This window comes from Capra hircus, chromosome 18, assembly GCF_001704415.2.
Source record: "Capra hircus breed San Clemente chromosome 18, ASM170441v1, whole genome shotgun sequence".
NCBI lineage: Eukaryota > Metazoa > Chordata > Mammalia > Artiodactyla > Bovidae > Capra > Capra hircus.
The window spans coordinates 46667533-46735692 of NC_030825.1; the positions used below are offsets into that span (position 1 = coordinate 46667533).

At 51.9% G+C, this 68160-nt stretch overlaps 5 protein-coding genes across 23 annotated transcripts; 4 read left to right on the forward strand and 1 right to left on the reverse strand.

The window, feature by feature from the left end:
• On the forward strand, positions 3753–10284 carry FXYD3 (FXYD domain containing ion transport regulator 3). 2 transcript variants are annotated; one of them, XM_013971232.2, is made up of 9 exons: positions 3772–3876; positions 5967–6049; positions 7159–7221; positions 8668–8700; positions 8807–8830; positions 9395–9469; positions 9553–9589; positions 9910–9947; positions 10085–10284. In XM_013971232.2, exons 3-9 carry the CDS (start codon positions 7182–7184, stop codon positions 10102–10104), a joined length of 267 nt encoding a protein of 88 aa, XP_013826686.1. In that variant the 5' UTR covers positions 3772–3876; positions 5967–6049; positions 7159–7181; the 3' UTR covers positions 10105–10284. The 2 variants fall into 2 exon arrangements, with proteins under 2 accessions (XP_013826685.1, XP_013826686.1); XM_013971231.2 differs by lacking the exon at positions 5967–6049 and having other exon boundaries at positions 3753–3876.
• On the reverse strand, positions 11287–21902 carry LGI4 (leucine rich repeat LGI family member 4). 7 transcript variants are annotated; one of them, XM_018063356.1, is made up of 9 exons: positions 21610–21902; positions 19508–19567; positions 19031–19102; positions 18704–18775; positions 17102–17351; positions 16709–16878; positions 14483–14647; positions 13894–14399; positions 11287–12259 (listed from the first exon to the last, which is right to left on the reverse strand). In XM_018063356.1, exons 4-9 carry the CDS (start codon positions 18738–18740, stop codon positions 11945–11947), a joined length of 1443 nt encoding a protein of 480 aa, XP_017918845.1. In that variant the 5' UTR covers positions 18741–18775; positions 19031–19102; positions 19508–19567; positions 21610–21902; the 3' UTR covers positions 11287–11944. The 7 variants fall into 7 exon arrangements, with proteins under 7 accessions (XP_017918845.1, XP_017918842.1, XP_017918844.1 ...); XM_018063353.1 differs by having other exon boundaries at positions 19031–19173; XM_018063355.1 differs by having other exon boundaries at positions 19508–19571.
• FXYD1 (FXYD domain containing ion transport regulator 1) lies at positions 22453–28370 on the forward strand. Of its 8 annotated transcripts, XM_005692329.3 has the most exons (8): positions 23945–24072; positions 25229–25293; positions 25753–25785; positions 26339–26413; positions 26894–26930; positions 27843–27892; positions 28073–28124; positions 28240–28370. In XM_005692329.3, the coding sequence occupies exons 2-7, from the start codon at positions 25233–25235 to the stop codon at positions 28093–28095; spliced, it is 279 nt and encodes a 92-aa protein (XP_005692386.1). In that variant the 5' UTR covers positions 23945–24072; positions 25229–25232; the 3' UTR covers positions 28096–28124; positions 28240–28370. The 8 variants fall into 8 exon arrangements, with proteins under 8 accessions (XP_017918888.1, XP_005692386.1, XP_017918886.1 ...); XM_018063399.1 differs by lacking the exon at positions 23945–24072 and adding an exon at positions 22453–22580 and having other exon boundaries at positions 28073–28370; XM_018063397.1 differs by having other exon boundaries at positions 23945–24157; positions 28073–28370.
• FXYD7 (FXYD domain containing ion transport regulator 7) lies at positions 28507–37905 on the forward strand. The gene is given in 7 exon segments (XM_005692322.3): positions 28507–28691; positions 33500–33529; positions 35558–35632; positions 35774–35807; positions 35979–36019; positions 37519–37536; positions 37539–37905. Coding segments are annotated over 7 exon segments (264 nt in total). The 5' UTR covers positions 28507–28666; the 3' UTR covers positions 37580–37905.
• Positions 38273–49780, forward strand: FXYD5 (FXYD domain containing ion transport regulator 5). 5 transcript variants are annotated; one of them, XM_018063390.1, is made up of 8 exons: positions 38273–38461; positions 39207–39267; positions 41108–41200; positions 41792–41860; positions 45008–45121; positions 46218–46247; positions 46328–46402; positions 49476–49780. In XM_018063390.1, exons 2-8 carry the CDS (start codon positions 39207–39209, stop codon positions 49523–49525), a joined length of 492 nt encoding a protein of 163 aa, XP_017918879.1. In that variant the 5' UTR covers positions 38273–38461; the 3' UTR covers positions 49526–49780. The 5 variants fall into 5 exon arrangements, with proteins under 5 accessions (XP_017918879.1, XP_017918877.1, XP_017918878.1 ...); XM_018063388.1 differs by having other exon boundaries at positions 38313–38461; positions 41792–41890; XM_018063389.1 differs by having other exon boundaries at positions 38333–38520.

Sequence of the window (68160 nt, forward strand, 5' to 3'; positions counted from 1 at the left end):
GTTCAAGTTCAATCCCTAGTCAGGAAGCTAAGATCCCACATGCCTGGAGGCCAAAAAACTGAAAACATAAAACAGAAGCAATATTGTACCAAATTCAACAAACACTTTAAAAACAGTCCACATTTTTAAAAAAATCTTAAAGAAAGGTGGCGAGAGGGTCAGGCAAGTCCACGTCTTCAGCCAGGATTTGAAGAAGGAATCAGAATGAGCTCTTACCTAGTGACAGACATGAAAAGAATCCCAGGCAGAGAGAGCAGTTGTTGCAAAGGCCCTGAGGCAGAAACATGCTTGGGGAGGGAGACGGGGTGGCAGGTGGTGGTCCCTGACCCCTCCCCAGCTTGCCTAGTCCCTAAGATGGGGACTCACTCCAGTGACCGTAGGGCCGGATCCAACCTTGGACACATTTTACTTACCCCACAAAGTGTTAAGGAAATTAAAAGTCAGTTGCCAACATTTAAAAATCAAGAGGTTTCATCCCCAAAATCAGTGTTTCCGGCTTCTTTTGGTGTGAGGTGACATCCGAGAAACTCCGAGTGGAGATCTCTCTGTCACACACACACACACACACACACACACACACACACACACACACACACACAAGAGCACAAAGCTCCGGGTAACAATATGTGTGTGTGCGCTCAGTTGCTCAGTCATATCTGACTCTTTTCGACCCCATGGACTGTAGCCCGCCAGGCTCCTCTGCGCATGGGGATTCTCCAGGCAAGAATACTGGAGTGGGTTGCCATGCTCTTCTCCAGGAGATCTTCCCAACCCAGGGATCGAATCCATCTCTCTTATGTCTCCTGCATCTCAGGAAGATTCTTTACCACTGAGCCACCAGGAAGCCCATGAGTCACCCTGTCTGGCACCTCACATGACTCCTGGAGGCCAGGCAGACAGCAACATGCCCACAGCCACACCCCCAAAGTGGCAGGACAGGACCTGACAGTTCCCACTTTTCTCCCACAGGTGCTGATTCTCATGTCACAGGGAGCAGCTCCACAAAGCCCCGAGGTGACATTCATCTGTCCATGTGTATCCCTGATCCCAGCCTTCCCCCATGACTGCGCGGTGAAAAAGTCCGCCTGGCAATGCAGTAGACTCAGGTTCGATCCCTGAGTTGGGAAGATCCGCCGGAGAAGGGAATGGCAACCCACTCAAGTATTCTTGTCTGGGAAATCCCATAGACAGGGAAGCCTGCGGGGCTACAGCCCATAGGGTCGCAAAGAGTGCATACACACACACATAAATGTATTTGTATATAATCATACACGCATAATGCATACACATATATAAATAAGCAGACACACTTTAAATATGACTGAAGTCAGATCAACTTGGAAGACTCATCCCCCCAAAATTCAAACCCCAAAGGATGCAAGCGCTTACATGCACTCCACTCCCTGCAGACTTTCCCCAGGTTCTCAGTGTTCACATTCGTTTCAACCACACAGGGGTCTCAAGCCCTGCCTCTCCCCGCCCTAAGCCCCAGGCCCAGCCCAACACCCACGTGGATGGGGCACATTCTAGGCCAGCCTGCTTTGGGTGTAGCCTTATAAACATCTGTCTATCCAAATGCAAGATCACGTGACTAAAGCTTCAGGGAACAAAGCTGGCAGAAGACTCTAACTGGTGCTCTTCTCAGGCTGCAACCAGCCCCTAGACATGTTTTGTCTAACCTGCATAGTTTTTTTAATGGAAGCTAACTTTTAACATAGAGAGTGCTGCATAAAGATCCAGGTCGCTGGCATCTTTTGAAAGCATAGAAGCAATTCGCTAGAATTGTATACAGGTTATCCTGAAATTCTTTTAACTTTTTTCCTCAAAGTAGTACATTTGCAGGATATAAAATTCAGAAGGTACAAGAGGGTGTATGAGGGTAAGTGAGTCTCCCTTCCCAGGCATCCCCCAGCTTCTGGGTCCTCCTTTTTAGAAGCAACCATGGGTGCCAATCTCCAAAGATACTTCATTCATTCATAAGTACACGGATATACATTCTTTCTCCCCCTTACAAATGGTAGCATACTTCTCAACATCTTGCTGTTTTTCCCCCATAACAAGATGTCTAGGAGATACTTCAGTTCTGTTCGCCAAGTTGCCATCGTGACTTGTAGTCTCACACTTGTCTTGCTTTACTTGTTCATGCTTCTTGTCTGGCCCTTTTGGCAACTGAGTATGCAGACTCTGGCACAGTGAAGGATGGTGCATCCTTCCTAGCCACCCTGCACTGGTCCCCACTCAAGTTTGGATGCATGCAGTTCCCTGACTTCCCGGCAGAGGGAGACACCACTTCATCCCCAAGACCACCAAAGGGGTCTTAAAAGGGACACGGCTATCCTGAAATGTCTGGGAAAGAGATGCTGTCTGCCCAGACACAAAGACCCCCTTAGCTGGGCTGGGATCCTCCCCAAATCAGGCCTCCCTTTCTCTGTTTCTAACTCCCTCTGAACCTCCTGCTTTGACTGAGCCACATCCTGACTAAGCCCCACTCTTTGTTGAGACTGGCCTCTCCTTGATGGGAATTGGGGGGAGACCCTGTCCTAGTCTAGGGCCTGGGATTGAGAATTTGCCCGAGGGACCCACATAAAGAACGTATGTATCTGGGCGGGTATTCCTTGCCCCACCCTCGTCCTTCCCTGCTGAGAAGTGGGAGTAGGGGGGTCCTTTCTCCCTGCCCCCAGCAGACAACTCCAGCAGAGCCTTGACCTCGAAACCTCCTGTCCCTGTCCTGCCCTCCAACACTTGCCATGGCACCCTTTCTCTGGCCTGGCTCCGGTGGCCTTCTTCCCACCCCCGCAATGGTGTTGGGGGTCGCCTGGAGTCCAGCTGGTGGCCAGTGCAGAGCCACCCCTTTCCTGGCCCTGCCCCTCCCCGTGACCCCAATCCTCCGCCAGCCACTCAAAGGCGCCTTGTTCTCCATCCAGCCCCCAGACAAAAGTCCCTCTGTCTAAAAAGGAGGAATTGGGGGGAGGGGGCACCCCAACGGGAACCAAGTGGGGGCCTGCATAGACCCCAGCCGGAAGGAATGCCATGGGGGGGGGAGGGGGAAGGGAGGCCAGCACAGTGCAATCGTCTTGTCCAGGGTAACAGGCAGCCCCCACCCCAATGCCCACTGCAGAGACATGCGGCTCCCAGCACCCTAGGGAAGAGCCCCGGCTGGGAAGGTCTGCCTTGAGCTGGGAACCTAGTGTCCAGCTCCCTAGGCCGTAATGGGCAGGATAGGGGAGAGGTCATGGTCTAAGGTCCAACAACCCCCACCCCACCCCCACCCTTACCCCTTGGGCATCCCACCCCCACCTCATGACCTTGGGCCTATTGGCCCATTTTGCTGACCCTCCAACTGTGTCAACAGCAACAAGTATCCCGGAGGAAGACTTTAGATTTCCCACGATGGCCACCAATCCCTCCTCCAAGGACAACGCCCAGTCTAAGTAAGAAAGATTACAGTATTACAACCAAAGCATGGCCTTCTCCCATCACCCCGCCAGGCAGCAGCTCTGCTATTAAAGACTGGAATATCTCCCCCTTCCCTGTCCTTTTCTGAGGGGTAAGAGATTGGAGAACGCACCCTCCCTGCATGTGAGGGGCCAAGTTCCAGCCCTCATCCTGTTCTCCTGCCCTGCCTAAGGTTGCTATGATCTTGGAGACCCCAGGGGAGCTCCCTGCCACTGGAAGGGGGGTGGGAGGTGTGAGTGGGAACTGTCTCTTTAAGAGCAGGCATGAGGTGAGAGAACCCCTGAGCTTTAGGGAGTCAGACTAGTTCTCTACCTGCCCAGGTTTGCTTAGGGCGTGGTGGCTGTGGATAAAGGCAGGACTCAGGCTACGCAGCCCACTCTCCCGGAACCCGATCCTCCTCACAGCCTGGGAAGCACGCAGGTGAGGGGCTGGGGCCCTCTCCCTCCAACTCCTTCTTGGCTCTGCCCCTCTCTCGACTACTTTCTGTTAAAGACGCCTAGGACCTCCCCATATCAAGGTCCTTCTCTGGGGGAGCAGATTAGAGAACGCCTTCCCTCCCCATCAGTCTCTGTACAAGGGGCTGAGTGAGCCAGCTAGAGGGAGGGTAAGGCCCACAGATGGAACAGGGTGTCTGGAAAACTGGTGGGTCTGGGTATATTGGGGTGTCTGCATAGACCCCAGACTGGATTGGGGATCAGAGGAGATGGGTGGATGATGATGGACTCGGGGTGTCCTCATGTTGGGAATATGCGGGTCCTGAAGACCTCTAGGGAAAGGGGCTGGAGGCTTCCTGGGGAAGCTCTAAAACAGGGGGGTGGCGAGAAGATTTTGGGGGCACAAGGGAGTCATTTTGCTCATGCCTGAAGGGCCTGGCCACCATCATGGAGAAATAGAGGGACAGAGAGTAGGGGGTGGATGGCGGAAATGGTCTTCCCACCGCCACTGGGATCTCTGGGGTTGGGAGAGAGCACAGAGGGGTGGGTTCAGCCTCCACTGCAGGCTGCCTTCCTCTCCAAGTCTTCACCCTGACCGCAGCCTGTTCTGGAGCAGCCAGAGAGACCTCTTTCCACAACAGCTTGAACAGGGCAAGGGAGGGCACATGTCCAGATGCCAGCTCCCAGCGGCCAGCAGTGTGGGACAGTCAGGTGGCAATGTGCAGGGGCTAGGGTGTGGCTGAGACCACCCATCAGTGCCCCCTGTGCTGGGCATGCTGGGAGATCCCTGGAGATGGGGTCTATGGAGCCCCCCACCAGCCAGGGGGGTTTGGAGGCTCCCATGGAAAGAAGCTTAAGCCCTGAGACTCTGAGTCCTGCAAGACAGTATAGAATGTTAAATTCAGTTCACAGGGGTTCTAGGGTTGTGACAGCAACGTGGGCTAATCATAGTGCCAACTTCATCAAGCTGTGAAGATTAGATGCATGAATAAGTGCAAAGAGCTGAAAAGTGTGCCCGGCGTGGGGTAAACACTCAATCAGACCAGCTCTTATCACCAGCATTAGTGTTACCATGGGGGGACAAAGACCAGTGTGTTCACTTTAGACAAGTGTCCTTCCACAGACCGGAGCTGGGGCCCTGTAAGCTGTCCTGCCCACACACCCACTCCAGCTCTGCCCCTGCCCCCTATTTGGGGGGGGGTCCTAATTGGAGAAGGCAATGGCACCCCACTCCAGTACTCTTGCCTGGAAAATCCCATGGATGGAGGGGCCTGGTAGGCTGCGGTCCATGGGGTCGCTAAGAGTCGGACACGACTGAGCGACTTCACTTTCACTTTTCACTTTTATGCATTGGAGAAGGAAATGGCAACCCACTCCAATGTTCTTGCCTGAAGAATCCCAGGGGTCGGGGAGCCTGGTAGGCTGCCGTCTATGGGGTCGCACAGAGTCGGACACGACTGAAGTGACTTAGCAGCAGCAAACCCCTTAATAATGTTTCCCAAAGCAACAGGCTCTTTCCTTGCAAGAAATGGATTTTCAGACTGACATTGTGGGTATGGTATACAGGATGAACAAGGAAGCTAAGAGGGCTTCCCAGGTGGCTCAGTGGTAAAGAACCCGTCTGCTAATGCAGGACACACGGATTCAATCCTTTGGCAGGGGAGATCCCCTGGAGAAGGAAATGGCAGCTCTCCCCAGTGTTCTTCCCTGGGAAATCCCACGGACAGAGAAGCCTGCTGGGCTATGGTCATGGGGTTGCAGAGTTGGAGACGACTGGGCGACTGAGCACAGACACAAGGGCGCTAAGAAGGCTCCCAGGATCTGGGGTGGGCACAGAGAGATAAAGGCATCTGTAGAACATTCTGGAAACAGAAAAGGAAACTCAGGGTAGGGGTTCTATGGAGGCTAGAGGAAGTAGTGGGGGGGTGGGTTGCAGGCTTCCCAGGTGGCTTATAGGTAAAGAATTTGCCTGCCAAGCAAGAGATACAGTTTCAATTCCTGCGTTGCGAAGATAACCTGGAGAAGGAAATGGCAACTCACTCCAGTATTCTTGCCTGGAAAATTCCATGGACTTAGGAGCCTGGTGAGCTACAGTCCATGGAGTGGCAGAGAGTCGGACACAACTGAGCGCGCAGAGAGAAACCGGGCGCTGTCTCCAGGTGTGCACAGGAGCAGAGCAGGGGATGCAATGGGCTTCCTGCCAGGCTCAGGGGAGGTGGGGGGTATGCTTTGCCATCTGTGAAATGGGGTCTCCAGGATTCTTGGGAGGTTCCATGAGTGAAAACCCAACAAGGTCATTTGGCGGAGCCCAGCAGCGGGTGGATCTAAGTGTTAGCTCTTGCTATCAAGATTGGGACAAGCTATGCTGTGCTATGGCAGTGGGGCAGGGGGAGGGGAGGGGACAGGGGGACGCACGGGGGACTGAACATGACGAGGAAGGGGACGGTGGAGTGTTCTTCGTCCTGGGCAGACCTACCTGGGGAAAGAGGAAGTGTTTGCTGCTGCAGGAGCTTGGTGGGAACAGAGGCAGGGACAGGGGTTGGGGCTGGGACTAGGGTAGAGACAGGACCCGAGGACCAGGGTGGGATAGGCGGGGGTGGGGCAGAAGGAGGATGGTGGGATGCTGGCAGTGTGGGACAGAAGATAAGGCTGGGGCTGCAGCCAGGCGATTCTTTTCCAGGCCTGCACCCCGCCCCTCCCTGAGTTCTCTCCACCCCACATCCTGCCCTGAGCAGCCCAGGCCCCAGCCCAGGCTCCAGCCCTGGCCCGGCAAAGTCTGGGCAGGGCGGGCAGGCTCCAAACTGTCTATGGGAGACACCCCTGGGGACCAGGCCTCCTGCCACCTGGCTCCCAACACTCCATTCCCTACAACACCCCGAGGCCCTGAGAGAGTCAGCCAGGTCTGGTTTAAATCCCGCCTTCTGGCAAGGTGACCTCGAGCACCCACTTTCACCTCTAGAGCCTTAATGTCCCCATCTGTAAGATGGGGATAACAGTGGGCAGCCCCTTCCTCATCTGGTTTCCAGGGTGATTCGCTTAAGCCTGAAGTCCACATCCAGTGAGTTATTATTGCTCCTCCCTCTTCCGGTCTGAGTTCTCACCCAGCCCCCACTGCACTTTCCCACTCCTTATCTCTCAGCCCAGTGAGTTTCAAGGCCAGGCTTTCTGCCCTGGGGTGAGCTGTGTACCCTGGGTGGGGAGCAGAGTAGCAGGAGGTTGGGAACCAGAGGCCTCCGGGGTCCCTGCTGAAGCTGGTCGCTCTCCCCAGACCCCACCAGGCCAGCGATTGACATGCAAGAGGTGGCGCTGAGGCTGCTCGTCCTCCTGGCAGGTGAGTGTCCCTTCCTGGACTGCGTCTCCCTACATCCCCTCAGCTGGGTGGTGATCACGTGTGCATGTTACTCTCAGGCTTTCTGCCTCCCCCATGGGGTGCGGAGCTTCAGGACAGTATCTCCTAGAGGGCAGGGCGTGTCACACGTGTGATTTCAAGGGACATGAAAAGGAGGACCTCTTACAGCCAAGGCTCACACAGCTCATCATCGTCTTGAGGTCTCCTTGATGACATCTGGGAGAAGGCTCGGCCCTGGGCTACCGTATCTTCAACACTACGAAACACTTTATTACAAGTGGGAAGAGCTTCGTGGTTATGTGGCAATTACCAAAAACCCCCTGGGCCTTGGTTTCCCCATCTGGACAATAGCAGCACCTACTCAGAGAGTCACTATGAGGATTAAACGAGTTACAATTTGCAGCAACCCACTCCAGTATTCTTGCCTGGAGAATCCCAGGGACCATCTATGGGGTCGCACAGAGTTGGACACGACTGAAGTGACTTAGCAGCAAGGATAGTGCCTGGGACAGAATAAGCACCATGTGTCTATGCTTTAAATATAATTTTTAAAATATGAATATCCCTTTAACAAAGAGTGAATAGAGCTTAGTCCCAAAGCTAAACAGCTGACTTCTGGCCAGAAATCAGTCCTAGTCCTTTGCTTTCATTGTCTTTGTTGTTTTATCCATTATATCAAGCAAGACTGGTATTCCATTCAGGATAGTGATGAAAAGTTCTTTTTTAAATAAAGTGTATTCATTTTATTAAGTTTAAGGTGTACGGAGTTTATTAAGCTCCAGTACTCTCGGCCACCTGATGCAAAGAAAAGTCCTGAGGCTGGGAAAGATTGAGGGCAAGAGGAGAAGGGGCGACAGAGGATGAGATGTTGGGATGGCATCACTGACTCAATGGACATGAGTTTGAGCAAATTCAGGGAGGTGGTGAAGGACAGGGAAGCCTGGCGTGCTGCAGTCCATGGGGTCACAGAGTCGGATGGACATGAGGTAGCAACTGAACAACAAATTAGTAATTAGTAAGTCACTTTCAGGGAAATGGGGGTTGGGATGTGGATGTGGCAGACCCAGGAGATGATGGCTGAGAACACCTGGGAGTGCAAGCCATCTGTCATCCCCACGAGACTCTCGCTCATTTCTATGGGGGGTGTGAGTCAGGTGTCTGCAACATCAGGCCAAAGGCTGACTAGGTGATCAAAAGCCACCCAAATGGAAACCTACTTCAGGGGTGGGGCTCAGTAGGGGAAACCCTCACTTTCAAGGTGGAGTGTGCAGAGATAACTAGTTTGGGGTTGAATCCCTGTGCCCTCAAGAGGAGGGGAACTGTCCATCAGGGGACCCTTTGCTGAGGCCAAGGGGTTCCATGGCCTTGCTCCCAGCTTTGCTGAGGCCAGCACCTCCATCTCTCTCCTTCCCTGCTTCTCCCCACCAGGCCTGCCTGCCTTGGATGCCAACGACCCAGAAGGTGAGCCAGACTGACTCCTCCACCAGTCCACCTCCAAAGTCTCCCTGACGAGCCCTGCATCCCAGCTCTTGTCCTCGATTCATGTTCTTTATTTTTTTCCTTGCAGATAAAAACAGTCCTTTCTACTATGGTGAGAGTCTCTGCCCCTCCCTTTGCATCCCCCACCCACCCCTCGTACCTATTTTGTGCCAAGGGTCCCACACAGGTTGGGTGAGGGTCTGATGGGGGTGACCTCAGGGGTGAGACTAATGGTGTACTGTTCAATGCCCCAGTTGACCAGTAAAAATGATGGATTAAGGGAATAAGATGTGCCAGTCTGGTCCTTGGGACTCCCCACATTTTCTTCCACATAGCCCCACACTCCCTCCCTCTTCAGGTCTCTATTCAAATGTGCCCTTTCGGAGGAGTCTTCCCTGGCCACTCTCCCTCAAAGAGCTCCCCTCTGACTTTCTGTCTCTTGGACTTGCTGATTTGTCTTCAGACCCCTTCCTTCTCTCTACCTAACACCACATTAAATCTCTGGTGCTTGCTCTGTGCAACCTGTAAAATTAGCAGAGAGGCATGGGGGGAGCCGTCTGTTCTCTCCACTGCTATAACCCACATCAGAGGTGCCCAAGGGCCATTGTCAAGTAGCTGGGGACTCGGTTGGGGAGGGCATGGGCTGGCACCAAGGGCCCCTCTGGGTTTCTCCTAGACTGGTACGGCCTCCGGGTCGGCGGGCTCATCTTCGCAGGGATTCTGTGTGCCATGGGCATCATTGTCCTCATGAGTGAGTGCAGGGGCTGGCGGGGTGGAGGGCAGGGCAGGGCAGGGCTGGGGGTGTCCTCCCCTGACATCCTCTCCCCCTAACAGGTGGGAAATGCAAATGCAAGTTCCGACAGAAGCCCAGGTAAGATGCGTTCCCGGCAGTGTGCCTGCCTCATGCTGGAGCTGCCTTTCCGGGGTAAAGAGCTAAATCTCACAGGAAAAAGCCAGGGCTTCGGGCCCTGCCCTGGAAAATTCCTGCTCCTAAGATTTTTCCAGGCTCATTCTTCACAGCCATGAATCTTCAGAGGGCCTCAAATCCTGAAGTGCTTTTGGTCCCCGGGATGGTGTAACCCTGTGAAAAAATAGCTAGGGAGCTATGTCAGGGCAAGCTGAGAGTCCTCTAGCCGTGAAGGAGAGGAGAAACAGGAGGGATCAGAGATCTCACCACTTTTCTCTCCCTAGCCACCGTTCAGGAGATGCCCCACCTCTCATCACTCCAGGTAAGACAGGGACAGAGTAGGGTTGAGAGGGACACAGTGGGGTAGGGAGGAGATGGGGTGTGTGTGTGTGTATGGAGGCACCCTGAGGAGAAATAACTTGATCCACTCTCACAAGCTGACTCTGTCACCTCTTCCAGGCTCCGCCCAAAACTGTTGAGAATGGATCAGCTCCAAGGACCACTCTTTCCCCAAGTCCTGGCTCTGCAAGGGAGCCTGAACTCCCAGATGGAATTCTCCACTCCCTCCTCAAACCGCCTGGCCAGGGCTCCATCTCACCTCTCCCTGGAGGGGTCTCTGTTCAATTTTTACTCTAAAATGATTTTTGTCTCATACCCAAGCAGCCTTGAGACTCCCTATATTTGCATTGGGGTTTGTGGCGGAAAGGGCAGGAGAAGGTTGATATGCATTGGGGCTGGCACGGAAGCTGGCAGCTGAATCTCTTCACTGGAATGAGACCACAGGCCTGCTTCCGCATGACCTGGGGCCCGACCTCTGCCTCTGTGGCCATGGGAACCACACGTGCAATTTAAAATGCTCTACTTAGGGGATATTTTTGAGATTGAAAGGGAGCTCCAGCCAGATGAAATACTGGGCCCTCAAGTGGACGCTGGGACCATCCCAGGAAAGCTAGGATGTGGAATGATCCTAGTACCCAGGAGTACCCAGATAGCTTGATTATAATAGTGAGGCCCTATGACCCTCCTAGAGAAGGCAATGGCAACCCACTCCAGTATTCTCGCCCAGAGAATCCCATGGACAGAGGAGCCCGGTGGGCTGCTGTCCATAGCGTTACACGGAGTGGGACACGACTGAAGCAACTTAGAAGGCATGCATTCATGGCCCTCCCACTCACCTCAGATCCCACTTCATTATAAAAGATGCTTCCTAACACCCAAATGTTCCTATGAGAACTTTAAATTACTCCCCACAATATCTCTAATAATATATAACAGCTACATGGTGTGAGAACCTCTAACCAGGCTTGAACTCCTTTACACAGCCTCCAATACCCAATAAGACTTTCAAAAAGTCCCCAAGAGCCACAAAAATGCCTAAACCCTTCAAAACACCTCCAAATATCTCCTGGAATACACAGACAATAAGCCCATGACCTAACCCCCTAACAATGCCTTTATATCCCCTGCACACCCCCACAAAGCCCCCCATACGAGCCCGCACTCCTTAGAGACCTCGTGAAAGCTCACCAAGGGCAGCCAGAACGCACCCTGGGACACCTCCCCTCTCCTTAATATAGCTCCTGGGACACTCCTCCTCCTCCCCTACCCCAACCCCATGCCACAGGAGACACCTTCTCCCAGTAACCCCACAACAGCAGGTGGGGCGGGTGCTCAGCGCGTTTATTGAGCCCATGCACTTTCCGTCCGCGATCGTGTTACCGACCCGGGAGAGGCACCCCTGGCTCCCGGCTAAAACTCGGTCTTTCCCACCTATCCCTCGCGCACGCGCACGAGGAACAACACACTGGGCTTCCGCCTCGGCAGCAGGCGTGCGCACAAGCAGTAGAGGAAGTTAGCAGGCCCGGCAGGGAAAACTGCCCAGCGACTGATGACGTCATGAAGGCGGGCACTAAAAGCGATTGGCCGGATTGAGTTTAGAAGGAAAGGAAAGCTATCGCCTTCTCAGTACTTTTACAGGGAATAGAAGGGGTGGGAGTGGGTTGAGGGAGACTTCTCCAGACTCATGGAGCTCTTCACATTACCCTCCTACCATGATTTGTCTACCGGCTCCATGCAGTGGTCCCCCAGCCTGAGCCCCCAAGTCATCTTTGATGAGTATCATCTGGTGTCATCTCCCAGCCAAGATGTTGCTTAAGACTGAAAGGGCAGCTCTTTCCTCGAACTTGGCTTGTGGTCAGCATCTCACAGGACCAGCTGTCACTTCTGAATAAGGCCAGGAGGGCAGTAAAGGGGACATCCTGAGGCCCAGGAATCCCCATGCCAGCCCCCTGCCGGCCATGTCCCACGTCCCTTCCAGACTCAGGCGCTGAGGTCTAACTCATGATGCTGGTAGATCTGTGTGGGGCCCTTGAAGCAAGCAGCGAAGAGGAAGCGTCTGCCGGCCATGGTGATGTGAGCAAAGGCCCGAGGGGCCACTATCGCTGGGGGGCCCAGCTCCTGCAGTGGTTCCAGGAGCCCCTTGTCAGGCTCAAGGTGGAAAACCTGGCTGAAGGCGAAGTCACTGCCCAGGATGGCCAGCTGGTCCTTGGCAATGAGCAGTGGCTGGAAGACATGGGCCCCTCGAGAGGGAAGTTTCTGCAGCAGGCGAAACATGGAGCCATCCCAGCGCATGACCTGTGGGAGGGGGGCCGCTCATTAGGGCTGGGGTCCCCAGGACCAGGCCTGCTGGTCAGTGGTCCCCTAGGCTCCGGAGGACTTGAAATAGCTCAGGAACAGAGGCTTGTAGGTTCACAAACTCCCACAGCTTTCTCATCTTCCTAAATGTCACCAACCAGCTGCTCAGCCCACAGACTTGGAGTCACTCAGGACCCTTCCCTCTCCTTCAGCCCCACATAGAATCAGTCAGCCCTGGAGTCAGTTTCACCTATGATGGTATGCACTTCTCCCATCTCCTCTGACTGCACTCTGGCCCAACCACAGTCACCTGCCTCCTGGACCATCACATAACCTCCTCCCTGGTCTTCTTGGTCTCCTTGCTCTTGTCCCTGTGCCTACAGTCTGCTCCCCACGCAGACACCCTGTGAACCCCTGAGTCATATCAGTGCCTCTCAGGCTCAAAGCCCTGCCCATGGCTATATCTCGCTCCAGAGAGTGCTGGAGGGAGTGGGCCATTAGCCCTGGGGGTTCAGGGTGTGGTGGCTGTGGTTAAATGTAAGTACTGGGGACTTCCCTGGTGGCAGAGTGGATAAGAATCCACCTGCCAAGGCAAGGGACATGGGTTCGACCCCTGGTCTGGGAAGATTCCACACACTGTGGAGCAATTAAGCCTGCAGGCCACAACTACTGAGCCCACAAGCCACAAATATTAAGCGCTGTGTGTGCCCCACTGCTGAAGCCCACGTGCCTAGAGCCTGTGCTCTGCAACAAGAGGAACCACTGCAATGAGAAGCCTGCACACTGCAACGAAGACTAGCCCCTCTTTGCCACAACTAGAGAAAGCCTGAGCAAAAACCAGTGAAGACCCAGAACAGCCATAAATAAAAACTTTAAAAAAATTGTAGGTAGTGGAGTGTGTCAGTTTGGGAGTAGAAGCAGAATCTTGGGGCCGGTGTCAGTGTTGGGAGATGGAGAGTGGTTTAGGGTCAAAGGTCCATCTAGTCAAAGCTATGGTTTTTCCAGTAGTCATGTATGGATGTGAGAGTTGGACCATAAAGAAGGCTGAGCACCAAATAATTGATGCTTTCAAACTGGGGCATTGGAGAAGATGCTTAAGTCCCTGCACAGCAAGGAGATCAAACCAGTCAATCCTAAAGCAAATCAACCCTAAATACTCATTGGAAGGACTGATGCTGAAGCTCCAAAACTCTGGCCACCTGATTCGAAGAGCTGACTCATTGGAAAAGACCCTGATACTCGGAAAGATTGAGGGCAAGAGGAGAAGGGGACAACAGAAGATAAAGTGGTTGGATGGCATCACCAAATCAATGGACTTGAGTCTGAGTGAACTCCAGGAGATAGTGAAGGGCAGGGAAGTCTGGCGTGCTGCAGTCCATGAGGTTGCAAAGAGTCAGATACAACTGAATAACCAAACAACAGTCTTGAGGGGCCACAGTCTTGGAGTTTGCATTGGGATAGGGTCAGAGCTCAAAGATCAGCATATTAGGAAGGTCAGCTGTCAGGCAGGTCAGCCTTCAGAGGCCAGCGTGTGAGGTTGGGTCAGTGCTTAAGAGGCCAGCCTGGAGTGGGAGTGAGCTGCTGCCAGTCAGGTGGGGCCCGTGCCCACCCCACAGGATTGTGCCCAGCCTCACCATTGAGTCCCCGATGTAGCGTGTCAGGCATAGGAACACGTCCCCGCCGGCCTGGAAGTGGCGCGTGGCATAGACATCCTCAGCCTCGGGGATGTCCGTCCGCCTCTCGAAGCGGCCCCCGAACCAGTGGAAGAGTACGGGCCGCTGCGAGGCAGAGGCCAGCAGCAGATGGGGCCGGCCATCCAGTTCGAGGGCCTCGACGTCCGTGTCCCGGTGCCAGGCATGCAGGCTCTGGCGCGGGTAGAAGCCGGGCCCGTCCCGGCACAGCAGTGTTGTGCTGCCCGCCTTGGAGGCATCGGCCACCACGAAGCAGGGCTGCCCATCCAGCCACAGGAGCTCAGCGTCATTGGGCCGCAGCAGCCGCCGTGGGGCCAGGACCTGCAGTGGAGCTAGGCGCAGGTCGGGGCCGGGCCGGGCCCACAGCTGCGAGCCTCCCCACAGGCGGGCGGCCAGCACGAAGAGGCGGGGGCCCAGCACCAGCGGCTTGCAGGACACCACCGAGGGCGCTGTGGGGAGCAGGGGAGCAGGGGGCCCTGTTAGACCAGCTGGGCAGGCTATCCGGCAGGTGGGAGGATGGGAGGGGGCTTACCAGACAGCTCTTCCTCCTGACGGAAGCGCTGCAGGCTGTAGTCCCAGGCCAGGATCAGGCAGCGGCCGGCAAAGGGCTGTGCCAGGACAATGTAGGGCTCCTCCTGGTAGGAGAAAGCCTCTACGCCCAGCGCTGACTCTCCCACCGTCTGGAACCAGGACAGCTCTGGAGGTAGGGGGAGGGGAGAGAGTCAGACAGGCCAGGGGGACCCCCAAGGGTCCTCATCACCTAGCCTCAGCTTGCACATCTTTGCAGTGAGGACCACCACGGTGCTGACCTCATGGGGATACACAGTGGAATCTTTTTATCTCCCTGGACGTATTAACTCACAACCACACGGTGATACTATATTTTCTAAGCTGGATGGCATCATCAAATAATTAGAAACAGCACTTTTATCATTCATTTAACTCCACAAGATCCCTGTGGGGTATATTCTGGTATTATATCCACTTTGCAGAGGAGGAAACTGAGGCACAGGGAGCCAACTGTCCAGCCAAATCCATCCTTCCTGTTTTCCATCACACAGGGTTGCATCTGGCCACAAAGCCACCCAATCAGAGGCCGTGAGCCCAGCACTGCCCCCACGCCACCTCCTGACATGTGGCCATGAGCCAGAGCAGAGTGATGGTTCTAGTGCTCGCCTTACTTCTAGGAGGACCGCTTGTCCTGGACTAGGTCCCTTTCCCCTCCTCCTGTGAACTGGCAGGTGGATGGGGTCACAACTTGGTTTCAACCATGGAAAGCAGGATAACAGCCAGGGGCTGCCCCACCAGCCTGAACTCCTCTCACCTCAGACCCTTCTGTTTTCTTTGTGTCATGGTATTTAGACCCTCTCTGTTACAGCAACTTAGCATTGATGGTAACAATGCACCCAGATTGTCCAGTGTGGTGGTGGTGGACTCCAGGTGACAATACTTCATTCAACATGCCAGGACCTACTTATAGGGGCCCAGGTTGAATCAACGAACCAAACAGCTAAGGATGCCCATCCAAAGGGGATTTTTTTTTTAATGGCCATCAAATCATGTCACTCTGTGCTCAAAACTGTCCCTCTGTGGCTTCCCACAGTCCTCTGGATAAAGTCCACCTTCTTCTCTGTGTCTTTCGAAGTTCTGCAGAGTGAGGCCCTTGCAGGTAAGACACCTCATCTGTGTCCTTCCCTTCCTCACTCCTCCAAGACCTTCCTCCTTCCATCCTCAGTCAGGACAAGCTTTGTGCTGCCTTGGGGGGGTCACTGCACATGCTGACCCCGTCCTCTGTCCTCCAGTTGGCTACAGCCACAGCTGGCGCTACCTCTTTGGAGAAGCCTTCTCCGATGCCCCAGGAAAGGTAGGACCACCCCCTAAACTCCCTCATCATCCTCTGTGTTTATCACAATGGGTACCATGCATTTACTGTGCAATGTTTATTTAATGTCTGACTCCCCACCTCCAGGACTGTGACCCCGAGAGGCAAAGGCCCCGGGTTATCTTGGCCACCACAGTGTGCCCATTGCCTCTTACAGAGCTGGTCACCAAGTGGACCTCAGTAGGTGTTTGTTGAATAACTGAACCAAGAGTGACTAAGTTAAATTTCCTTGTTCTATGAATTCTAAAGACCAAACACTTGTCTTACATTTTGAGGGTGATGATGTTAGTAATGATCTTCAGGTCTGAACTCAAAGTTTCACTCCTTCCAGACCCTCCAGCTATGCCTGGCTCCCACTCTGACTCAGGGCTCCCACATGTCCATGGGTTCTCTCCCCCAATCCTGGCCCTGACCCTTCTGTGCTACCCCCATCTCAGCCCTGGTCATTCTAGGCCAGCCCTCTCTGCTTGCCTCTGGGTGTGGGCTCTGTGAGGACAGATCCAGGGCTGGCTTCATCACTCCCATGCTCTCTGCTTTGCCCAGTACCCATAAAGGTACCAGAATATATTTGCAGAAAAGCAAAGTGATTGGAGGAAATATTTTTTACATGGTCAATTTCATATTAATAACAACAACAATGAGAATGAACATTTATGAGGGCCTCCCCTCCCAGGCGTCCTGCCAAGTACATCACTGAACTCTCTTGCAGGAGTCCTGTGTCACGGTGTATTACCCCTATTCACAGGTTAGAAAACTGAGGCTCCGGGAGATGCTTGCTCAGCAGACTCTCAGCCAGGAACTGGCAGGGCAGGGAGGTGAGCCCCTCAGCCCTGGCCACCCCTGCTGTCCCTCCCACCCCGCCGGGAAAGCCCCCACCTATGGCTCTGCACTTGAACGTCTTGGGGTCCACGTGGCGGAGCTGCATGTGGGCCAGGGCGGCGGGGCCGGCGCAGGCCCCGGTCCCCACGCTGGCGTTCACGGTGGGGATCCACTGCAGCAGCCAGAGCACGCGGCAGTCACACTGGAACGGGTTCCCACGGAGGTCCCTGGGGCAAGAGGCCGGGGAGGGGCTGCGACCCGGCTTCCAACCCGCCGGGGGCCACACTCCCCACCCCTTCCCAGGCTAGGGCCCCACCGTGGCATGGAAACTATGTAAAAACCATCGCAGTCATACTCACTTGTTCCAACCAGAAATGGGCACAGACGCCCCCTTCCCCCACCCACATGTCCCCCAATCCCCCCAACCCTCCCAGTCCCCTTGGGCCTCACACATGAGTCAGTGTCTCCAGGCCCCGGAACAGGAACCTGGGGAGGGTCTCGAGATGGTTATTGGCCAGGCTCCTGGTGGAGGGAGAGAAGGAGAAGCCATCAGCAGCTCCTAGGATGATGCCAGGGTGATGGGTGTGGGGTGCCTCCCAGGGTGGGCTGGGGCAGTGGAAGCACGCACAGATGTGTGAGTGAGCGAAGTCCTCTGAGAGCATTCTTAGAGATGGATCCAATCTCATTGTCCTCAATAAAGCTGTGGAGGGAAGACTGGGTCAGGGGGAGGTCCCCCGGTTCCCTGCTGTAGCCCCACTGTGGTTGGGGAACTCACCCCATGGTAGCCACAGGCCACGGCAACATGTGGAATTCTCTCCCAACACCTTGCATAAACCCAGGGAAACACCTCCCAGGAGCCTCTCTCTTCACCAAGGTCCCAGCCTGCAATCCCAGGAGCCAAGAACCTGACCTTATGGTCCTCGCCAGCTTCACCAGGAACCATCACCACCACAGCCACCATGACCAACCCCAGTACGAACACCAATATGACCACTCACACCTGCACCATCATCCGTTATGTCCAGTGCCTCTCCCACCATCATCACCCCCAGTACCAAAAACTGCCAGCATCTCCGACCACATACCACGCCACCACCATCACCAACACCAACATCACCCGCTATTCCCATCATCAGTACCAACATCAGTAGCATCAACATCATCCAGCCTCACAGCAGCAACACTGATAAGCATCACCAAGAACACGTTCTTCATAATCAGCACCAAAACCACGGCCACCATCATCACCCACACTGCCACCGTTACCACGAGCACCAGCATTGCCAGTCCCATCATCATTACCCTCGGCGCTCACAGCATCACCTGCCATCAGCACCACTACTGCCACAATTTCTGCACGTACACCTACCTTTACCATCACCGCCAAACCCAATACCAGCAACATTGCATTGCACCAACATCCTACCCCAAACCACTGCCACCACCAACACCAGTATCATAATCACCAGTGTCCACAGCGCTGATAATTATTACGAACACCAACCCTTCAGACTTCATCATCAGTGCCCACTGATGGTCCAACAGCACCATCACCCTTGGGTCCACCATTTTTATCAAAATCATCCCCACTCCGCCATCCGCAATAATGCCACTGCTTCCCTGTGAGCACCATACCCATTATCATCTCCGCCAACACTACTGCTGGCGTCGTGCCGTCAACACCACCACCGCCACCAGTACCACCCTCACCAACTAACTCAGAGTCGCTGCCTCTTAATTGGGAACATTTCCTTATCTCTTGCCTCTTTGTACCCTCCCTGGTCTCCTGAAAGTCAGGTAGGACCAGAAACAATCATGGGTTACCCAGGACTTCGTGCATCCTGAAACAGAGAGGGCCGTGGGGGCAGGCTGAGATTACACAGCTGAGCAGGAGCCCCAACCCCACTCAAGAGGCCGGCTGTCTTGCCCCTCCAGACACTTCTCTCTAGGGCAACAAGCTCCTCCTTTCCCCCCACTCTAGGAGCCGTGGAGGGGCGCCTCCTTCCTCTCCCAGGCCCCCATTCCTGCCCCGCCCCTCCTAGCCTCACTCACAGGTACTGCAGGTGGGATAGGCCCGCAAACGCATCATCCTCAATCACGGAGAAGGAGTTGGATGTGAAGAGGCTGGCAAGGAGGTAAGAGAGCAATTTTTCCAGAGTCCCTGCGCCCCACCTGACATGTTAGCCTCGGCTGCCCCCAACCCCGGCCCACGTGGGCGTGGTCACACACACGGGCATGCAGTGTGAGGGTGCGGACCACACAGACACTTCCACAGACATGCACAAACAGGCAAGTGTGCACGCTCGCCCCGCCCCCCACGTGCACGTGCGTGGACAGCCCCTCCCTCGGGTGGCCTTCGCTCAGCCGGACCCCACTCACAGCAGGTGCAGTGACGGCACCCTCAGGAAACTGCCGGCCTTCAGCTGGGTGATTCGGGTCCTAACGAATGAGCTGGGGACGTGCGCAATGGTGGGTGAGGAGAAAACCGCTCCAGTGCGCCACTCCCATCCCAGAGCCGGCTCCTGTCCGAGGGGGGCAGGAGGGAACCTGATCCTGGGTGTGTGTATTTCCCCTGCATTCCAGGGGAGACGGGCAATTGCCCTCCTCGCTTGGCAAGGATCCTGGCAGCACTCTGCACACGCCATGGTTCTCCCTCCCCGAGGCCCCCCCCCCAAGATGCCCCTGCCCTCTGGAATTCCCATCCCCACCCCTGCTCCCTTTCAGATCCCAGTAGCCCCCTCCCAGGACTCCCAACATCCTTTGCTGCCCCCTCCCAAGATCCTGACAGGCCCTCCAGCCCCCAGGGTCCCAGGACTCCCATCCCCAGCCTCAGGCCCCCAGAGGGCTGACACTCACAGCGACAGCAGGGTCGGGGAGAGGATCTCGGGCAGGTCCACGGAGCCCTCACACAGAGCACTGTCTTTGGAGCAGGAGCAACTCAGAGGACACTTTCCCTTTGGGGGTCTCCAGGCCTCCCCCACCCCCAGCCCAGCCAGCAGCAGCAGTAGCAGAACTCCCGCCCCTCCCATGCCCCCTGACCCCCGCCGAGGCAGCAGCTTTTCTCTGCCCTCCCAGCTCGGCCCAGGTCTTGGCCACTACATCTCCCATGCCAGGCGACCCTCCATGCCGCCAGCTGGCACGCCCTGCCCCGGCTTCTCTCTCCTCTCAGTCTCTCTTCAGCCTGTCTTTCTTCCTCTATGTCTTCAGTGTCTAAATTTCTGCTTATGTCTTTTTCCCTGTTTTTGTGTCTCTCTCCTTTTCTGTATTTCTGACTCTGTTAGTCTGGTTCCCACTCTCTATCTCTGTCTCTCTATCTGAGTTGTCTTTCTCTTTCTCTTTTTCTCTGTCTCTGTCTGTCTGTTGGCCTCTCCTTCTGTGTGTGTGTGTGTGTGTGTGTGTGTCTGTCTGATGTCTTTATTTCTGTCCCTCTGCCCCCCCACCCCCCCAACCCTTCCAGCTCCCTGGAAGTTTCTTCCCCTCCTCCCACGTCCCTTCTCCCGGGAGGTTTGGGAAAGGGACTCTCTGGGCACCGGGCGCTCAAGGCAAAGCAGGGAAAGGAGGCGGGGGTCAGAGGCCATAGGAAGAGCAGCCCCTGGGGAAGGGGCCAGAGGGCCCCAAGGGAGGGGAGGGGCTACTGGGGGCTGAGCTGCCCTGGCTCCTCCCAGCCAGCCCCCTCCCCAGACACCCAACTCCACTCCACTCACGGAGGGTGAGAAGGATGTCACCAGGGTGGGGACCAGATGGCTCTGTCGGCAGGAGGGGGCGTGGAAGGAGAGACCACTAGGGGCTGGAGCCGTCCAGGCCACTCCCATCCAGCCCCCTCCCCTGGCTCCAGGAGGGTGTGGTGGGCACTGGCCCCGAGGCTTCAAGGGACCAGCTCAGGTCCAGCTGCTCCCTCTGGTGGCAATGCTCAGCAGGACAGCCACCCTGCTCCAAACCCACAACCTCTCTTGCCCCTCCTGAAGTTAACTCCTTGAGTGCCCACCACCCACTAGGGGTAGGGAGTCAAACCGAGGAAAAAAAGAATGAGAATGCCACCCCTTTCTTTAATATTGACTCTGTACCACGCCCTGTCCTACCAGTTCATCTGTTAGCTCATGCTGCCTCACTACAACCCTCTGAGTCTGGGACGATCATACGGCTATTTTACAGAAGGAAATACTGAGGAAAGGGGTCCAGTCATTTGCGATCTAGGTTATATAACTGGGGCAAAACCAGGGAGCAAGCCCAGGCAGCCGGCTCCATGGCTTCTCTTCCTTTGGAGGTCAGAACCTATGGATATTGGCTGCTTTCATTTTGGACCAAGCTTTTTAGCAGTCTGGATAGATTCTATCCATTAAATAACAAAAGGAAATAAATGACCCTTGTTACTCAACAGTCAATGTGAAATAGCAGTAATAATGCTCAGTGAGAGCTTGCTGTGCATCAGTCTTGACACGAATTTACTCGGCTCTCCACCCACCCACCCCCCTCCTGCCAACAGCCCGTGAGGTGGGTAGTATTACTAACTCCCACTTTACAGATGGGAAAACTAAGGCATGAGGAGAACACAGCCTCTGTTGGCACTGCTACACACACCGAGAACCCTTGGAGGACAAGGGGCTTAGCAGCATCTGCTCTGGCAGGGCCACTCAGATCTGGGTCCCTAATCCTTAGTTTGCCCATCTGTCAAATGGGGCAATTGTGGCACCCACTTCTCAGATGTGTAGAGAATTCAGGGAGAGGATAGAGAGGGTTTAGAGCAAAGTGGGTACCCAACAGGTTGGGGTGAATTTTGGACCAAGTGCTTATCCAGCACCCAAGGAGCTCTGTGATTTGAGCAAGGCCCTTCAAATCTCTGGTACTTCAGATGTAAAACAAGGATGAGAAACTTCTTTACAGGGTCTATGAAAAGCTAAATAAAGAACTTAGGGCCAGGGACACAGAGTAAAGACAGACAGGCTTAAATCCATACTCACTGAGTTCTCAGCACAGCTGGGTTCTTACTCCTGTTTACGATGAGAAGAATCACAAGGATGATGATGGTGAGAGCTTTTTTTTTTTCTTTTTTGGATCACTTACTGTGTGCCAGACTTAACTGTGTTCTAAATGTTTTCCATGGGTCATTTCAGATCATCATCCGGACCTCCCTCTGAGTCGAATACACTTTTTATTTTCATTTTACAGAAGAAGAAACTGAGCCACAGGAAGTTAAGTCATTGGTACATCGCCAGCTAGAAGGTGGCAGGGCCTGTCCTCTTTGGAGCAGTGGGTTCTGAAGGGGAGGAAAACGGCGCACTGGCTAAAGCTAGCCAGGTGTCCCCTCCCTCCTGTCCCCCGACTCCTTACCACCCCTCCCCAAGGCTACACACACATTAGGGTTATCATTAACCAGGACTGCTGGTGACCCTGGAGTACAGGGCCATCGAGGTCAGAGGCTCAGACAGATGGGGATGAGGGAGCTTTTTGAAGCTGCCAGGGTCCTGTGAGGCCATGTGCACATGCGTGCATGTATGCATGTGTGTATTTGTGTGTGTGTGAGGGCCACTTGTGCCTGAGTGTGAGTACATCTACCTGCCGCTGATCTGCATCCTGCAGAGCGAGGTACCTGAGCCCAGGTCTCTTTCAGGCAGGGGCAATTTCTACCCTTAACCACCAGAGGGACCTTAGGAGAAGGATCTCCACTTTGCTAACACTTCCTTGGTTTGCAGATCTCTAAAATGGGGTTAATAATAAGACAAGGTTGGGTTCAAAGACCTCTGAGCCCGGCCCGGAGTGATACGTGTGGCCTTAGTGACGTCTCCTTTTTGTAGGATAGGAAACCGAGGCACGGAGTAGTCTCTTGGGCTGCTCGAGCTCTCACTCCACAGGGAATGGCAGCGTCCAGAGCTGATCCCCGATTTCTTGGTCACCAGAGCCTGTGAGCCCAGCCCACCCATGAGGATGCCAGGTGCGCTGTCCTCCACGGGGGCCTGGGGGGCCACAGGATCTCAGGGACAGGGTGCTTTGGGGCTAAACAGATCAACACAGGTTTGGTGCTGTCTCCGAGTGTGTGACCACAGTGTGTCAGTCTGTACATGTCACTGTGTGGCCAGCAGTGTGCCTGTTTGCCCATGTGTGAGGATGTGAACACAAGCATCTGTGTGTGTGTGTCTGTTTTTATGGTTATGAAACCACAGCGTGGCTGCTTGTATGGCTGTGTCCTTGACTGTTTCTGCTTCTCTGTGAACCCACATAAATATGTGTGTGTGTGTGTGTGTGTGTGTGTGTGTACAAATGGACGCAGTTTGTGTGCCTTCACATGCCTGAGATTGTGTAGGAGTGCTGACCTTAAGCCCGGTGACCTTAAGCCCAGGCTGGGCCCAGTTCCTAGGAAGCAGTGCAGAAAATAATTGGCACCCACCCTCTCACCCTAGCTCAGAAGCTGTAATGTGGCTTTGAAGGTATTCAAGTGCGTGCGCATTGGTGTATTTCTGTACGGACAGTGTGTTATCTTTGGGACCATTTGTAAGTGTGCTTAAAGCTCTGTGTCCAGCTGGGTCTTTGATTGTGTCTCCATACGGGCACCAGCTTGGTGCATATGTATGTGTTGTGTGTGTATACAGATGTGTCTGTCCTGATGTTTTGTGACTGGTGTAAGAAGTGCTGGTGTGTGTATGTGTCTTTGGGCTTCTCCCTGGGTGTGTAATTCTGAGTTTGTATTTATGTACATGCATGTATTTGTCTTGTTTTGTGCCTGTTTATCTGGGTCTTTGGGTTTCTGTGTGTATGTGTGTGTGTGTGTGTGTGTGTGTGTGTGTGTGTGTGTGTACCCATGTGAGTCCTCATAGTCAGCAGCAGACAACTTACTCACACACTGAAATGCCCCTCAGACAGCCCTGTGGTGCTGATGAGGGCCTTGGAGGGCACCGGGGTCAAGGGTCAGTGGACTCCTAAGCTCTTAGGCCATGTGACCTTAAGCCCAGGCTGGGCCCAGTTCCTAGGGTGCAGCACAGAAAATCATTGACACCCCCTCTCACCCTAGCTCAGAAGCTCTCTGAGCAGTTTGTGAGGCTGGTGTGTGTGTGTGTGTGTGCGTGTGTGTGTGTGTGTGCGTGTGTGTGTGTGTGTGTGTGCATGCCTGCCTGTAATCCAGCCTGCCTGCCAGCACCTCCTCTCCCCAGCTTTCCCCATCGCTGACTGCCTACTGTTCCTCCTTCCGAGCTGAGAGAGTTAACCTAGCGGGCCAGGGCGGTCTGGGCTGGGGGCCGCCCCCTGGCCCCCCTCCAGCCCGGCTCCAGTTACAGCCTCGGGTTGGGGAGGGTAGGGGTGGGGTGGGGCTGGGAGGGGAGACCGCTGAGGGCAGCGCGGCCAGCTCTGGGCCAGGGGGTCCAAAGTGCTCGGCCCCGGGGCACAGCCGGACGTTTGGGGGCCTTCTTTCGGCAGGGGACAGTCTGACTGGGGTGAGCGTCCCCCGCCCCTCCCCTCCAGGGCCTCACCCCTGGCCTGGCTGGGCCGCCTATTTTGGGAGCAGGAGCCGCTTCCCAGGCAAGCCAGACCCAAGAGGAAGGGAGTGTGGTTGGGACGTTGGGGTGGAAGTGTGGGTGCAGCTCCGCCCTGCCTCTGCTGTGGTGCGTGCACACTGGCTGGGTGTGGGTTTCGCATACTCGTGTGTAGGTCGGTTGCCTCACTGAGGGCACCGGAGGCCCAGATGGGGACTAATATGTGTGCCTGTGTCTCCACCCCATGCCTTGCTCCAACCAGAAGTTTGGGGAGCGGGCGCCGTCCCCATTGCAGCCCCACTGTGTGTCTGTATGCATTGCGCATGCGTGCATCGTCCCCACCCCTGGCATCTGTCTTCTATCTCAGTCCCACCAGCCTGAGCCTCATGTCACTTGCCTGGTGCTGTCCGCTGGTGAAAGATGTCACCCAGAGGCAGGCCAGGGGATGTTTTCCCTGTTCTCATTGCTTCCAGAAGAGGAGAAGGGGTGGCCTTTCCCACGGGGGCAGCTGGTGGCAGTGTGGCAGCCCGGCCTCACCCGGGCAGGGTTGTGCATGACCCCCAAGTGGGGGGAGGAAGGCTGTTGCCATGGTGGCCTGTGCGAGGCAAATTCCTCCAGGGTGAAGTGGGAGATATTTATACCCAGGGTCAGGCAGAGAGCGGGCCAGCGGCCGAGGGCAGGAGAGCCGGGCTATTACGGACACAGCGAGGCCGTGGTGTGCGGGCAGGTGGCCCTTGGGCGTTTCCTGGCTGTCTCATCCCTGGCAGTGTCTGTCTCTCCACCTGGGTGGGGTGAGGCATCTGCTCTCCCCTGCCAGGGTAGGTGCTGGGAACCCAGGGCCTGCAGTGGGGGAGGCCCCGGCCTGCGGGAGATCCTTGTGGACTGTGTGGGCCTCACCCCTGCCCTTGCTGCTGGGTGACCCCCTTTGTGTGGGTTGTTTTGGTGACGCTGTGTCCTGGTGAGGCAGGGGGTGCCTCTGTTTCTCAGGGTGACCAAGCCGGATGATAGATGCTTTTGGAATTAAGTCCCTGGACTGTCTCTGACTTAACCGCTTGGGTTCAGGCCCCAGTGGTGGGAGAATGAGAGCACGCATTTCCTGACCTTTGGTATTCCCCAGGACAATGGCATCTCTCAGCCACATCTTGGTTCTTTGTGTGGGTCTCCTTGCCATGGTCAACGCAGGTGAGTCTGGGGGAGGCAGCCCACTACCACCTCAGCCACAGGGGTGGCAAGGGTAGGGGAAAATTCTGCAAGAGAACCAAGCTAGAGCCTCCAGTCTGAACTGAGTCTCAGTGGGGTCTCACGTGGGGTCTAGTCACAGACTGGTATCTGGGGGAGGGGAGAGGATGCCCCAGGTCGGGCAAAGGGGGAGGGTGGGATGGAGGCCGGCTTCCCATGAACGATGGAATCATAGACAACCTGGAATGAGATGGAGAGCTGAGGCAGTCAGGTGCCTCCTGCCCTACTCCGGACAGTATAGAGAGGCAGCCAAGACCCAGAGAGGGTGGGCAGCCTACTCAGAGTCCAACAGTCCCCAGACTCCTGCCCCGAGAATGTAAAACTCCCACAGGGTCTCGTGATGCTGCTCTCTGTCCAGGGTCCCAGGAAGCATCCAACCCTGATTTCTTCTTCTCTTTCCAGAAGCACCACAGGAACACGACCCATTCACCTACGGTGAGGGAGGGGCATCTTTCTCTGGGTGCTAGGTGGTTAGCCTGCCCTCTTCTCATTCCTCCCCTCTCCCTACCTCTCTCTGTTTCTGTCTCCATCATTCTCTAGACTCTCGGTGTTTCTATCTTTGTCGTTCTCATTCTTTCTCTCTTGATTTGGCTCTCTGACTCTTTCTGTCTCGATCTCCCTTTGTGAGTCTCTGTCTCTCCATGTGGCCCCTCTGTCTCTCTGATTCTTTCTCCTCTTACCTCTTAGTATCCCACGGCCCATCCTCTGTTGCCACCTGCCTTTCTCCTCTCCCTGACCCCCTTTCCCTCTCCATCATTCTTCCTTACTCGATTGCTTCCTCCCTCCTCCTTGCCCTGTCCACCTCCTCCCTTTTCTCCCTGATCCCTTCTCCCACATCGCTCCGTCCTCCTCTCACTGATGTCCTTTCCTCTTCCCCATCCTCCCGCTTTGCCCCTTCCTCCCCATTCTGCCCCTTTCCTATCCTTCCTCCTCCCCTCCCTGCATTCACCCTCCTCCCTGCATTCACCGGCCTCCCTGCTGCCCACAGACTACCAATCCCTGCGGATCGGAGGCCTTATAATCGCCGGAATTCTCTTCATCCTGGGCATACTCATCGTCTTGAGTGAGTCCCCCTACCCTGCCTTCAGTCGCTTCCGGTGTCTGCCCCAGCCCTGCCCAACCTCCCGCTCCGCCTTCAGCCCCGCCCCATCTGTGCCCTTGGCCCCGCCTTTGTTTCTGTCCACCCAACTTTCCGCCCTCGGCCTCGCACCTGTTCTTCCCCTGCCCTCAGCCACGTCCCAGTTTCTGCCCTTCCCCCATTCCCGCCTCCGGCCCCGCCCCGTCCTTATCCTGCCTGCCCTCGGGCCCGCCCCGCCTCGATCCCCGCCCCGGCCCCGCCCCGGCCCCGCCCCGCCCCCGCCCCGGCCCCGCTTCTATCCCCGCTCCCGGCCCCGCCCCGTTCCTATCCCCGCCCTCGGCCCCGCCCCTGCCCCTGCCCCACCCTTATCCTCAGCCACTCCAGCCCGGGCAAGCGAGATCTGTGGCTCGCTGTGCGGCTTAGAGGGGAATCTCAGCGCACTCCTCTCCATGCCCCCACCCACAGGCAGAAGATGCCGGTGCAAATTCAACCAGCAGCAGAGGTAAGAAGCCTCTCTGGACCCTCATCTTCTCTCGCTCTAAAGGAGCGTTGGGGGTGAGGCCAGAAGTCCACTTGATCCACAGACCCGTCGGCAAATATGTATTAAACACCTACTACGTGCCCAGCCCCAAGCCAGGCCTTGGCACCAAGCCACGAGTTAACTGCCCTCTCTGTATGTCTGAGCTTCCAGCCAAGTGGGGGCGGTGGCCATGGGTTCCAACAGACCCACAAATATAAAACCACAAAGCGTGATAAGTGCTGTGAAAGAGTCGGGGTGAAATGAGATCACCTCACTTGGCGGCCCAGTTTAGCTCAGAGTCCTGTTCCTAGCTCTTTGATTTATCGTTAAATAAAATTTTAAAGCCCAAGCAACATATGAATATCTTCTTCCTATTAAGATACTTGTAGACGTTATTATAAATAAAGGTAGTATTTTATTGTGTCCCTCGTGCAAGATGCTGTTTCATTATGTGTTATTTACCTCTCACACCATCTCTATAAAGTAGATGCTGTTATTAACCTCATTTTACAGATGAGGAAACCGAGACATGGGAAGGTGTTCACATGCCCCAGATCATTCAACTGGAAGATGAGGGCTCTGGGTTTCTAACCTAGGCTGTCTCCAGGCAATCTGCCCTCAAGTCGCTTTGGCTGTATACCTCCTCTTCCAAATTCTAGTTCCTTCCTCAGCACTGTGGGAGGTACTCGCTGTTATCGGCTTGGAGCGCCTCCTGCCAAACACTTAAACTGCTCCTGGGTTGCACTGGATTTTCTGGCGGCTCCAACCTGCTCCTTGCCCATCTGTGGGTCTCAGTGGATTGGTCTGTGAAATGGGGCCGGCATTGGGGTCTTCCGAGTGTAGCTGTCTCTCTCCTTTTCCACCCCCCAATTCCTGACACATCTCCTTTCCCAGGACTGGGGAACCTGATGAAGAGGAGGGAACTTTCCGCAGTTCAATCCGCCGTGAGTCTGGGGAGACTTCGGGTGTTTGGGAATGCGAGTTGATTCCAAGAAGCCCTTTGCGGGCCCTCCCTGGGCGCGGGGTTTCGGGGGGAGGGGCTTGATCTGCCCTGCCGTGCCCCGACCTTTCAGAGGAGCTGGGGTGCCCCTCTTGACTTCCTGATTCTCTGTCTTCCCCCTCAGGTCTGTCCACCCGCCGGCGGTAGAGACACCTGGCGCGATGGACCCCTGCCAGGTCCCGCAGCTCTAACTAGGCTGGGGAAGGGAGGAGAGAGGAGGAGGAGGGGGCAAAGGGCTGGGGTAGCGGGCCTGGAGGGCTCTCCTGCCCCTCACCCTTTTCACCCCCACAGGATTCCCCTGGCACTTGACGCTTCCCACCCACCTTCTGCACGCCCACCACCACCTGGACTGCCCTCTTCCCTAGCCCTGCCCCCACAGACTGCCGCTCAGATTTCCAATAAAACGTGCTTTTCTCTCTTGACAGCGCTGTGCGAATCTGTCAGTCCCTTCGCGGTGGAAAGCCTGGGCGCCCCCTTGGCCCCGGCAGAGGGCGCCCCCACCCTTGGGGAAGGGGCGGGGACGTCGGCAGTGGGCGGGGGCGGGGGTGGGGGTGGCCGGGACGGGGGCGGGCTCTCCGGGCCCCCATTGGCTACGGCCCCCCGAACACCAGGGCTCCCCCCCCATCTACCCCTGACAACAGTCGGTCCGGCTTCCAGCTGCTGCAGCCAGCGCTCCTTCACCGCCTCTACATCCAGCCGCCCCTTGCTCCGGCCCGGCATGGCGACCCAGGTCCCCACAAAGGGTGAGCGTCGCCTGGGGAGAGGGCGCAGCGGGGCTCCGGGATCTTAAAGCTTGACAGAGGATCTGGGGGAGAGCCCAGTACTGAAAGGGGAGGGGAATGGGGAAGAGGATGTTCCCTCCTCACATGGGCGGAGGCCCCTGCATTGCACCCCTCCGTACTCCATTGGGCATCCTCTCCCGGTGGTCTCGGTTCCTGTGCGGGACCGTTGGTTGGAGAGCAGCAGTCCCGGGAGAAAGGATGCTCGGACCGGTAGCTATAGCAACCGTGCAGCTGATCCAGCGCAGCGGTAGTAGTGGACTCGGAGAAATGGTCTTCGAGGGTGGGAGCCGCTGGGTTTGCAGCCACAGAGGTTCTCCCAGATTTCATGGTCCCTGCGGAACGTAAGGGGACGGGGTCCATTTCCCTCTTTTCTATCCACCGCCCCCCGCCTCACCCCAACCACCGCTTCTCTCTCTAGTGCTGGCACCTGTGGTGGGTGTTTCCTGAAATCTCTGACAGGCAGGTTCAGAGGAAAGCGAGGAGAAAGAGGGAAAGACAGGAGCTGTAGGAAGTGAGAGATGGAGAGAGCAAGAGAGAGGGAGGCAGTAAGGAATATAGAAAGAGACTGACTGAGACAGCCTGAAAGAGATAGGGACCAAGAGACAGAGGGAGGCGTAAAGACACAGAGGGGGAGAGAGCGAGAAGGACCGACAGCGTGAGACGGAAATGGGAAAGAGAAGGAGGGTGGCACAGGGTGGGGCCTGCACCACTGCAGTGAGCCCCCATGGGCGGGGATGGGTAGCAGGACCCTCCTTCCCAGCCCTCATTCAAGGGTGTTGTCCAAAAGGTGCATTTGGGTGTGCACACAGATGCCTTCCCACCTCCCTCCAGCCACACAGAGATGGACATTTCACACCATTAGCCCGATTAGGCACCCCTTAAATACTCGCTCCCCACAACATTCCCCCTTTCTTGAGCTTACTTGTGCAGAGGAACAAGGGGGAAGAATGCTTTCATGGTGGGGGAGAGGTGGGCAGGGAGGGAGTTTCCAGCCCTGAGAGCAGGGTCAGGCAAGAGGCCATCATTGCTGAGGAGCCTCTGGCACTGAAGGGAACCCCAATTCCACTCTGATCTCTCCTTCCCTGCCCCCTTTCCCGGCAGGCGGGGGCTGCTGCACTGAACCATATCTGCAGAATTTGAAGCAGGGCGGGGAGGGGGGGCAGTGGGGGGGGCGGCTGCAGAGGCTGGAAGCCACCCTAGGGAGAGGGGGCAGGGTTGAGCCAGCAGCCCTGGCGGGAGCCCAGCACTTCTTTTCGCAGAGATGGTGGTTAGCAGGATCGATGGCAGCAGACGGGCAGAAGTGGGAGGAAGATGCCCTGCCTCCCATCCCCCACACACACCCTTTCCCCAGTCACAGCAGGAGAGGGGACCGCAGGTCTTGGGAAACCCGGAGGCAGGAAACGCATGTTGCCTGTCGTAAACCGCTTAATGAAATTAATTAACAGATCGTTAGGGAGGGGAACGGCTCCCTTGCACCCCTAGCCTCCACCCCCACCTTGTCAGAGAGCAGGAGGGAGTGTTGGGGACAAACAGAAAGGTGATGGAAAGGCACACCTGGGCCTGGGTCCCCATCCTTAAGAAGGACCCTCAGCTTGGCCACAAGCCAGTTGTTCAGGGGCAACAATAGGAAGTACAAAGGGAGCAGAGGGAATCAGGGCCCCAGAGTTAGAAACCCAACCCTCAAGTCCCACACAGGACCCCATCCAGCCTGGGGTACCCGGATCCAGTACCTCTCCTCACCTCTCAAGATGCTCCAGTTGCCATAGTAACCACCTCCTTCCTGATTCTCCCTGGCAACTGGCCAGGAGTGGTGCACATTCCTTCTCCTGCCTCCCGGCTCCACCCTTAGCTCAGCCTGCCTTGAGGACCCAGGTTGCTGGGACAGCAGGAACTAGAGAGGAACTTCTGCATGGAGCAAGGAGCACCCCAGGAGGGTGGAACCAGAGAGGAACCAGGGAGGATTCTGGGGCAGGCGCTCACCTTCTGGGGCAGGGCTTCTCAGATGGTTTGGGGAGGCAGGATGTGTGGAAACACAGGGGACAAAAGCAGGATAATTCAACTGTTCCATCTCTGATGCTGCCTAGCAGGGGTTCATTCATTCATTCATTCATTCTAGAAAAGTTTTCTGAACAACTTTATAAATGCCAGGATTAACAGCAGAGATGAGTCAAATAAATTTGCTCTGTATCTGGTAGGGGAGCTAGGACAGAGCAGAGATGATTCTAAAATAATATTTTCCCATCTTGATGCTTATGAGTACCACCTTCATGATTTTTGCCCTGTCCAAATATTCCCCACACTGATATTTAACATTTTTTCCTTCAAAGGATTAACTTTTAAAAAACTTTGTTAGCTTTATATCACCTCCACAAATGGAAAATCAGGATTTTTTTTTGTCTTACACCAAAAGCAAGTATTAAAATTATATTAAACAACCAATTTCACTTTTCTGGGCCTCAGTGTTCCTCTTTAGTGGAAATAGAATGAAGATAGTGCCTACATTGGAGAACGGCTGTGAAGATTAAATGTGGTAATATCTGTAAAGTGCTCAGAAGAGAGCCTGGCATGGAATCAATGCTATCAAATGCTGCTTAGATAAATAAATAAAGGAGAAAATCAAATAATGTCATAACAGTCTACTTAGATATTATTACTTGCTGAAGACCTGAGCCCAAGGCCTGTTTTCTCTTGAGAGATTAGCAAGGGTTGGAAGGTGTAGAGATACATCAGCTCCTTTTTAAGAATGTCTCTTTGGACAGGGAACTGAAGAAGGTGAACTTACGGTGAATCGGTGCTATTCAGGGTCTTGCATCAGTCAGTTTAAGCTACAGTATGCAGTACCAATGGCGCCCCACTCCAGTACTCTTGCCTGGAAAATCCCATGGACGGAGGAGCCTGGTAGGCTGCAGTCCATGGGGTCGCCAAGAGTTGGACACGACTGAGCGACTTCCCTTTCACTTTTCACTTTCAGGCATTGGAGAAGGAAATGGCAACCCACTCCAGTGTTCTTGCCTGGAGAATCCCAGGGACAGGGAAGCCTGGTGGGCTGCCGTCTATGGGGTCACATAGAGTCGGACACGACTGAAGCAGCTTAGCAGTAGCAGCAAGCAGTACCAAGGGCTTCCTTGCTGGTTCAGCAGTAGAGAATCTGCCTGCAGATGCAGGAGACACAGGTTTGATCCCTGGGTCGGGACGATCCCCTGGAGAAGGAAATGGCAACCCACTACAGTATTCTTGCCTGAAGAAATCCCATGGACAGAGGAGCCTGGCGGGCATGGAGTCACAAAAGTGTCAGACCCGACTGAGCTACTAAACAACAACAAATGAAGTACCAAAAATCCCAGTGATTTCTGACACCCAAAGTAGATCTCTCTCTTAGATTATGTGTCCACCACGGGTTGACTAGGGTCTCTACTTCCCAAAGAAAACTGGAGCAGCCACAGTCTTGAACATTCATGTCACCAAGCCAAAGGCAAAAGAGAGCTCTTGCATGGGCAGTTAATGCTGCAGACCAGACTCACGGCTCATTGGCCAGAAGTAGTCACATGTTCTCCTTCCCAACCTCAAGATAGCCATCCTTGCTGAGCCTGGATGGGGGAAGGACACTAATGACAACATCTGGCATCACCCTGGCACCCCCAGTACACCCCCGTCCCCTAGTGAGGCATGTTTTGCAGAATTCCACTCTAAACAAGGCAGGGTGTACTAAAAGCTGTCAGTGTATTAGGGAAGCAGCAGGATGGGTTTCGTGAATGGGAAGGATGTTCTGAGTTCTCCTGGAGGAGACTACCGTTTGAGACAGGGAAGTGGGAGATAGGGAAAAGTAAATACACACACACACACACACACACACACACATTAGTGAAAGTGAAAGTGTGAGTTGCTCAGTCTTGTCTGACTCTTTTCGACCCCATGGACTGCAGCCCGCCAGGCTCTTCTGTCTATGGAATTCTCCAGACAAGAATACTGGAGTGGGTTGCCATTTCCTTCTCCAGGGGATCTTCCTGACCCAGGGATCGAACCCAGGTCTCCTGCGTTGAAGGTGGACTCCTGACCATCTGAGCCACCAAGGAAGCTGCCATACACATTATTCACATGTTAACATTTGGAAATCAGGGCGAGTCTTCTAGTGGATGAGTATGTTTTTATGTGGTACAGTTACATACATATACATGCATACATGCATACATTCACACACTGGGAAAGTAACTACAAACTCAATTTTGAATCTTTAATTTGATGGTGTCCGAGAAATAAGTAATATAGGAATAATATGAATTTTTGGACAGTTCCTCTCTGCTGAATTTGGTGGCAAGAACAAGTGGATGAGAGCTCTCAGAAGACTGAGAAGTTGTAGGGAGTGTTCAGGGGAAGCTGATACACTGAGCAGTTGGTTCTCCAGTGGGATTCATACTCCCAGCATCATATGCAAAAGAGAGTGTATACGTGTTTCTCAAGAAATGAGTCCATGCTTGCATTAGATTTCCACAGGGGTCTAGGATCAGGACTGCCATGTGTGGTGAGGTAAGTTGGGCATTATATAAGGGAAGGTATCGAGCAATGGAGTGAGTTGGGGCTGGAATCCAGCCTATGCTCCAGTCTTTAAGTTTTGTGTCCTGCCATGAGGTTACATTGTCCAGAGCAAGGGGTCTCAATGATCTGATTTCGACACAGAAACCACTAGGCCAGTGGCCCCATTAGGATCCTCAAATAATTAAGAAGCCCAGTGTTGAAATGTTTTTCCCTCTCTCTCTGCCTTCTTCCCACAGTTCCTCAGGATCCTGACCCATTTTACTATGGTGAGTGGCAGATTCTGCGACGAGGGTACCCACGGGCTGGGTGGAGGGGTGGCTGTAGATCCCCACAGGTCACTGCTGAAGTGGCTTCAGCTATGGCTTACATGTTATGTGCTGGGTCACTGGCCACATGACCCTGTGGATATAATTGACATCAGCTTGGCCTATGGAGGGTTATATCAGACATGGGGAGGGGGTACCTTCTAAGGACCCTCCTCAGGCTTCACCAGCACTCTGGGCTAGTTTGCTGGGGTCATCAGAGAAGCCAACCGCTCTGACACCAGGCTGGCTGGATTTGAATCCTGGCTGATCCACTCACTAGCTGTGTGGCCTTGAGCAAGCAACTCTGTCTCTCTGGGCCCTTCTGTAAATAAAGAACACTAAGTTTTCACCCATAAGGACTGTGGGAAAGATTTACTCAGATATCATTAAATCTTTCCATAGCACTGAAGTCAGAAAGTGACTCCAGGTCTAGTAGACCTGACCCCAGATGCCTCTCTATATACCCTCCTGTTCTCTCCCTTTATTCACTCATACTCTTCTCCATGTTCTAAGTTGTTTCCTGCCTCAGGACCTTTGCACTTACTGTTCCGTCTGCTGGAATACGCTTCCTCTAGCTCTCCACACAGCTAGCTAAGGCTCCCTTTTCTTCTTCAGGCCTCAGATCAAATAATGACTGTTAGGAGCCGTATGTCAGGAGAGGCCTTCTTGAGTCCGCAACAAGAGAAGCCACACATAGATCTAGGCATGGTCCCATGACTGAGTTTTTTGGGTTTTGTGTGTGTGTGTGTGTGTGTGTGTGTGTGTGTGTGTGTGTGTGTGTGGTTTTATTTTCTTTATCACAAATGAAAGACAACTCCCTGAGGGCAGAGGCCTGGACCACTGCTGGTCCAGAGTAAATATTTTTATAGATATGTACTGTGGCATACTAGATAAGAATAATTCTTATGAAGGAAAATAAAATAAAGACTGAGGTTAAGAAATGTTGAGGAGAGGATGGGAAATTCTAAATAGGACAGCCAGAGAAGGGGTCACTAACATTTGAATAAAGTCCAGGAGTTGGTAAGGGAGGGACATTTGAGAGAGGAGCTTTCAGGAAGAGGGCCCAGCAAGTGCAAAGGTCCTGAGGTAGGACCATGCCTGATAGGCTCCAGGAACTGCAGGGAGAGCCGTGTGCTTGGACAAGAGAATTGAGGAGGAGAGCGAAGTGGAATGAGGTCTGAGAAGGGATCAGGACAAGATGGTACAGGGCCTCATGGGCTGTGGGGAGGACTCTGGCTTTTCTTTGCTATGAGGTGGAGGTTAGAGGGAGTGGAGTGGTGTGCTCTGAGTTCAGGAGGACCCTGATTGGACTCAAGTGTTAACAGGATCCCTGTGGCTGAGGTGCTGAGTAGGGGGATGGATGATGGAGAGACCGCAGAGAAGGCTGTTTGCTGAAAAAAGTAAATATATGCAGTAGAACAAGGGTCCCCAATGGTTGGGCCAAGGACTGGTAGCAGTCAGTGACCTGTTAGGAACCAGGTCGCACAGCAGGAGGGGAGTGGCCAGTGAGCAAGCGAGTGAAGCTTCATCTCTGTTTGCAGCTGCTCCCCATCACTGGCATTACTGCCTGAGCTCCGCCTCCTTGGATTCAGATAGATTCAGGAACGCTATTGTGAACTGTGCAGGCGGGGGATCTAAGTTGCCCTCCCCTTATAAGAATAATCCCCAAACCATCCCTTAACCCCTGTCCGTGGAGAAATAGTCTTCCACAAAATCAATCCCTGGTGCCCAAAATGCTGGGGACCATTGCAGTAGAAGAAGGTCCTATCTATATCTATGGCTGAAGAATCCAGAGAAGGGTGGTGGGGAGAGGTCTAAGGGGAGCACTTGGTGTCCAAGGGCCATGTCTTTGATCCTCACATGAACCCATGGGAGAAGCCTGCAGCCTTGAACTGGGGCCAAGGCTCCAGGGTTGGGCGGTGGGGGGTGCGGGTGGGGGTTGCTGGGGAGCCGCCCCTACTTTGATGACCTCTAATTTTTCTTCCCCAGACTATGACACTGTGCAGACGGTAGGCATGACTCTGGCTACCATATTGTTCCTGCTGGGCATCCTCATTATCCTCAGTAAGTGTGACCCTTTCCTGAGCTCCAAAGCCCCTCCAAGAGGGCCCCTCGGGGTCTCCAGGCACCTACAATTCCCCTACTGGCTTTTGTCCAGACCCTTATGTCCTGTCTCCTTGTTCTGTTCTCTGTCTCTCCTAACAGGCAAGAAGGTGAAGTGCAGAAAGGCGGACTCCAGGTCTGAGAGGTCTGGCAGCAGAGGGGAGAGAAAGGGAGGGGTGGGAACAGCCTGGGAGCCCCCAGGGGTGCTGCCATAACCAAAGGGATCCCAGAGCCAGCCAGGGGTCTCCCAGAAAGCCTGCTCAGTTGAGTCTCTTGATGCCTTTCTCTCTCATCTTTGCTTCCACAGCCCAACATGCAAATCCTGTAAGTCGGAGCTTCCCTCCTCAGGTGAGGGTGTGAGAGAGTGTGGTTCTGCGAGGGTGAGTGGGAGTGGGGAGGGGAGTCCACGGGGACGTTGTGCTGGATCTCCCTAAGAATGGGGCCGCCAACAATGCGGCCGAGATTCCACACATCAAACCTGTTAAAGCATAAAGTTAGTGGGATGTGACATGGACTCCTAAAGAGTCCTAGAAGATGCCCAGAAACAAGTACCTAATCTTATAAAAGCAAGGATGAACTCATTCTCCAGAGGAGAGAGCCACAGCCTGTGAAGAGAGGGGTCCCACGTGGGAAAAGAGCGTTGGCAATCAGAATGAAGGCAGAGTTGAGCACTAGAGAAGGTAGGAAGATAGAACCATTTCTTGACTTTCCTGTTCAGTTAGGACAATCAAGGATGAAATGACTGAGAAAAAGGAAGGGAGAAGGGAGGAAGCAAGGGGGAAAAGGGGTAGAGGGAGGGAAGAAGGCAGGCAAGCAGAAAGGAAGGAAGGAAGGGCTTCAGAATCATTGTATCAAAAAACAAAAGGAGACACATATAGAATGCAGATTTTAAACACTGATATTGGGGAAGAAAAGAGAGAATATAGGAGGGAGAAGGGTGGGGGGTGGTGGAGGATGGGGGTGGGGGGTGGAGGGTGGAAGAGGGGTGGAGGATGTGGAGGTGGAGAGTGGAGGGGGTGATGGGTGGAGGAGGGGGAAAGTCAGGGCAGGTGCAGAGAGGCTCTAAAGGAAGGTGGAGAGAGATGTAGGATGTAGGAGCAGGGATAAACATGTAGATGAAAGATTGTGACTCCTTGGGGGTGTTCATTTTAATTATGTAAAAATATCTCGACCTGTTTTTGATGGAGCTGTGTCCTTTCCAGGGACTTTTAAAAAACCAGAGATGGGAATCTCTTTGGCTCTTTTGTTTTTAGAACTAAAAAAAAAAAAATGGGCCTTGGGGTAATCAACATTTGGAGGATTTGATGTTGAATTTCATGTGTTTTGTTTCATGTTTATTTCGTGAGATTGAAGAACTTAAAGGGGTCACTTTGTGAATGATGAAGGGGTTGGCCCAGACACCTGACCACAGTCTAAGAGTATATATGAGATTTTGACCCATGACAGTTGAATGATGATCCCAAGTGGGTGGGAGACAGGAGAATTCCTGTTGTGTACCAAGTTCCAGAGATGGGGTGCTGGGGTGTAGGAAGAGGTTGGGGGCTTGGCAGAGGGATGGAGACTCTTCTTCTGGAAGGGGGACACCCCAGAAGAGCCCAGGGTGGGCCAGGGGTTCCCAGCTTCATCACAGGTGCCCTGTGGGATAGGATAAAAGCCACCAAGGTGTCTCTATATGGACCAGACACTGGGGTGCAGGGAGGCAAGACAACATCCGAGGGCTAGCTCAGGGGTGACAATCTGCAGGCTTGACCTCAATGCTGGGGATGAAGGGCCCACTGCCACCCCTCTTGTCTCCGACTGAAGCTCCCCGGCTCTGTCTCTCTCTCTCTCTCTCTGTCTCTCCCCAGCCCCCGGAGGTGGTGGCGTGTAGAACCAGTCGTGGTCACCTCCACTGCAGTCCCTGCCTGAGAGCGGAAGCCTGAGGATCGGGTGGAGGCGGTGGGGACCCCAGCCTGGCCCCGCCCCCGGCAGCGCTCCCCTGAATGAGCCGCCCCACCCACTCCAAGGCTGGAGCCGCTGCACCTCCCTAGGCCTTGGCAATGACGACCCCCCAAAGAGCCCGTCTGCATCCCAGACCCGGAGACTCAGGCCTCCAACTCCTGGGGTCCCGAGTCCACGCTCAGCCCCCCGCCGTCCCGGGGTGCTGCTCCCAGGGACTGTCTCCTCTTAGGAGACCCGGACCCCGGCACCCTCGGTGTCTATGTCTTGAGCTTAATAAATCTGCGTTTGGTTTTTCCCCCTCTTCTGTGTGTGTGTTCTCGTCTGTGGGGAGGAAACGGGGGAGGGGCCAAATCGAACCTGGGGAGCTATCTCTCCATCCCCAGACTTACCCCCTTCCTCTCCTTCCCCTCCGCCAGCTCCCTAGTGGCCTCCTCCTCTCTCGGAACCCCTCAAACTTCCGCTCCCTTCCCTCCTTGCCACCCCCGCCCCAACCCAGCTGCCCATCCCCGAGACCCCAGAGTACACCCCTCGCCCTGCTCCCCTTGCCTCCCCAGACCCCACCCCGCCTAGACCTGCCCGCCCCGCGGTTCCCGCCCCCAGCCTCCCCTAGGCGGGGTGGGCGGAGGCCTCCGCCCTGCCTCTCACCCCAGGCCCCCGCGTCGCCCTCCACGTCTCCCCCTCCTGCTCCCACCCCGGGCTCCGAAGCCAGGAAACCCGAGAGGAAATGACTGAGCCCGTCTCGGTCCCCGCCCGCCAGCGCGCTCCCCTGGCCACACCCTCCGCCTGGACGCAGCCGCCGCCGCTGCCCTCTCAGTACGAGGCTGCCGGCTTGGGACCCCCGGCGCTGACGTGAGTGTCTCCTCCGACTGTCCTCCATCCGCTCCCCTCTGCCCAAGCGCCGGGCTCAGGTGGGTAGAGACCATCCTCTCGGCGCCTCTCCGCCCCCCATTCATGCTCACTCTCCGTCCCGCTGTCTCCGGCACCGCCATGTGGGCACCACTCGGCGCCTCCTGCCTCAGTCTCCCCAGTTCGCCTACCTCCCTCTCACCCGCTCAGATCTGCCCGGCATCCCGCTCTATTGTCCCTGCTGGGAGGCCCTCACACCAACTCACTTTTTCCTCTGAGATCAGAAGCACAATTACTCACTCTTCCTCTTTCCCCCTCCTTGCTGGCTCCTCGCTCTGAGGACAGCCCCAGAGGGAGGGCCGAGGCCCTCCTATCTCCTCTTCTGTGCCCCAGCGCCTTCCCCTTGCCCGGCAGGGTCAGTCCCAGCCGGCCCCTGAGTGCTTCTCCACTTCGTGGGGCAGGGGGACTGTCCTGGGCAGTGGCTGCTTCTTGGAGCCTGGTGTAGACTGATGCTTTTTGTTATCTTTGGGGACCTGCAGAGGGAACGAGGGATTGACTGCTGGGAACCTCCACTTCTGAGACCCTCCCCTTGGCCCCCTTCCCCACAGCCAACCATCAGCCCTAGCAGGGGTCTCTGAAGCCAGAGGGGCCTGCTCAGGGTAAGGAAGGGAGCTGCAGGGTCCCAGGGGTTGCCCTGTCCCTGTCTCACTGACATCTTGGCTGACCCCAGCTCTGGCTTGCTTTATAGATGTCGCCCTCTGGTCGCCTGTGTCTCTTCATCACCGTTGGCCTGATTCTCCCCACCAGAGGTAAGGCCCAGCCCTTTCTTTCCACCCTGCTGCAGAGCCTCCAGCCCCACTTCGAGTGCCTGTGTTGCTGGGTGGCTGCCTGGTGAATCTGGGTTCTCTCTCCTATGTCCTCAGTCTTCTACTGAGCTGGCACCAGGAAGTGGGGGCCCCAGTAAGGGGGCCAAGGTTACACCCTGTTTAGATACCTCAGACCTGGGTGTCTGCTTCCAGTGAGTCTGGCCAGGGCCTGTCCTGCTGAGCATCCTCCATTTGACTTCCAAGAAGAACTCACGGAGTTTGATTTGGCGGGGAGATGGGTGTAGGTTTTCTACTTGGCAGCCAGGAACCCTCGACTCACAGCACAGGAGCTTCCTGGATCCTCTGGTGATATGTGATTAGGGGAAGGGGTGAGCTGAGGCCAGTCCAGCAGTTGAAGACGTCTCACTTTTGCCTGTGAAGTGTTTTCTGAAAACAGTATCTATGGGGGATCCTTGCAGGTGCTTTCTACATGGCAGGTGCTTGTTTCAGCTTCTGCTCTAATCTATGATGCTATTATGGCCATTTTACAGATGAGGAAACTGAGGCTCAGTGAAGGAAAGTGCCCTGTGCCAGAGGCTAGTGTGTGGAGGGGCTGGGCTCTAACCCCGGAACCCAGAGCAAACTCTGCGCTGAAGTGGCCCCATTTCTCTGGGATAAAATGGTTTTTGTGTGTTCATTCAGTCATTCAACAAGCGTTCACTGAGCAGATCTTATTCTAGGCACTGGGGAAACAGAGCTCACATTCTAATTGGAAAGACAGACACCAAATGCATTCAGTAACTTATATTGGGTTGGCCCATAACATCTTATGGAAAAAACCAAACGAACTTTTGGCCTAACCCAATATTATATGCTAGAAGGTGGAAAATGCTATGGGAAGAAAATAGAAGAGAGAAATGAGGCTTGCTTAAATAGAGTGATCAGGGAAGACCTCACCAGAAAGTGACATTCACCAGAAAGTGACATTTGGGCAGATACAAGGAGAGGAGGGGAGGAGCAAGGCAGGTATGTGAGGAATATGAGTTCTATCTGGAGAGCGTGAGTGACAGCAGGCAGGCCGGGCCTGGGTTGGGATGAACAAGGGGTGGGGTGGAAACAGGAGAGGTCAGAGAGGTGACAGGAGATCGGGTTGTTGGGGGGGGACACTTATGGGCCACATGAGGGCTTTGGCTCTTACTCAGAGCAAGGTGGAGCCAGAGGAGGCACTCAGCCAGCAGCCTGATCTGAATCAGGTTCACAGGCTCCCTCTGGCTGTGTGTGGGGAGCGGGGAGACCAGGGAGGAGGCTGTGCGATGGTCCCAGAGGGAGAGGATGGAGGCGGGGCCAGGCTGGGGGCAGTGGCGATTGATAGATATGATATCTGATATCCAGCACTGACTGCATATTACGCAGTAGGGGAGACTCTTCCCACCTCCATCTCATTTCACCCTCTCTACAGTCTTGAGAAATAGATTCAAGAATTATCTCCACTTTGCAGAGGGGGCAACCAGGGCTCAGAGGGAGAGGTTTCACTTGCTCCAGGTCACACAGCAAGGAAGTTATTGGGAACAGAATTTGAAATCAGGCCCCTGGCTGACTCTAGCACCTGGGCATACTTGCCTTAACTGCCTCTCTCATCCCACAAGGATGGATAGGGAGAGGCGGCTGGAGGTAGGGTGCTGTGGTGTTAGCATTTCTTAAAACACTTCCACCAAAGCTGATCGGTCAACTGCTGCCCCACCAACAGACCACCAAGGTTTCAGAAGGGAGGAGAGGGTAGGAGTGTTGGTGAGAGAAGGGGGACCAAAGGCTCCCCACTGACTTCTCATCCTTGATTTTCCAGGACAGACATCAAAGGAGGTCGTAACTCCAGCAGATCCATTGACTGAAATCACTCATGTCCCTACTCCAGCCCCAGATGAGGAACAAGGAATGGGTCTGTCAACATCCTGTCACAGCAACAAAAATCTCAAGCTTGAACCAAATGGGAGTTTTGGGGTTTGTGTAACTGAAAAGTCCAGGGATGCACCTTCAGGCATGGCTCCATCTAGGCTCAGTTCATCCTGCTGCTCACAGCGCCACAATGAGAAACCTCGTCCCTTCCTCCTTGAGCACTTAGAGCACAAATGAAGGGACAGTCATGGTTCTAAATACTTACCCTGCATTCACTCACCCAGTCCTCACACAAGCCCTCTTAGGAAGAAATGAGCACTATCCTCATTTTACAGGAGGCTCAGAGTCACGCACTGAAGGAGTCACCAAAAGTCAGTGACATGCCTGGGACGAGGGTCCAGGAACCTGGCTCTGAGGTTTACTCATGACCCTGTGGGGCACAGGACCACCGACTTGCCCTGCTACCAGCGGCACGTGAGAGGGTCCCCCTTTCTCACCCCCACAGCGACATTTATCCGTGGACATCTTTGATTTTAGCCAGCCTGGTTCAGGGAGAAGGACCCTTGCTGTTTTCTGCAGATCCATGATTCACTCCTTTCTCACCCTCCCCGCCTTTCTCTTCTGCCCTGAGTAGAAGCAACCCCGAACCAGATGGAGACCCAGACCCAGCAAACAACGGAAACGGACGTGCTTCTAACAACAGGTCAGGGGACGGACAAGAGCACGATGCAAGGTAGACCAGGGACTGGCACAGCAACATACTTGAGTTGTGTTTAATTCTCCATCTAGGGCAGCATTTCCCTGAGTACGTTTCTCAGAGCATCCGTCTGGGGAATTAATACATTTTTCCAATTTTTTTTTTTTTTTTTGGTTTGCAGTTAAAGATATTTGGGAAACTCTTGAGTTAAACACGTTTCTATCTGCTGGGACTTCTCGGAGTCGTAATAAAGCTTATTTGCAGCAGCCATCCCAAGAGGGACCATCTGGTTTGCAGCATTTTCAAATTTGATAGACTCAGAGACCCTCTTTTTTTAAAAAATGTAACTTGATTAAATTAATTAATCAATTTTGTTTTGGTCGCACAGGGTCTTTGATGCAGTACCCGGGCTTCTCTTTTTGTTATGGAACATGGGCTCTAGAGTGCTTGGGCCCCATGGTTGTGGCCCTCGGGCTTAGTTGCTCTGAGGCACGTGGGATCTGCCTGGACCAGGGATCAAACCTGTGTCCCCTACATTGGAAGGCGGATTCTTAACCACTGAACAACCAGGGAAGTCCCTCCAAGACCCTGAATAAAGATTCAGGTCCCTTCATAGGGCTGATGTGGGAAATGTGCCTGTGGGCTTATCCTTGGTGTAGATCTTCTTAATGTTAGAGCAGGAGCTTTTCAGTTACAAAATTCAGAAAACCCAACTGAAAAAAAAAATTATTAGCAATATATGCTTTGTTAAGTACAGAGGCACTAATGTCAGGCACAGCTGGGTCAAAGAGCTCAAGCACTGTCATCACGACTTTCTTCCTCTCTCAGCTCTGCTATCTTCATTCTGAAGAGGTCTTTCCCGTCTTAGTGGCAAAAGTGGTCCACTAGTCCTAAATTGCAATTACAAACTCAGCAACTAGAGTGCCTTGCTAGCTAGGCGGCCTAGAGCTGATTCTCATTGGCCCAGGTGGGGTCACGTGCCCATGACTGACCAATGGGAGCCTGGGAAATGAACAGCTCTGATTGGTCAGGGCTGAGTCTTGTGCCCCATCGTGGGGCTGGAAAACCCCTTCAGCTCTGTCTGAACCACTTAGATCGAGAATAAGGGAAGAGGTGACTCACCACAGGACAAGTGAGTCAGTGTTACTAGGGGTAACGTTTGGGAAAGGGAGATGAGCGGAAATAAAGGTAATAGGTGGTTTCTAATGCCTGTGTGATGGCCCATATTTGAGAAGCAGCCCCCACTGGAAAGTCCTATAGATCAGGCCACTCACAAGCTGGAATGCATGCATGGTTGCTCAGGTTGGGCACTGCACAAGGGCACTACGTGGAAAGTCCTCCCCCTGTAGATTTTTTTTATTGTTATCATTGTTACAACTTCCCAGTGGTGACAGGAAAGCATCTCTTGCTGACAGTCTGTCTATTAAAACAATTTTACAACAGATGGAAATACAGTGTCTTGGGGGAAGGGAGTTTTTTTTAAATTTTGTACAACCATGGGGGTCGGGGTATAGCAGCTGTTTCCACATTTTTCCAGTTGGGAAAACATCTTCATATTTCTGGATTCTCTTACTCTGAGTCCTTGCTGACCTGGGTTACTCTATGTGTTCTTCTATATCCCTGGTTATTCGTGATGAAAATTCAGCTGGGCGGAGGGGGTCAAGGAGCCAAGAGGTAAAAGGCACTGCTGAATCGCAAGTTTGCCCAGCCCCCACAGAGCTTCTCTCCCTCCTGTGTATTTGTTCTCTCGTGCTGGAACTTGTCTTTCCCCTGGCAAGGAAGTGGCTCCATCACCTGCAGGCTCAGAACTTCTGAGTTTCACCCAGCATCTGCTGAAAATTTTAACTTGAAATTTGAAAGGTCCCAGCGAAGGATGGAGCTTCCCAGGTGGCTCAGTGGTAAAGAACCCGCCTGCCAATGCAGGAGACATAAGAGATGCGAGTTTGATCCCTGGGTCGGAAGAACCCCTGGAGAAGGGCACGGCAACCCACTCCAGCATTCTTGCCTGGAGAATCCCAGAGACAGGAGAGCCTGGCAGGTTACAGCCCATGACTGAAGCCACTGAGCGCTACGGGAAAGGATGAGACTGGGTCGCATGCTCCCCCTTGTGGCTGGGTTACCGTAGGAGACCGAGATGACCTGGGGAAGCAGCATCATTTCCCCTGAGAAAAAGGTGGACTGTTCGCAGAAGGGGAGAGTCGGAGCCAAGTAGACAATACAGCAATGTGCTGAGGGTTGCTCCATGCACTGTGCTAAACTTTTACATGATCAGCCATTTAGTGCTGATCACTACCCTACATGGTAGGAGCTGTTGGTAGCCCATTTTACAGGGAAGAAAACTAAAGCCCAGAGAGGTTACTCGGCAGGCCTTAGGCCACGCGGTGCAAAATGGCAGAACCAAAATTTGAGCCCAGGCTTCCTCACACTGGGGGAGGGGGCGATAAGCCCTATGTACCGCTGAGGCTGTCCTTTTACATTTCCTGTGATCCTGCCGTCTTTGCCCATGACTTTGCTGCTCCCTTTTCTTGGAAAAAGCTTTCCTGAACGTCTTATAGCCTTTGGCTGTTGGTTCCTGTTTAGGAAGCGAGGCACTGAGGCTGGCCTGGGGAGCCAGTCACGAGGCAGTTTCTCTGCTTGCTGACTTCACATCTGGGCATCCGTCAGGGGTGACCACCTTACTGGGGATGCTTCTCAGTGCCAGAGGGGCAGGACTTTCCTTGGGGATATTCATGTTTTTACCAAGAGGAGCCCTCTCATGTTCTTGGTCTGGGAGCAGAGGTGATATTCAGCATGTTTTCTAACCAGCACCTCCAAGTTCTGTGACTGGGTCAAGATCCTGGAGGCCCTTGTCTGGGTCTGACAGACGTTACCCTTTATTCCTGATCATGGGGCCGTGCAGAAGGTCCTCCGAGAGGGGCCAGGGGTTCCTCCGGGGTTAGCAAGCTAGCCTGGACTGTTGGTCTTAATCAGCGTGAGCACCTGCCACTCCTGGCTGCCTCTGTGGGTTGGTGGGGGGAACCTGTGCCAGCTCACTGAGTGTAGGCGTGGGAGAGGGCTACTCCCAAAGATCATTAATGGTGTCTCTCCTTCCTCTCCCTGGTTCACTCCTGCCCTCCACCATCCTCTGGCTGCTCTCTGCCGATACAACTCAAGGCTCTACACCCTCCAAGACGAAACCCCCTGCCAATCCCACTCAAGGCTCCACGCCCTCCAAGACACGATCCCCAAGCAGGCATGAGAGGAAGGACTCCATCCTCAGACAACCTGGTCAGTAACTCCCTCCTCAGACTGGACACAGGCTATTTCTTATTCACTGCATGTTCTTAGCACCTCAGTACTGCGCAGTACAGAAGAATGCGCAGTAACTAGGTGTCGGGTGAATACCTGACTGCAGGGCTGGTATTGTGAGTGAGTAAAGGGTGGGCACACAGTAAATGTCTGAAGAGATGAATGAATGTGTGAGTGTTGCATAGAGATGACTCCAAAACCCAGTGGCTTAAAATGACAATCATTTGTTTAGCGCTCAGGTCTGCAATTTGGAAGTCTAGTCTGGGCTTGGCTGGGTGCTTCTCTGGTCTCAGCTGGATTTACCTGTGCATTGGAGATCAGTTTGGGGTCAGCAAAGAGCTCTGTGTATAGGGGCACCTTGGTTCTTCCCCTCCTGGCCTTATCTTCCACTTCCTGTGCAGCCAGCCTCAGTGAACAGATGGAAATGATACAGCCATGGATCACATAGAGAGTTCAATCACTCATTCATTCAAACAGTAGTCACTGAGCACTTATTGTGGGCCAGGCCCTCCTCTAGGTGCCAGGAGTACAGAAGTGAGTGAGACAGATGAAAATCTCTCTCTTCATGGAGCAGATGTTCTCATGGGAGAGAGACAATAAATAAGGATCATAATAACTATATATAATAAGTTAATAATAGCCATATATTAAGTTGCTGTCAAGAAAAATAAAGGGGGGGGAAAAAGAAAGATGCAACAGAGTTAGGGTGAGAGAGTGGGCAGAGAGTATTTTCTGTAAAAGGCCAGGGAGACCTCACTGAGAAGAAGCTAAGGGGAACTATGTGGATGCCAGAGAAAGGGAGCTTCTGGCAGTAGAAGCAGCCGGTGCAAAGGCCCTGGGGTGAGCAGGGCTTCACACAGTTCACCCGTGGGGAATGGGGGTGGGAGAAAAGCACAGTGAGTAAGGGGATGAGCGAGGAGAAGAGTTTAGAGGTGATGGGAACCCGATTGTGTTCCTTGTGAGGACTTCAGGTTTTGCCCTAAGTGCACCAAGGCTGAGATCCAAGTGTCTCCTCTCTGACTCTCTCGCTCGCCAATGTGCTCCATAAACCTTTGTTCCCTTCTGTCCCCTCCAGGGTCAAAGGAGGATGACCCCTTCTTCTATGGTAAGTTACTCTTGGGAGGCTGTGGGGGAAAGGAGGCTGAAGGCCCCTCTCATCACGTTCCTCCATTTCTCTCTCTGCAGACGAGGACACTCTCCGGAAACGGGGGCTGATGGTGGCAGCAGTGCTGTTCATCACAGGCATCGTCATCCTCACCAGTGAGAATGGGGGCTGGGGGGGAGAGGCATCAGGACTGGGAGGGAGGAGACCTTGGCTTACACTCTGACCGGACGGGACTTGAAGGCCCCTAACAAGGTCATTTTAAAGGAGACATATCCATGTAAACCGGGCTTCACAGGTGGTTCAGTGGTAAAGAATCCACCCACCAATGCAGGAGCCGCAGGTTCAATCCCTGGATCAGAAAGAGCCCCTGGAGAAGGAAATGGCAACCCACTCCAGTATTCTTGCCTGGGAAATCCAATGGACAGAAAAGCCTGGCAGGCTACAGTCTGTGGGGCTGCAAAGAGTCAGACATGACTGAGTGACTGAGAATGCACATCCATGTAAACCACCCCGGAATTCAGTGGTTTAAGATGATAACCATTTACTGAGCTCTCACTTCTGCACTTTGGAAACATAGTCTGGGCTCCGCTGGGTGGTTCTTCTGGTTGTCGCTGGATGTATTCGTGCCTCTGAGGGCATTTGCGGGTCAGCAGGGATCTGTTTGAACGGGAACCTCAGGTCTTCGCCTGGTGGTCTTCTCTAGCAAACTAGCCTGGGCTTGTTCACATGGCAGGGAAATGCAATGGTGCAACTCCCCAGGAGTAGCACCGCCTGGGAGCTGTGATGCCGCAGCCTGAGGCAGTGAGGGGAAGGAGCAGCTGCACCAGGGCCTGGTGAGAGATGGAGCTGAAGGAGGGGCCCCCAAACAGGAACTGTGACTCCAGAGATAGGTTTCCAGCCGCTGCTTCCTGGTAAGCTCCCCAGGAAGGAGCAGGGCAGGAGTCAAGAGGATCAGACACCTCAGCCTCTTTCTCCTTTGTGCCCTCGTCTCTCCCACCAGGCTGTGCTCAGCCTCCCAGGGCCCAGTGTCAGGCAGGAAAGGGGGACAAAGGGAGGATTTCAAGCAGAGAAACTAATTTTTTAATAATGCTACAGATTAAATAAAATACAAGGGCCACCAGTTTGCAAGCTCTCAGTTAAACTGTATAACCCACGCCAAGTTTTATGACCTCTCTTGTCCAGCTTCCTCATCAGGAAAAGGGGCACAGCCATATCTTTTTGCCTTAAGGTGGGAGGCAGAACATGGATAGAATTAAAAAGAGATCACTGACACGTGTCTGATCAGTGTTGAATAAGGGAGTCAAGCACTGTTGCCTCAGTTTTTCAACTCGTGTTTATACATCCTGACTTTGTGCCAGGCACTGTGCTATCCCCTGTGGGAAAAGTGAGGCTCAGAGAGTTGCAAAGTTTGCCCAAGGTCACACAGCACATAAAAATCAGGGAAGGGCTGGACCTATGTCTGTGTGAGGGCAGAGCCTGAATGTTACCTCTAGGGCTATAAATTGTTCCAGTGGCATTTGTGAGCACCTACTCTGTGCCCAGGCTTCCCAGGTGGCACTAGTTGTAAAGAATTCACCTGCCAATGCAGGAGACACAAGAGACGCAGGTTCAATCCCTGGGTCGGGAAGGTCCCCCCCCGAGTAGGAAATGGCAACCCACTCCAGTATTTTTGCCTGGAAAAATCCCATGGACAGAGGAGCTTGGCCGGTTACAGTTCATGGGGTGGCAAAGAGTCGGACACAACTGAGCACACACACACACTCCCTGTGCCCTCCTGTGTTGTGATGCTGGGGACTCTGGTCCCCATCATTAGGGAACTCACAGCTGGTGGGAGAGCACAATAAATAGGTCAATGCTTTCGTGAGCAGTGTGAATACAGAAAAAGAGACTTGCCAAGAGGAAAATAAAGATGAGATTGAGAAGGATGAGAAGAGGAACTTCCTCTTAAGAGGTCAAAGCAGAATGGATTCTGATGATGACAAAGACGATTTTAAAAACCAGGCAGAGGGAGCAGCAAGTGGAAAGCCCTGGAGGCAGGAATGAGCTGAGCTTGTTAAAATAACCAAGGGAAGAGGCGGAGTGGCTGGGAAGGTGTGAGAGAAGAGGAGTAGGAGATGAGTCCAGAGGGACAGGGAGGGGTAGGTAAGGGTGGCAGCTGGGAGATGGAAAAGGGCTGTTTCCTGAAGTTCCCTTTGTTTTCTTTCTTTAAAAAAAAAAATTTATTTAGTCGGCTGCTTTGGTGGCTCAGATGGTAAAGAATCTCTGCAATGCAGATCCCTGGGTCAGGAAGATCCCCTGGAGAAGGGAATGGCAACCCACTCCAGTATTCTTGCCTGGAGAATCCGATGGACAGAGTAGTTTGGTGGGCTACAGTCCATGGGGTCATAAAGAGTTGGACATGACTGAGAGACTAACACACACTTTCACACATTTTGGGGTCTTCGTTGGCTGCAGCATGCAGGTTCTTAGTTGAGGCACGAAAGATCTAGTTCTCTGACCGGGGATTGAACCTGGGCCCCCTGCACTGCGAGCAGAGTCTTAACTGCTGCACCTCCAGGGAAGTCCCCCTCCTTTGTTTTCTAAGATCCCCCTCCTTTGCTTTGGCCCAACCCCCTGGCCTTCCAGCTCTCCTTTAATCCCTCCTGTCTACTCCCTCACTCAGGGCCTTAGAACCGACTGTTCCCTATGCCTGGAACACTCTTCCTCCAGATGTCCACATGGCTTCCCTCTCATCCCCTTCAGGTCTTTGCTCAAATATCACCTCCCCATTAAGGCATGTCTAGTCATCACCATGAGGATGCCCCCAACTCCTGGGCCTCCCTGCCTCCTTCCTTGTTTTATTTTTCCTCATAGCACTCATCACTGACTCATCACCATCCGTACCCTTGACTTAGGGCTTTTCTCATTGTCCGTCTCCCCCACTGGCAAGTCAGTGCTCCCAGAGCAGGGATTTCCTCCATTCGTGCTCCTGGCCGTGTTCCCGTGTCCCCAGTGCCCAGGTCACTGCCTGGCCCAGAGTAGGTGCACAGTAAATATTTGCTGAACATGTGAGTGACCCCTGGGGACCCTTGAGCCAGCTCTTCCCCATCAGCTTCTTGTCACTTGCTCAGAGTTGCCTTGGAGCCTTCTGAGGGGCAGGGCAGATGGGCCTCATCCTCCAGCACCCAGATCACACGTAATAATCAGTATTGTTCTGACTCATGACTGAACTGTTTCTTTCACCCACAGGTGGCAAGTGCAGACAGTTGCCCCGATTGTGCTGGAATCGTGACAGATGAGTCCTGAGGAAGCAGGGGCTGAAGATCTAATGGGCACCCCGAGACTGAGCCCCCACTGGCTCGCTGTGACCTTGCTGGACCTACAACAAAGCCCAGCCTGAGAGGGAAGAGGCGGATGGAGCCAGAGCCAGGACTGATGGCCTGAGCCCCCTGCTCTCCCAGCCCTGCCTGCCTGAGGACTGCTTGCCCGCCCCGCCCCCCCACCCCATGTATCCATTGTGTTCAGACAGGAAGTAAAACCCTGTGTTCTCTGTCCCTTGGTCTCTGATCACTCTTGACCGGGGAGTGGAACAAAGTGGCGGGAGCTGGGGCAGGGCCCCCAGGAGTAAGATGGGAGGGTCACAGACTTGAGAGCCTTGGTGGGGGATACAGTGAACCAAGCCAGCAGGGGTGAGGTGGGAGGAATGAGGGGTGGGCCTCAGGAGGATTTGGCCAATGAGAGTCAGCGCTGGATTCTGCCCACGGCAGATGGAGACCCTTGGCCAGTGTGTGTGCAGAGCCAAAGCCAGCTTGGCCCCTGATGTTGGGAGGGGGTTCTGGTAACTGGGCAATTACAAATGGAGGCCCCAGGCCCATGGCAACTGGCTTTTTCCCCCGCTCTGGGTACCTCCAGCACGTGAGTGTAGACACCCCACCCTGCACATCCAAGCTCCAGCCATACTCCTGGTTCCCTCTTGGTTTAGGGTGTGTCCACAAGAAGGCCACTAGAGTGGGCTCAGAGTAGTTTGGGTGGGGAATTCCAGGGTCCTGGGGTCCCATAGCAAGGTCGAGAAGGGGTATAGGCCCCAGTGGACACTTCCGGAAGACCCTTGGGTTCTGTCGCCTGTGGGGAGGGACTCAACCAGTTTAGTCAAAAGTAGACCCTTGGAATCACAGGGCTGCGGGTGGAGACCTCTGCCCAGGGTCAAGGGTCATTGTGCCAAAGCAAAGAGACAGGGTCCGGTTCAAAGTGGTTCAAAGTGGTTGCATAACAATGTTTCACAAACTTCTAGTCACAGCCTGTTCACGGGTTACAAAATCAGTTTAGTGGGCTGTGAGTAGCATTTTAAAAAAAAAAGGAAGGAAAATGAGTAGTAAAATAGAAACAAAAGTATCAGAAAAGAAAAGAATATGATTTGGGGCTTCCCTGGTGGTTCAGTGGTAAAGAACCTGCCTACCAATGTAGGAGACAAGAGTTCGATCCCTGATCCAGGAAGATCCCACATGCTGCGGAGCGACTAAGTGCCACAGCTATTGAGCCTGAGCTCTAGAGCCCGGGAGCCACAACTACTGAGCCCCACTGGGCAGAACTGAAGCCTGTGCGCCCTCGAGCCTGTGCTTTGCAGCAGGAGAAGCCGCTGCAATGAGGAGCCTTTGTACTGCAACAAATAGTAGCCCCCGCTCGCCACAACTAGAGAAAACCCCCGCACAGCAACAAAGACCCAGCACAGCCCAAAGTAATTAAATTAGAAAAAAAGAAAACAATACGACCACGTATATATATTCTCTTCTCAATTTTTGCCACATTTTCATCACACCTTTATTATTATTCATTTATTTAATAGAGGAACTCTCATTTTAACTTAAAAAATATTTTAGAAGCACTCTAATATATGGAAAATCTGTATTGTTTCATATAAATAACAGGTAGCCCTAAAGATACATTCAATTAAAATGCATATATTGCATATGTTATATTTTGTATATATATCTATGTGTGACGTGTATACATATGTATAACATATGCATGTTATGTGTGTGATATGTACATTTTATGTACATGATATATGGTAGTAGTACTATCGGTCACTTAGTTGTGTCCGACTCTTTGCAACCCCAAGGACTGCAGCATGCCAGGCTTCCCTGTCCTTGACTATCTCCCAGAGTTTGCATAAACTTATGTCCATTGAGTCGATGATGCCATCCGACCATCTCATCCTCTGTCACCCCCTTCTTTTCCTGCCCTCAATCTTTCCCAGCATCAGGATCTTTTCCAGTGAGTCAGTTCTTCCCATCAAGGGGCCAAAGTACTGGAGTGGAGACCTGGTACTGCTTGATATGAATAGAAAGCAGCCATAAAGATAAATCCAGTGAAGACAAACAAGAAAAAAGATATATTGTGTTTGAGCTGGATACTGAGTTGCTGACTGAGGGCTCTGAGTTGGAGGCCAGAGTCTGATGCATTGGAGGACATCATCAGGTGTGAGGGGTGTGATCGTTCCCTTACTGCCCAAAGATACTACAGAACTTGGGAGGCCCAAGACCACCCTCACTTTTGATGCCAACTACAAGGCTGGGTGTGCTCAAGACCACCTTCAGGGTCAATAATTCACTAGAAGGACTCAGAACTCACTGAAAGCCATTATACTCACAGTTATGGTTTATTGGGCTTCCCTGGTAGCGCTAGCAGTAAAGAATCTGCCTGCAGTAAAGGAGACCTGGTTTCGATCCCAGGGTTGGGAGGATCCCCTGGAGAAGGGAATGGCTACTCACTCCAGCAGTCTTGCCTGGAGAATTCCATAGACAGAGGAGCCTGGTAGGCTAGTCTCTGCAGTCGCAGAGTTGGACACAACAAAGTGACTAACACACACACACACACACACACACACACACACACCAGAAGAGTTCCAGCCGTGAAACTCCCAGGGGTTCTCTCCCAGTGGAGCAGTGGACAGTGCTAAGTCCTGGCAGCAGTGTGTGACAACACTGCCAGTCGGGGAAGCCCTCACAAGATTTGATGTCAACGTTTTTATTGGAGCTCAGTTACCAAGACATGACTGACCACTTGTGTGGTCACCTTCCTTTCCTGTCCCTCTGGCTGATACCTGTGACCCAAAGCTGCTGCCATCCATCCCATGGTTAGGAACTGTCTAAGCTGGCCCAAGGCCCCCAGGTAAAGAAAGACACTGCTTTCAGGCAGGACATTCCAGGGGTTTAGAGATTACCTTCCAGGAGCTGCGCAAAAAGCTAGCTGTCTCTGCCAAACAGAGTCTTCTCTTATATCATTAAAAGATATTCAAGGGCTTCCCTGGTGGCTCAGTGGTTAAGAATCCACCTGCTGATGCAGGAGAGGCGGGTTCGATCACTGATTTGGGAAAATCCCTGGTCTGCAAGCCACAGCTATTGAGTCTGTGCTCTAGAGTCCAGCAGCAGCAACTACTGGGCCCATGTGCTCTTAGGGCCTAGAGCCTGTGCTCTGAAACCAAGAGAAGCTGCTGCAGTGAGAAGCCACATACCACAGCTGGAGAGCAGCCCCTGCTTGCCACCACTAGAGAAAAGCCTGTGCAGCAACAAAGGCCCAGCACCGCCAAAAACAAATGATTTGTAAAAGACATTCGCAAAGCAATTCATTCTTGTGATGCAATTCAATGTGAGTTAATATTGTTTGGGGCCTAAAACCATTTCCTGTGCCACTACTGGAGCATAGCCTGGACTCAAGGAATCACCAGCTCAGAGGCACACCTGACTGCCTCTCAGGAAGAAGTAGGGCAGAGCTGACCTACTTCATTCATAACTAGGGGAATTATGTTAGGTGTCCATTCCCTCCCCATGCCATCTTCCCATGGGGCAGAGATGAAAAAACTGATACTGTGTTTTGAAGATGCCCACGATATGGAGTTTTGGATGCAGATTCAGCTCTGCCATTTAGAGGCTCTTATATGAAATTTGGAGGTTTCCCAGGTGGCTCAGTGGTAAAGAATCAGCCTGCCAATGCAGGAGACACAGGTTCGATCCCTGGGTCAGGAAGATTCCCCTGGAGGAGGACATGGCAACCCACTCCAGTATTCTTGCCTGGAAAATCCAAGGGACAGAATAGCCTTGTGGGCTCCATGGGGTCACCAAGAGTCAGACATGACAGAAATGACTTAGCACTCACACATGCATATGAAATTTGGAAGGCCAAAGAGATTATCTTTTTGCTCAATTGGCTATTTTCTGCTGGTAAGGAGGGTTGCCAAGGTGATGAGTTTGGGACCACATCATTCCAGTATCTAGTCACTAGCTTTGTGGGCGCGCACACACACACACACACACACACACACAGAGGATTTCTAAATGGCCAATAAACACATGAAAAGATGTTCAATATCACTAGTCATGAGCAAAAAAGTAAATGAAAATAAGAATGAGATAGCATCTCATGCAGAATGGCTAAAATTAGAAAGACTAACAATGTCAAGTGCGGCAGATGTGAGGCAAGGAGAATTTCATCCATTGCTGTAAATTGGAGTGCAAATCAGTACAGCCACTTCAGAAAACTATCAGTTCTTTAATACTTATTTATTTGGCCGTGCAATGGCACCCCACTCCAGCACTCTTGCCTGGAAAATCCCATGGATGGAGGAGCCTGGTGGGCTGCAGTCCATGAGGTCGCTTAGAGTCGGACACGACTGAGCGACTTCACTTTCACTTTTCACTTTCATGCATTGGAGAAGGAAATGGCAACCCACTCCAGTGTTCTTGCCTGGAGAATCCCAGGGATGGGGGAGCCTGGTGGGCTGCCGTCTATGGGGTCGCACAGAGTTGGACACGACTGAAGCAACTTAGCAGTAGCAGCCGCATTTGGCAGTGCCAGTTCTTAGTTGCAGCATGTGGGATCCAGTTCCCTGACCAGGGATGGAGCCTGGAGCCTCTGCTTTGTTAGTCTGGGTCCCTGAACCACCAGGGAAGTCTCTATCAGTTCTTTAAAAAGGTGAATGTACGTTGAACATATGGTCTAACAATTCAATTCTTAAATATCTGTCCAAGAGAAAGGAAACCAGGTGTCCAGAAATGCATTGTACTACACAAGTGTTTACAGCAGCAGTATTTATAATAGCGAAGAAGTAGAAATGGTCTAAATGTCCATCAGCATAGGTGAGTGGATACAAACTGTGGCAAACTTAGTGATGGAACACTATTCAGCAATGAAAAGAATTACTGGTATGCATGACAACATGAATGAATCTCAAAAGCATTGTCATGAGTGAAAGGAGCCAGACAGAGAGGAACCCACACAGTATAATTCCATTTATGTGAAGCTCTAGAGTAAGCAAACTGAACTGATGGTAACAGAAGTCAGAATAATAGCGGCCTCCACTACTAAGCAGGAGGTTGATGGAGAAGGGATATGGGGGGACTTTCTTGAAGGATTAAAGTGTTCTACACCCTAACAGCGATACAGATAAACTGAATGTACCTATTGATCAGAACTGGCTGAACTGTATACTTCAGATTAGTGTATGGTGGCTCAGACAAAAAGAATCTGCCTGCAGAACAGGAGATATGGTTTCAATCCCTGGCTTGAGAAGATCCCCTGGAGAAGAGAATGGCAACCCACTCTAGCATTCTTGCCTGGAGAGTTCCATGAATGGAGGAGCCTGGTGGGCTACCATCCATAGGGTCTTGAAGAGTCGTACACAGCTGAGTTACTATCACACTTTACGGAATACAAAACACAACAAAGTTGAGAACAAAAGGGCTGTATCCTGGCCTGTGATGACTTCTGGGTCCTAGATCAGAGATCAGAGATGGAGCTGTAAGATTCTGAAGATGGCGTGTACAATGGATCCTCTCTCCTGGGGTGGAGGGAGAAGCTCTCCAGGTGGATCAGTTCAAAGAATATATATATATACACACACACACACACACACACATTTGATTTTGTTCCCAGTTCCTGGCACAGCTCCTAAAAGCCTTCTAATTTCCTAAGTGATAGGAAATTACATTAAGAGTATCCTTTATTCTAATATTTGGTCTTTGATCTCAGTTCCTGACATGGAGCTCCTCAAGACTTTGGAATTTCCTAAGTGATAGTAGTGTCTTTTGTTCTAGTGAAGCTATGCCTGGTGGGCTCTTGGGTGGGGGCTGGTCACCAGAAAGATCAGGCCATGGTTAGAAGCTTAGAACTTTCAGTCCCACTCCTTATCTCATGGGCAGGAGAGAGAGGCTTAGAAATTGAGTTAATGGTTGATTATGCCTACATGATGAAGAAACCTCTATAAATATCCCAAAAGTACAGGGTTCAGAGAACTTTCAACTCATTAAAACGTAGCAGGAGGGTGATGCACCCAAATTCCAAGGGGACAGAGGCTTCTGTGTGCTCAGGACCCTTCCAGATCTTCCCTTATGCACTTCTCCATCTGTATCCTTTATCACACCCTTTATTATATAATAAACCGGTCAAAGTAAATGTTTCCCAGAGTTCCATAAACTGTTCTGGAAACAACTGAATCCAAGATTTGGGGGAGTCATGGGAACCTCCAGTTAGTAACTAAGTTGGACACACGTTGTGGGTAACCTGGGGACCTGCTAGGGACTGGCATCTGAAGCCCTTAACCTGTGGTGTCAACATTAATTCTGGCTAATGTCAGAGTTGAATTGAATTGTAGGACATCTAGCTGGTGACACACAATTGCTTGGTGAGGGGGGGAAAAAACCCACACTTGGTATCAGAAGTGTGGCGGTAGCATGAGAATAAAGGAAAATGCAAGAAGGAGGAATGAGTTTCTCATTACAGTTATGTTCTGAGAATCATCTGCAAAGTCTTAGCCTAGAACCCACTCCTCTACCCTTTTCTTTTCTTTTCCCACCACCCTTTTCAAAGAACGCGTCAGCTCCTAATCCCTTGTATCAAGCCAGCCCATTTTTTCCTTAAATTTGACAGTAATAAACAATCTCAAAATCTCAGTGACTTTCAACAATGAAGATTCTTTTTCTCACTTACATTGCATGTCCATCATGGGTCAGCCAATAGCTATAATGTGACCTAAACTGATGGAGAAGCTATTATAGAAATATTCCTACTTATCATTGACAGAAAGAAAAGAGGACAAGAGGAAATACATACTGGCTCTTGCAGCTTCTGCCAGGAAGAGATACTCATCATTTTTGCTCAGATTTCTTGGCCAAAACAAATCACAAGACTATAGAGGCAGTCGAGAGAGCAGGAAACTACAACCTTCTTATAGGGAGGGAACTGGGTATTGTTGAACAGTAATGTAGCTTGCTGCACAGGAAGGCTATTATCTCACATGGCAAGAATTCTGAAAACAGAAACTGTTGCAAGAGACATAAGCCAGAAACATCAGTGATGTAAACAAGGTAATTTATTTCTGTCTCACATAACAGAACTCTGAAGCACGTAGTACAAGGCTGGGGAAGGGGTTCCTTGATGTCTTGAGGAACCAGGCTCCTATTGATTTACTGTTCTGTCATCCTTAGAATGTGGCTCTAATCCTCAAGATCACAAAATGACTGCAGGAGCCTCAGCCATCACACCATATTCCAGGAAAAAAAAAAAGCAAGAGGAAAAGAAATAATTGGGGTTAACCAGTTGGACAGGTTAACCCGTATTTCCAGAATCCTCCCCTTCCCCATGTGCTTCTGGTTAAGGTGGGCCATGAGAAATGTTCTACTGGGAGAATTGCGGGGTGGAGATTAGAGCAACAGCTGTTTTGGGGCTCACACTGGTTGTCACTGATCTGCCCACTCACCGCTAGATGAATCAGCTCCTTTAAAAGAGTCTTTTCAGGATCCCCACCCAAAGGCTTCCATTAATACTCACTTCCGATCGGCCACTTCTATCAGCAGAAAGAAACTGGGAAATGTGGTCTTTCAGCTGAGTCTACAACACCCTGAATACCATCAAGGAAAACGATAGCCTGGAGGAATTTGTGGAGATGGTGAGAAGGAGGTGGAGCTTCTCATTCTCAACAAGTTGAGGGATGGGAGCTCAAGCAATTTTAATTCAAATATAAAAAGAGAGGGGGACTTTGCTGGCCGTCCAGCGATTAAGGCTTCACCTTCCAGTTTGGGAGGTTCAAGCTTGATCTTGCACGCCTCACAGCCCAACAAAGCCAACCCACAAACAAAAACCAGAACATAAACAACAGAAGCAACATTGTAGCAAATTCAATAGACTTTAAAAACGGTCCACATCAAACAAAACGAAGCAAAAAGAGCCAGCGGGCAATTCTTAAGACTGGCGTCTGCTGAAACCTCTGGGAGACAGCAGCACTGGGTCTCAGACTCAGAAAAGACACCCAGAAACCTCTCCACTAGTGCCCCAGGGCTCCCCTAAAAGCTGTTATCTGCTGCCTGCACCCCTTCTGGCCCGACGCCTCTTTCTGCTGTGCAGTATCTGAGCTGAAGCCTCACCCTCTACTCTGACATCAGGGGCGAGGTTTCTTGCCAAGAGCTAATGTAGTCGTTCTTGTCACACAGCCAGGCTCCTGAGTACAATACTGATGAGCTTCGGGTTCTGGGAGAAGTAAGGCCAAGTCACAGTAACTGGAAGAGATCTACTCTGCTCATGTGAGACTAGGCTGTGCTTTTCCTGGGCACCAGGAGCGTCCTCCAAATGCTTGCTTCAGGCAGGGGTGCTGCCTCTGAAGAGGCTGGTGAGTGACTGAACTCTGGCTTCTGCTGGTGGGAGATTAAGCAGGATTTCAAAAACTCTCTGAGTGGCTTTGTGACGTGTCCACTTGGCAAGGTTAACCTACATATTCCAGAGTCCTCCCCTTCCCTGTGTGCTTCTGGTGAGGGTGGGCCACAAGAGACGTCCTGGGAGGGCTGCTGGGTGGAGATGAGGGCAACAGCTGTTTTGTAGCTCAAACTGGTTGTCACTGACCTGCCCATTCATCTCTTTGATGTCAGGCAGCAAAAGGGCCTGTGAGTGCTCCTGTTCCTCCCAGATCCAACTCCTGGGCCAGGTGTCTGTTTAGCCCTGTGATCAGCAGCCCTGGCTCTGCCGCCCATGCGCACCACCCAGGTCAGAGGTGACAAGAATGATGCGATTAATCTCCTACCCTATTGGTGGAAATGTAAATTGGTGCAACCACTATGGAGAACAGTATTTAGTTTCCTCAAAAACTAAAAATAGAGCTACCATATGATCTAGCAGTCCCACTCCCGGGCGTATATCTGGATAAAACTGTTATTCAAAAAGATGCACGCACGCTTATGTTCATAGCAGCACTATTTCCTATAGCCAGGACATGGAAGCAACCTACACACCCATCGGCAAAAGAATGGATAAAGAGGATGTGTGTGTGTGTGTATGTATGTGCATATATATATATGTACATGTATGTACATATATATAAATGGAATGCTACTCAGCCATAAGCAAAGCATGAAACAGTCATTTGCAGCAACATGGATGGACTAGAGATTATCACACTGACTTAAGTGAGTCAGAAAGACAAAGACACCATAAGATATCACTTCTGTGTGAAATCTGAAATAGGACACAAATAAATTCACCTACAAAACAGAAAAGACTCACAGATGTAGAGAACAGACTCATGGTTGCCAAAGGGGAGGGAGGTGGGATAAGGAAACACCGAGAGTTTGGGATTAACAGGTGCAGGTGTTTAGACAGGATAAACAGGTGTTTAGATTGGATAAATAATAAAGTCCTACTGTGTAGCACAGGAAACTATATTCAATAACTTGTGATAAACTATAATGGAAAAGAATATGAAAAAGAATATATGTGTGTGTGTAAATATATATTTTTTTTTACTGAGCCACTTTGTTGTTAGCAGAAATTAACACAACTTTGTATATCAACTATACTTTGATAAATTTGAAAAATAAAGAATGATGGCGTTCCGTCCACCCTTGTGGATTTCAGATTGTTCTCGCTCTCCCTGACTTTATATCTATCTGCCCATCCTACACCAAGAATTTCAAGTTCCAGCACCAAACACAGCAGCCTTGCAGAGACAGCTTGCTCAGTTCCCACAACGGGGGAAGGTGAAATCCCTATAACAAATCGTGTGTGTGTGTGTGTGTGTGTGTGTGTGTATGGGGGGGGGGAGTGCACGCGCACATGCGCGCGTGTGTATGTATCAGCGGTTTTGCTTTGCTGATATAGAATTGGATCTACAAGTGGTTCCAGAAGAACAGGCCCTTAAGGATGAGTTTTGGGTTTTTCCAAAATTGGATCTCTGATCTAATCAGATTTGAAATTGTTAATGACCCTGATTCCAGCGGAAAATTGGCCACTGAAGTCCGTGGCATGAAGTGGCAGAGCAGTTACTCAGATCAATACTTGTACTTTGCTGTATCAGTTTCTACAGGAAACAAGGTTCTGGGTGACTCCACATTTGCTTCCATAGACATTTCAGTAAAACGAAGGAGCAGGCTGGATTGGTTGATTGCTTCTAACTGTGCTGGAAAACATGGGGGAAAAGAAATGATGAGCTCAGAGCTTTAAATTCCTAGTCAAGACCTGTATAAGGGACTTGGAAGCTTCCACAGTTTGCATCAAAAGAAACTTATTTCTCGTTGTCACAGGACCAAGAGTTCCGAAGACCAAGTTTAAAGTCTGATGCTGTGGGTGACCGAATTATAACACAAATTGAACTTCCAACCTCATGGGGTCTTTCTTGCTAAAGTTAGGACATTGCTCGGGAAAGACTGAAAAGTGAAAGTGCTAGTCCCTCGGTTGTGTCTGATTCTTCGCGACCCTTTGGACTGTAGCCTGCAGGCTCCTCTGTCCATGGAATTCTCCAGGTAAGAATACTGGAGTGCATTGCCATTCCCTTCTCCAGGGGACCTTCCCGACCCAGGGATCAAACCCAGGTCTCCCACACTGCAGGCAGATTCTTTACCACTGAGCCACCTGGGAAGCGCTAGGATCCTGAAAATTGGGATTAGGATGTATGAGAAGATTCTAATAAGGCTGGGTACCTCCAACCCCTGAATGCTGCCATCTTCTTTACCCAAAAGCAGCAGCTTACGCCCTATTGTACTGGTCTCCACAAGGCAATTTCATGGTAAGACCCTGATAATCCTACTCAGAACCTACTCCCTTTTCTTGCTCCCAACACCTATAACTAGACTCGAGTCTCAACAGAACCCAAAGGATGAGATCAAAATATGACCCATGCGGAGGTGTGATAAAATACCAAAACAATCTCCAATTTCTGTTTGCTAACCTATATGGAGAAAACTGGAACATACATACAGAAATGGGTCTTAAGAGAGGTGTGTCAAGGTGGAAGTATTACAAAGTGGCTCAGGCCAAATGTATTTGACATTGGTCCACTAAGCAGAGACTCTGCATTCAGAGGTTGAGGTTGAGGGGCTGGGAACTGCTCTGACAGTTGGCTTGGTGTATGTTCCCAAAGATGGCCTATCCTGGGTGGAAATGTCAGAAGTTCCTTGGTACCCCGCAGAGCATGAGTTGGCAAACTTCTTCTGTCAAAGGCCAGATAGTACATGTTTTGGGTTTCACAGGCCAGTGTCAGTTGTGACTATTCAAATTCTCTTGTCATAGCCGGAAAGCAGCCAAAGATGACCTGTAAATGGATAAGCATGGCTGTGTTCCAATATGATTTATGAACACCGCAACTTGCAGTTGGTATCATTTTTTGAAATGACACAAAATATTATTTGTTTGATTTTAATTTCAATTAAAAATGTAATAACCCCTTTTAGCCTGCAGGCCATACAAAGACTGTGGGCTAGAGGTGGCCCCTGGACGGCAGTTTGCTGACCCCTGCTGTGGGGGATGATATCCCAAGGCTTAGGACCTGGAGGACACTGTGCTAATAAAAGAAGCCAGACGCAAAGAGACAAATACTACATGATATGACTTCTAAGTGGAATCTAAAAAAGTCAAGCAGAGAGTGCGGTGGTGGTTGCCAGGAATTGAAGAGTGAGAGAAACAGGGAGGTGTTGGTCAAAGGGCATAAAATTTTAGTTATAACAGAGGGATAAATTCTGGAAATCTAGTATACAGTGTGGTGATTATAGTTAATGATACTGTGTTTATTAGAGTAATACTGAAATTTGCTAACAGAATATATCTTTAGTGTTCTCATCCACAGAGGAAAAAAAGGGTGACTATATGAGGTGATGCTGGGCAAGATTAAAGGCAGGAGGAGAGGATGAGATGGTTGGATGGCATCACCGACTCGAAGGACATGAATCTGAGCAAGCTCCGGGAGTTGGTGATAGACAGGGAAGCCTGGCGTGCTGCAGTCCATAGGATCGCAAAGAGTCGGACAGGACTGAGTGACTGAACTGCAGTGACTGATGTAAGATGATGGAAATGCTAATTAGCTTGATTTTGCTAATTATTTCACATTTTGTATATGTATCTATCAAAACACCATATTATACACTTTAATCATAGACTGTTTTTATTTGTTAGTTATACCTCAATAAGGGCTTCCCTGGTGGCTCAGATGGTAAAGCATCTGCCTGCAACTCGGGAGACCCGGATTTGATCCCTGGGTCGGGAAGATTCTCTGGAGAAGGAAATGGCAACCCATTCCAGTACTCTTGCCTGGAAAATCCCATGGACAGAGGAGCCTGGTAGGCTACAGTCCCTAGGGTCACAAAGAGTCAGACGCAACTGAGCGGCTTCACTTTCACTTTCATGCCTCAATAAAAGGGCTTCCCAGGTGGCGGAGGTGGTAAAGAATCTGCCTGCCAATGGCAGAGATGGAAGAGACGTAAGGTGAGTGTGATCCCTGGATCACAAATATCCCTTGAAGTAGGAAGTGGCAACCACTCCAGTATTCTTACCTGGAAAATTCCATGGACAGAGGAGCCTAGTGGTCTACATAGGTCCATAGAATCAGAAATAGTCTGACACGATTGAAGTAACTTAGCACGCAGGCACTCACCTCAATAAAACTGGGAGGAAAACCACACAGGCTTAGGCAGATTGAAACGTTAAGTGGCTTTGTCATTTAAGGCTTGTGTACCCACACGCATCTGGAGGGTCAAGGGGATGCAACTTTCACCATAGCTGTCAGAAATAAATTCATGATGGAGAGTCTGAACATCCTTGAGGAGCTCTGGGGTAGTGCTTCTTTGTAGGTCAGAAAGAAATTCTAGTGGAAATAGCTACGATTAAGTGGGATCTCTCAAAGCAATAGACATACTAGAACCCAGAGGTAGCATGGATCCTGGTGGCAGTTATATGCCAAAGATAAGATGGGCATGGTTACCATAGTGAATAGTGAAGCCAAAACAGTAAGGAGCACAGTGTGACTGAAAGAGGTCTTCAGCATTCACTAGCTTACCACAGCAGTACCTGTAGACATGAAATAAGTGGGGAACCTACTAAGTTAAGTCTTGCTTGATCTGACTAAGTGGAGGAGTTCTGGGTTTGGTGAACAGAAGCCTAACCTGAATGGTCAAAACAGAGAGTCACAAACCCTTAATCACTCCCCACACTTGAGCCCTAGATCAAAGGAGAGGTGACTCCTTGAAGAAGGGCCCTGTTACACTGCCAAAAATGTATGCTGTTAACCTTCCTTCCAGTCTTCTCCAAAGAGACCTGTGTCTATTCACCAGGAGCTTGTGCAATAGTGTTAATCATTTAGTCATGTTCAACTCCTTGCGACCCCATGGACTATAGCCCTCCAGGTTCCTCTGTCCATGGGATTCTCTAGGCAAGAATACTGGAGTGGGTAGCCTTTCCTTTCTCCAGGGGTCTTCCCAACCCAGGGATTGAACCCAGGTCTCCTGCATTGCAGGCAGATTCTTTACCATCTGAGCTACCAGAGGAGCTGTGTGCAAAAGGAAATAATCGAACTTTCTAAGGATTACTGGACACAGTAATTACTATCTCTAATTCCTAGGATCCCAAAGCATTGTTCTGGTCAGATGATTAGTGGAATCTGGGGGCACAGACTTCTCACAGAAGGCCTAACTGGTTCCTGAATCCACCTTCTAGATATTTCTTCAATGCTGAAATGCATCATTGAAATAGACATCTGGAGCAACTAGAAGAATCCCAACATTGATTCCCTGACCCATGGATGAGGGATTTTATCGTAGGAAAAGCCAGGTAGGAGCCACTGGCACTCTCTGTACCTATAAAAACACTAAACCAAAGACAATACCACATTGTTGGAGGGATTGCAGAGAATGGCACCACCATTGAAGACCTTAAGGATACAAGGGTAGTGATTCCTACCACATCCCCATTCAACTTGCCTATCTGGCCAGTGAAGAAGGTAAATGGGTCATTAAAGAATGGCTGTGAATTATCAGAGACTTAACCAACTGCAGCTTCTGTTGCAGAGGGAGTTCTGTTGCTAGAGCCATCCAGGAACTAAAGAGCCTCTTGATGAGGGTGAAGGAGAGTGAAAGAACCTGCCTAAGACTAAATATTAAGAAAACTAAGATCATGGCATCCAGCCCCATCACTACATGGCAAATAAAAGGGGAAAAGGTGGACGTGGTGACAGATTTCCTCTTCTTGGACTCCAAAATCACTGTGGACAGTGACTGCAGCCATGAAATCAGAAGATGATTGCCTCTTGGCAGGAAAGTGATGACAAAGCTAGTCAGAGTGTTGAAAAGCAGAGACATTATCTTGCTGACAAAGGTCCATATAGCCAAGGCTATGGTCTTCCCAGCGGTCACGTGTGGTTGTGAGAGCTGGACCATAAAGAAGGCAGAATGTCAGATTTAATGCCTTCAAACTATGGTGCTGAAGAAGACTCCTGAAAGCCCACTGGACAGCAAGGAGATCAAACCAATCAATCTTAAGGGAGATCAACCCTGAATATTTGCTGGGAGGGCTGATGCTGAAGCTGAAGCTCCAGTATTTTGGTCATCTGATGTGAACAGACGACTCATTGGAAAAGTTTCTGATGCTGGGAGAGATCAAGGGCAGAAGAAGAGGGCATCAGAAGGTGAGGTGGCTGGACGGTATCACCGATGCAATGGACATGAACTCGGGCAAACTCCGGGAGGTGGTGAGAGAGAGGGAGGCCTGGTGTGCTGCAGCCCATGGGGTCTCAAGAGTCGGACATGACTGGGTAACTGCGCAACAACAACCAGTTGCAGCTGCTGTTCTGGAAGGGAGTTTTGTCGCTGGAACCATCAGCACGTCTCCTGGGATCTAGTCTGCAGTTATCGATCTGGAAAATGCTTTTTAATTTACACCTGTTGGTAAAGGAAGTAAAGAAAGAAGCAGCTTGTTTTTCAGTTGGCAAAGGCAGCAATCCACCTTCACTGTCCCCCCGCAAGGATGCTCCAGTTCTGTATCATAATATGCTTTGGACTCACTTTCTCTTCCTTTTCCACAAGATTTCATGCTGAACTGTTACACTGATGATATGATGATTGGATCTGACGAACAAGAAGTAGCCACCTCTTTAGACACTTTTGAAAGACATTCACATGCTAGAGGTGGGAAACCAATCCCACCCACAAAAATTCAGGGGTCTGTCGCTTGAGTGAAAGTTCTTAGGATCCAGTGATTTGAGGCATGTTGGAGCAGAAGGAAGAGTTGCTGCTCCTGGCCCCTCCTCACACTCAGAAAGAGGCAAAGACCCCGGGAGCCCCTTCGGATTTTGGAGTCAACAGATATCTCACTTGTTGTGTGATTCATTTACTGAGCGACCTGAAAAGCTCAGTTTTGAGTGGGATCCCAAACACGAGAGGGCATTCCTGGTGGCTCAGTGGTAAATAATCCACTCCAGTGCAGGAGCCACAGGAGATGCGGGCTCGATCCCTGAGTCAGGAAGGTCCCCTGTAGAAGGAAATGGCAACCCGCTCCAGTATTCTCACCTGGAAAATCCCATGGACAGAGGTGGCTTGCAGGCTATAGTCCTTAGGTCGCAAAGAGTTGGGCACGACTGAGCGACTGAGCATGCATGCGTGCATGCAGAACAGGAGAAAGCTCAGCCACAGATTCAGGCTGGTATGATGGTGTTTGATGTGTTGGTGGAAAATAGGGATGCTGATGGAGACTTTGGCAGCCTCCACCTGCAGAATCACAGTGTAGACCTTGAAGATTTGGAAGGAAGTCATGTCATTCACTGAAAAAAATCACTCTACTTAAAAAAAAATTATTTACTTTTGGTTGCACTGGGTCTTCATTGCTGCACACAGGCTTTCTCTAGTCGTGTCAAGCAGGGGTACTCTTCCTTGTGGTACACAGGCTTTTCAAGCGTGACTTCTCTTGTGGTGGGAGCACTGGCTCTAGGCACATGAGCTTCAGTGGTTGCACCAAGAGAGCTTAGCTGCTCCGAGGCATGTGGCATCTTCCTGGGCCAGGAATGGAACCCCTGTCCCCTGGAGAAGGAAATGGCTACCTGCTCCATTATTCTTGCCTGGAGCAATCCATGGACAGAGGGACCAGGTGGGCTACAGCCCATGGGGTCGCATAGTGTCTGACACAACTGAGCGACTAATACTGTCACTTCCTCTGCATTGGCAGGTGGATTGCTAGCCATTGTACCCCCAGGGAAGTCCTAATCACTCTACTTTTGAGAGTTTTACGCTTTCTACTGGGCTTTAGTAGAGACTGAATGCTTGATCACAGGTGCCAAGATGCCCCGTAATCTGAGCTATTCGTCATTATCTGTGTGTTGTCTGATCCAACAAGCCATAACGCTGGGTGTGCACAGCAACACTCCGTGGAAGTGGTTTATACAAGGCTGGGCTCTAGCAGGTCCTGGAGGCACAAGTAATTTGCATGAGGAAGTTGCTCAGATGTCTGATTCATTGTCTTCTGTTTCTCAAAAGACATTGATGGCTCATGGGGCGTTCCCTGTGATCAGCTGACAGAGGAAGAAAAAAACTCAGACCTGGTTTACATACAGTGCTGCTGGGCGTGCAAGGACCACCCCAAAGTGGGCAGCTATATAGCCCCATTCTGGGACACCCCTGAAGGACAGGGTTAAAGGGAAATTTTCCCAGAGGACAGAAATTTGAGCGTTGCATCTGGTGGTCCATTTGACTGGAAGGAGAGATGTCCAGAAGTATGGATCTACATCAGCTCATGGGAGGCCAGTATGGCAGCAATGGAGGCTGTACACGGGCTCAGCAACAAGAACTTCCCCTTACCAAGGCTAGCCTGACTGCCACCACTGACAAGTGCTCCATCTGCCAGCAGCAGAGACCAGCAGTGAACCCTTATATGGCACCATTCGCTCCCTGGTGGCTCAGAGGGTAAAGAGTCTCTCTGCCTGCAGTACAGGAGACCTAGGTTCAATACCTGAGTCGGGAAGATCCCCTGGAGAAGGGCACACCCACTCCAGTATTCTTGCCTGGAGAATTCTATGGACAGAGGAGCCTGGCTGGCTACAGTCCATAGGGTCGCAAAAGTCAGAGACCACTGAGCAACTAACACTTTCACTTTACTTTCATTCCTCAAGGGGATAAACCAGGTGGAGGTGGTTGATTTCATTGAACTGCTTCCTTCAAGGAAAGAGCAACATTTTGTTCTTTTTTTGTAACAGCTTTATTGTGGTATAATTTGCATGTCAGACAATTCACATCTTTAAAGTGTACAAATCAATAATTTTTAGTATCACACTACTATATATAAAATAGATAATCAACAAGGACCTATTGGATAACACAGGGAAATATACTCAGTATTTTGCAATAACCTATCAGGGAGAATAATCTGAAAATATGTATCTATATATATCCACGTATAGATATATCTGAATCATTGTGGTATACACCTGAAACTAACACATGGTAAATCAAATATACTTCAATAAAATTAAAACAACAAGAACAGTAATTTTTAGTATATTCACAGATATGTACAACCACCACCACCATCGATTTTAGACATTCTCTTCACTCCAGAAAGAAACCTCGGGAGGATTCTTGGAAGATGGTGGAGTACAAAACAGCAGCAATCTGTCTGTCTCCCATCCGGACAACATTGCGCTGGCAGGCTCTGTCTGACACAGCTATTTTGGAACTCTGGAGTCTGTTGAAGGCTCATCCAGGGGAAAGCTTGGATGGTAAACTGTAGTTAATTTTAGCTAAAAGCGTGACTCTCTTATTACTCTATTTGGAGATTAAACATGGTTTAAAGAAATGCATAAGTGCAAGCTGACATAGACTGTGGCAGCTTGTAATATGACTCACTTAGATTAGAACTACACTTCCCAGAATTCCTTTTTCAGCCACAGGAGAGATTCCTATGGGAGACTTAAGGACGCAGTGGGGAGAGGGGAAGTAGCCTCCATTTAGCATCTCCTAATGCTATCTCTTTTCTGCTGGCTCACTTTGTTAGTCCTGCCACTGCTCCACCTTCCTCTGAATCCTCCTTCCTTCTGGGCCAGGTGTGTGTTTTTTTGCTTTTCTTTGTTTGTTTTAAAAATACTTATTTACTTATTTGGCTGCATCGGGTCTTAGCTGTGGTGCATGGCTTCTCTCTAGTTGTGGCGAGGACTCTAGAGTGAGAGGGCTTCCATAGTTGCAGCTTCGTCACCGCACGGCATGCGGGATCTTAGTTCCCCAAACAGGGTCTCTTGCATTGGAAGGTGAATTCTTAATCACAGGACCACCAGGGAAATCCCTCCAGGTGTGTGTTTAGCCCCATGGTGAAGGGCCTGGGGCTGCAGTCCATGGGCTCACAAAGAGGCGGACAGGACGGAGCGCACAGGCACAAAGGGCCCTGACTCCAGCAGGACACTCACAACACCAAGGTCATCAAAGGTGATAAGAACGGGCAAGGGGTTCAGCCCATCCTCATGGAGTCCAGCCTGGGCTCTGTGTTCCAGCTTATTCTTACCCTCATCAACTTGACATCTATCTTTCTTCCTGACTACCTGCCCTGTGGACCTCAGGTTTGAGCGTCATTCAAAGATAATACCTTGATGGAGACTGTTTCATCTCCCCAGATTACATAAGATCAAATCCAGATACAAGTTCCTTCATAGATA

Excerpts from the sequence above, each read along its gene's own strand:
- FXYD3 (XM_013971231.2), top strand. The coding sequence starts at position 7,182 with ATGCAAGAGGTGGCGCTGAGGCTGCTCGTCCTCCTGGCAG. Across the intron at positions 7,222-8,667 it reads GCTGCTCGTCCTCCTGGCAG|GCCTGCCTGCCTTGGATGCC; the intron begins GTGAGTGTCCCT and ends TCTCCCCACCAG. Across the intron at positions 9,590-9,909 it reads AAGTTCCGACAGAAGCCCAG|CCACCGTTCAGGAGATGCCC; the intron begins GTAAGATGCGTT and ends TTCTCTCCCTAG.
- LGI4 (XM_018063349.1), bottom strand. The coding sequence starts at position 19,680 with ATGGGAGGGGCGGGAGTTCTGCTACTGCTGCTGCTGGCTGGGCTGGGG. Across the intron at positions 18,776-19,030 it reads GTGCCGTCACTGCACCTGCT|CCTCTTCACATCCAACTCCT; the intron begins GTGAGTGGGGTC and ends CCTCCTTGCCAG. Across the intron at positions 12,260-13,893 it reads GCTACATCGGGGACTCAATG|GTCATGCGCTGGGATGGCTC; the intron begins GTGAGGCTGGGC and ends CCCCTCCCACAG.
- FXYD1 (XM_018063399.1), top strand. The coding sequence starts at position 25,233 with ATGGCATCTCTCAGCCACATCTTGGTTCTTTGTGTGGGTCTCCTTGCC. Across the intron at positions 25,786-26,338 it reads ACACGACCCATTCACCTACG|ACTACCAATCCCTGCGGATC; the intron begins GTGAGGGAGGGG and ends TGCTGCCCACAG. Across the intron at positions 26,414-26,893 it reads GGGCATACTCATCGTCTTGA|GCAGAAGATGCCGGTGCAAA; the intron begins GTGAGTCCCCCT and ends CCCCACCCACAG.
- FXYD5 (XM_018063388.1), top strand. The coding sequence starts at position 39,207 with ATGTCGCCCTCTGGTCGCCTGTGTCTCTTCATCACCGTTGGCCTGATT. Across the intron at positions 41,201-41,791 it reads AGATGAGGAACAAGGAATGG|AAGCAACCCCGAACCAGATG; the intron begins GTCTGTCAACAT and ends TGCCCTGAGTAG. Across the intron at positions 46,248-46,327 it reads GGATGACCCCTTCTTCTATG|ACGAGGACACTCTCCGGAAA; the intron begins GTAAGTTACTCT and ends CTCTCTCTGCAG.